This window comes from Bos taurus, chromosome 11 (assembly GCF_002263795.3).
Source record: "Bos taurus isolate L1 Dominette 01449 registration number 42190680 breed Hereford chromosome 11, ARS-UCD2.0, whole genome shotgun sequence".
NCBI classification, from domain to species: domain Eukaryota; kingdom Metazoa; phylum Chordata; class Mammalia; order Artiodactyla; family Bovidae; genus Bos; species Bos taurus.
In genome coordinates, this window is record NC_037338.1 from 93,910,267 (window position 1) to 93,982,355 (window position 72,089).

Consider the following 72,089-nt stretch of genomic DNA (forward strand, 5'->3'; position numbering starts at 1 on the left):
GCATGTCCTCTAATATTTTCTGGTGTATCAGGACACCAGGCTCCATTTTATCTGATTCTAGCAATATTAGTAACTATTATCATAGTTTATTAAACACCTGTTCTGTGCTACTGCTTTGAATATGTCATCTCATTGATGAGCTACAGTAGGTATACAAAGTATGCACACAATTTACAGATGAGGAAACTGAAACAAAAAGAAAACAGGATGTGGAGTTTTCAAAGGATTACACAGCTAGAAAAGAAGTCCATCCAGACTATAGGACATCAAAGCCAACATTCCTAAGGACTGAAGATGCTGACAATGTTGATGATGATAACTCTTGTTTGTCAAATACCTTTGAGCTTATAAAGTAATTTCATCCACATTAGCTTATTCAATGGATCTTCAAAAGGAAAAGAGGATATTCCCATCATATGAAGAATATCTAAGTGACAGTTATGATCTTTCTATATAATTAGTATCCCTTCTCTACTCCTCAACAAAACACACATCCAAGAGACAGAGAGAAAGAGAGATAGAGAAAGAGAGAGGACTATTCTTAAGAATTTTCTAGTGGCTCAGAGGTTAAAGTGCCTGCCTACAATGCCGGAGACCTGGGTTTAATTCCTGGGTCGGGAAGATCCCCTGGAGAAGGAAATGGCAACCCACTCCAGTATTCTTGCCTGGAGAATCCCATGGACAGAGAAGCCTGGTAGGCCACAGTCCATGGGGTCACAAAGAGTTGGACACAACTGAGCGACTTCACTTTGACTTTCATGATATCTTACTCAAATTTCACAAGCCTGTGAAACTGATAGCTTTCCTATTTGAAAAAACAGCCATGGACTAAGACTTGGGAATTTTCTTCCCAGCTAATCTCCAGTTCAACCCTCAACCAGAAAGTCTACAGGACAACCTAGAATACAACTAAAATGCAGAATCTCCCAAGAAGTCTCCCAGTCACTGTGCCTAGTTCTCACATCTGGACATGTTTACATGCCCACCAGCAAGAGACACCTATAACATCTATGTGACCTTTGAAAAAAACACAGAAAACAGACAAAGGCTTTGAATGATATAAGTTTTTGAAGCAATATTTTCCTTGCATTTTTCTCCTTTAAATAAGCATTATGAATGAAACCAGCATCTCTGACTTCCTGCTCCTCGGCTTCTCTCAGCACCCAGAGCATCAGACTCTCCTGTTCGGGCTCTTCCTAGCCGTGTACCTGGTCACTGTGCTGGGGAACCTGCTCATTATCCTGGCCATCAGCTCTGATCCCCACCTCCACATCCCCATGTACTTCTTCCTGGCCAACCTGTCCTTCACCGACACCTGCTTCTCCTGCACCATCGTCCCCAAGGTGCTGCTCAACATCCACACACAGCACTACACCATCTCCCACACTGGGTGCCTTGTGCAGATGTTCTTCTTCATGGAATTGACTCTGCTGGATGACTTCCTTCTGGCTGTGATGGCCTATGACCGCTACGTGGCCATCTGCCTTCCTCTCCACTACACCACCATCATGGGGCCCCAGCGCTGCCTGCTGCTGCTCGCTGCATCCTGGCTCAGCTCCCACCTCCTGGCCTTCTCCGTCTGTCTCCTCGTGTCTCAGTTCTCCTTCTGCGCCTCCCATGCCATCCCACACTTCTTCTGTGACCTTCTCCCACTCCTCAAACTTGCCTGCTCAGACACTCACATCTTTCAGCTCATGATGTTTGCAGAAGCAGCCCTCTCAGGGGTGGTCCCTTTCACCTGTGTCCTGGTCTCTTATGCCCACATCATCCACACCATCCTCAGGATCCCCTCTGCTGGGGGGAAGCACAAAGTCTTCTCTACCTGTGGCTCTCACCTGACAGTGGTCACTCTCTTCTATGGGACACTCTTTCTGGTGTATTTCCAGCCCACATCATTCTACTCAGCAGACACTGGGATGGCAGCATCTGTGGTGTACACGATGGTCACCCCTATGCTGAACCCCTTTATCTACAGCCTGAGGAACAGAGACATAAAAGGAGCTTTGTGCAGATTCTTCAGCCGGGGAAAATGTTCTACTCTGTAAAATGTCCTGAACCAGATTAGGAGCTCAGGTTCTGTGACATGCCTTCTTTGTGGATGTCTTTGTTGTCATTTTGAAAAACTCAGATTCAATTAGGCTGACAATCACCATCACAAGTAGATTTTAAAGATGGAGAATGCCTGACTTGCAGGACTGGAATATGATCAACTGGCCAAGGACAGAGATAAAGCCTGGAAGAGGAGTGACCAGAAATCCCTGCAAGGTGACTTGATTACTGGATACATGTGACCAAGCAGATTCAAGCCAGAAAGTGGGAATCATCAAAAGATGATATCAGATAAAATACAGGTTCTTGGAGGAAGCCCAAGTACCAATTCAGTCTATAGCTAACCTGTGCTTTCAGCTACAAGAAATGCTGACAATATCTGGAAGGGCCAAGTGCCTGAGCTTCAGAGACCACTACCAAGCCCATATTTGGAAACAAAGGGATTCAACCATTCAGGGAGAAAACTGAACCGGAAGACATACTCTTTGCTGGGAATAAGAGAGGAAGACTAACTCTAGGAGAGGAAACCTGGAACATGTAAATGGTGGCTGGTCCAAAATCATATACTTGAGATTGGAACTAAGTCTGTGACAGTGAGTGACTATGAGTTATTGGACAGATTCATTATTTACCTCTGAAACTCTGACTTATTTTGCATTTCTGTACTTCAGAAAAAAATATTATAGCAAATTTGTAAGATACACAAATAGAAAAAAGAAGAAACATTCACTATCCTTTTGTCTTTTACTTTGATGAGAAAATATTGGACATACAATTATATAATTTTTGCTTAACTTTACAACACAAGTTGTTTCCACATTATTGTTGCTGTGGTTCAGTCCCTAAGTCATGTCCTACTCTTTGTGACTGCATGGACTGCAGCACACCAGGCTTCTCTGTCCATCACTTATCTCTCTGAGTTTGCTGAAACTCATGTTCATTGAGTCAGTGATGCCATCCAGCCATCTCATCCTCTGTGGTCCCCTTCTCCTCCTGCCTTCAATCTTTCCCAGCATCAGGGTCTTTTCCAATGAGTCAGTTTCTTCGCATCAGGTAGCCAAAGTATTGGAGTTTCAGCTTCAACATCAATTCTTCCAATGAATATTCAGGGCTGATTTCCTTTAGGATGGACTAGTTGGATCTCCTTGCAGTCCAAGGGACTTTCAAGAGTCTTCTCCAACCCCACAGTTCAAAAGCATCAGTTCTTCAGTGCTCAGCTTTCTTTATAGTCCAACTCTCACATCCATACATGACTACTGGAAAAACCATAGCTTTGACTAGACGGACCTTTGTTGGCAAAGTAATATTTTTGCTTTTAATATGCTGTCTAGGTTGGTCATAGCTTTTCTTCCAAGGAGCAAGCATCTTTTAATTTCATGGCTGCAGTCACCATCTGCAGTGATTTTGGAGACCAAGAAAACAAAGTCTCTCATTGTTTCCATTGTTTCCCCATCTATTCACCATGAAGTGATGGGACCAGATGCCATGATCTTTGTTTTCTGAATGTTGAGTTTTAAGCCAACTTTTTCACTCTCCTCTTTCACTTTCATCAAGAGGCTCTTTCGAGGAACCCAGAATTGAAAGAGACACGCGTACCCCAATGTTCATCGCAGCACTGTTTATAATAGCCAGGACATGGAAGCAACCTAGATGTCCATCAGCAGATGAATGGATAAGAAAGTTGTGGTACATATACACAATGGAGTGTTACTCAGCCATTAAAAAGAATACATTTGAATCAGTTCTAATGAGGTGGATGAAACTGGAGCCTATTATACAGAGTGAAGTAAGCCAGAAAGAAAAACACCAATACAGTATACTAACGCATATATATGGAATTTAGAAAGATGGTAATGACAACCCTGTATGCGAGACAGCAAAAGACACAGATGTATAGAACAGTCTTTTGGACTCTGTGGGAGAGGGAGGAGGGGATGATTTGGGAGAATGGCATTAAAACATGTATAATATCATATAAGAAATGAATCGCCAGTCCAGGTTCAATGCAGGATACAGGAAGCTTGGGGCTGGTGCACTGGGATGACCCAGAGTGATGGTATGGGGAGTGAGGTGGGAGGGGGGGTTCAGGATGGGGAACACATGTACACCCATGGTGGATGCATGTTGATGTATGACAAAACCAATACAATATTGTAAAGTTAAAAAAAAAAAAAAGAGGCTCTTTAGTTCTTCTTCACTTTCTGCCATAAAGGTGGTGTCATCTGCATATCTGAGGTTATTGATATTTCTCTCTGCAATCTTGATTCCAGCTTTTGCTTCATCCAGCCCAGCATTTCACATGATATACTCTGCATATAGGTTAAATAAGCAAGGTGACAATATACATCATTTGTCTCTATCCTCTCCATATTTTATTGTTCATATTTTCTCATAAATGTAACTAATATGATAGCCAAAGTGGTATATCATTGATTTTGTTTCAATTTATTTGACTATTGATGAGGGAACTATTTTTTCTTGAGTCCCTTAACCAATTTTTAAAATTCTCTTATCATTTATTTGTGTAATCTGTCTATTACTTTCTTAGAATTTTTTATTGGCTTTTCTGGACCTGTCTGTATTAAAGATATTACATCTTTGACTTCTTTGTCTTGGTAATGTTCCTAGTTAATTCTTTATCTCTTGACTATGAGACTTATTTACTACAAGCAAGTTTTTTTAATCTTGTCAAGACATCTTAATTGTAATTCCTTTTACTAGAGTTTTAATTTAAAATATTTTCCTTTACAGAACACATGCAAATGTTCAACTTTTTCATTTTCTTGTAGAATAAAGTATTTTTAATATCAGACATGTAGTAGTTTAGAATGAAATCATATTGTTAAAGTGGTTCTCTCTTACACAGAAAGCATAACCTCTGATGTTAAAATAAAGAAGATATTATGAACAGTGTTATAGAACACATTCTAAGTTTAGATTAAATAGACAAATTTCTATAAAATATATAACTCATCGAAACAAATCTAGTAAGAAATAGAAACCCAAATATAGGTTAGACCTATAGCATTATTTTAGACCTATAGGCATTAGGGAGGAGAAGGCAATGGCACCCCACTCCAGTACTCTTGCTTGGAAAATCCCATGGACAGAGGAGCCTGGTAGGCTGAAGTCCATGGGTTCGCTGAGGGTAGGACACGACTGAGCGACTTCACTTTAACTTTTCACTTTCATGCATTGGAGAAGGAAATGGCAACCCACTCCAGTGTTCTTGCCTGGAGAATCCCAGGGATGGGGGAGCCTGGCGGGCTGCTATCTATGGGGTCTCACAGAGTCAGACATGACTGAAGCGACTTAGCAGCAGGCATTAGGGAAATTGAATCAATAGCCAAAAACTTCCTGAAAGAAAAATTCAGGCCCAGATACTTGTAATAGTTTTATAAACAATTCAAGGAAAAAATAATGCCTGATTTGCTAAATTCTTTCAGATAACAGAAAATAAGGGAATAATTCCCTTTTGGAGATACCCTGATACCTAAAGTTAATGAGAACACTGCAAAAAAGTACAATAACAAGCTAATCTCATTCATGAAGTAAATATACCAATTCAAAGCAAATTACTAGTAAGCAAATAATTAAACAGTGCAGAGAAACTGTGAGATTATCATTATCAAGGAGTTTTCCCAGGAATACATAGTTGATTTAACATTCAAAAATCAATCAAAGTCACTCTTTTATAAAACAAAGAACAAAAATCATATGAGGCAAGAATATCATCTCAATAGATGCAAGGAAAATAATTTTGTATGACTCAACATATGTTGATTAAAATGTGTTGTTAAAATAGACATAGAAACAAAATTTCCTAATCTGAAAAATGAGTTATTTTTCAAATGACAACATATGTAATATGTTACATTTCTATAAACTATATAACTATAAAGTATGTAATATATAATAATAATTATACATTTAATTCCTTCTCATAAATGAGCAACAAGACAAAAGAGCAGCTCTCACCACAACTATCTCATGTTGCACATGATGCCCCATCCAGTGCAATAGGATAAAAAGTAAATAAAAGGTATAAATTCTCTAAGGAAAGAAACAAAAGTGCATTTTACTCACATGTGACAGTTTCATATTATTACAATTCATATGTGTCTATATAAGAACCATTCAAATTATTAGTTAGGTGTTTTGAAGCGAAAACAAACTAAAAATAGAACCTCCACTCTCACTTCACAACATATACAAAAATCAATTATACAGTACCTAAAGCACTAATTGTGAAAAGCAAAATTATAAAGGTTTTAGAAGAAAATGCTGAAGTATACCTTCCTGAGCAAAGGGCAGAATGGACTTCATACACCAGATACAAGTGAAGCGTTAAGATGAAAGGAAAGTATTTATGAATTCATTAAAATTTAAAATATTTACTTAGCATACAAGATTGTAAACAGAGGGAAAGGACACACCATAAAAACAGAGGACATATTTGTACACATATAATGCACAAGGGACTGGTATCTAGAATATTTAAATAGTTCTATAAATAAATTAGAATAAAACAGACAAATAGGTGGGAAAATGAACAAAAGTGTCCGCAAGCACTTTCAAAATTAGAAATAAAAATGCTAATAAGTATTTTAAAGGTACCCAACCTCATTATTTTTTATATTTATGCCTGTGCTGGTTCTTTGTTGCTTCATGGGCTTTTCTTTAGTTGTGGCGAGCGGGGCTATTCTCTAGTTGCGGTACACAGGCTTCTCACTGCGGGGGCTTCTCTTCTTGTGGAGCACAGGCTCTAAGGTGCTCAGGCTTCAGTAGGTGCAGCAATGGGCTCAACAGTTGTGGTTCCCGGGCTCTAGAGCACAGGCTCAGTGGTTGTGGCACACAGGCTTAGTTGCTCCACAACATGTGGGATCTTCCTTGACCAGGAATCGAACCTATGTCTCTGGCATTGGCAAGAGGATTCTTTACCCCTGAGCCACCAGGGAAGCCCCATAACCTTATTATTAATCACTGAAATATAAAATCAAACCATCGGGAGATGTCCCACAGTACATAAACACCAAATGACTAAAGTGGAAAAGGCTAACACCAACAAGTGTTACCAAGAATGAGGTGCCACCACAATCTCACCTATTGCCTGATGGAAGTGCAACTCTGTAAAATCTCTTTGGAAGTCAGCTTGCTAGTGTATATTAAAATTGAAGATGTATATATCCTAAAATCATGAAATTCCACTCCTAGGTATGTATGAAAGAGAAAGAAATGCATGCATGCAGCAAGAAACATATACAGAAATGGTCATCGCAGTATTTTTCCAAATAACAGGAAACAAATTTCCTTTCAAGAATAGCTTGCAATTCATTTCTTATATGATATTATACATGTTTCAGTGAATCGCCAGTCCAGGTTCAATGCAGGATATAGGATGCTCGGGGCTGATGCACTGGGATGGCCCAGAGGGATGGTATGGGGAGGGAGGTGGGAGAGGGGTTCAGGATGCAGAACACATGTACACCCTTGGCGGATTCATGTTGATGTATGACAAAACCAATACAATATTGTAAAGTAATTAGCCTCTAATTAAAATAAATAAATTTAGTTAAAAAAAAAAAAGAATAGCTTGCATGATGAATGTGTGGTACCATCATCAGATCAGATCAGATCAAATCAGTCGCTCAGTCGTGTCCGACTCTTTGCAACCCCATGAACCGCAGCACGCCAGGCCTCCCTGTCCATCACCAACTCCCGGAGTTCACTCAGACTCACATCCATCGAGTCAGTGATGCCATCCAGCCATCTCATCCTCTGTCGTCCCCTTCTCCTCTTGCCCCTAAACCCTCCCAGCATCAGAGTCTTTTCCAATGAGTTAACTCTTTGCATGAGGTGGCCAAAGTACTGGAGTTTCAGTTTTAGCATCATTCCTTCCAAAGAAATCCCAGGGCTGATCTCCTTCAGAATGGACTGGTTGGATCTCCTTGCAGTCCAAGGGACTCTCAAGAGTCTTCTCCAACACCACAGTTCAAAAGCATCAATTCTTCGGCACTCAGCCTTCTTCACAGTCCAACTCTCACATCCATATATGACCACAGGAAAAACCATAGCCTTGACTGGACGGACCTTAGTTGGCAAAGTAATGCCTCTGCTTTTGAATATGCTATCTAGGTTGGTCATAACTTTAATCCAAAGAGTAAGTGACTTTTAATTTCATGGCTGCAGTCACCATCTGCAGTGATTTTGGAACCCAAAAAATAAAGTCTGACACTGTTTCAACTGTTTCCCCATCTATTTCCCATGAAGTGATGGGACCAGATGCCATGATCTTCATTTTCTGAATGTTGAGCTTTAAGCCAACTTTTTCACTGTCCACTTTCACCTTCATCAAGAGGCTTTTTAGTTCCTCTTCACTTTCTGCCATAAGGGTGGTGTCATCTGCATATCTGAGGTCATTGATATTTCTCCCAGCAATCTTGATTCCAGTTTGTGTTTCTTCCAGCCCAGCATTTCTCATGATGTACTCTGCATATAAGTTAAATAAGCAGGGTGACAATATACAGCCTTGACGTACTCCTTTTCCTATTTGGAACCAGTCTGTTGTTCCATGTCCAGTTCTAACTGTTGCTTCCTGACCTGCATACAAATTTCTCAAGAGGCAGATCAGGTGGTCTGGTATTCCCATCTCTTTCAGAATTTTCCACAGTTTATTGTGATTCACACAGTCAAAGGCTTTGGCATAGCCAATAAAGCAGAAACAGATGTTTTTCTGGAACTCTCTTGCTCTTTCCATGATCCAGCGGACGTTGGCAATTTGATCTCTGGTTCCTCTGGCTTTTCTAAAACCAGCCTGAACATCACGAAGTTCACTGTTCACATATTGCTGAAGCCTGGCTTGGAGAATTTTAAGCATTACTTTACTAGCGTGTGAGATGAGAGCAATTGTGCGGTAGTTTGAGCATTCTTTGGCATTGCCTTTCTTTGGTATTGGAATGAAAACTGACCTTTTCCAGTCCTGTGGCCACTGCTGAGTTTTCCAAATTTGCTGGCATATTGAGTGCAGCACTTTCACAGCATCATCTTTCAAACGATGAGGATTTGAAATAGCTCAACTGGAATTCCATCACCTCCATTAGCTTTGTTCATAGTGATGCTTTCTAAGGCCCACCTGACTTCACATTCCAGGATGTCTGGCTCTAGGTCAGTGATCACACCATCGTGATTATCTGGGTCATGAAGATCTTTTTTGTACAGTTCTTCTGTGTATTCTTGCCATCTCTTCTTAATATCTTCTGCTTCTGTTAGGTCCATACCATTTCTGTCCTTTATCGAGCCCATCTTTGCATGAAATGTTCCTTTGGTATCTCTGATTTTCTTGAAGAGATCTTTAGTCTTTCCCATCTGTTGTTTTCCTCTATTTCTTTGCATTGATCGCTGAGGAAGGCTTTCTTATCTCTTCTTGCTATTCTTTGGAACTCTGCATTCAGATGCTTATATCTTTCCTTTTCTCCTTTGCTTTTCGCTTCTCTTCTTTTCACAGCTATTTGTTAGGCCTCCCCAGACAGCCATTTTGCTTTTTTGCATTTCTTTTCCATGGGGATGGTCTTGATCCCTGTCTCCTGTACAGTGTCACGAACCTCATTCCATAGTTCATCAGGCACTCTATCTATCAGATCTAGGCCCTTAAATCTATTTCTCACTTCCACTGTATAATCATAAGGGATTTGATTTAGGTCATACCTGAATGGTCTAGTGGTTTTCCCTACTTTCTTCAATTTGAGTCTGAATTTGGCAATAAGGAGTTCATGGTCTCAGCCACAGTCAGCTCCTGGTCTTCTTTTTGCTGACTGTATAGAGCTTCTCCATCTTTGGCTGCAAAGAATAGAATCAACCTGATTTCAGTGTTGACCATCTGGTGATGTCCATGTATAGAGTCTTCTCTTGTGTTGTTGGAAGAGGGTGTTTATTATGACCAGTGCGTTTTCTTGGCAAAACTCTATTAGTCTTTGCCCTGCTTCATTGTGTATTCCAAGGCCAAATTTGCCTGTTACTCCAGGTGTTTCTTGGCTTCCTACTTTTGCATTCCAGTCCCCTATAATGAAAAGGACATCTCTTTTGGGTGTTAGTTCTAAAAGGTCTTGTAGGTCTTCATACATAATATGTAATGATTATACATTTAATTCCTTCCTGTTCAAATGTGGAACAAGACAAAATACCAGCTCTTACCACAACTATCCCACATTGTACTTGAGGTCACACCCAGTGCAGTAGGATAAGAAAATGAAGAAAAGATATAAATTTTCTAAGGGAAGAAACAAAACTGCATTTTATTCACAGCTGACAGTTTCACACTAGTGCAATTCAAAGGAGTCTATACAGCAACCATTCAAATTGTTAACCAAGTGTTGATGCAAAAACAAGTGAAAAATAGACCCCTCAGCTCTCACATCACAACATACACAAAAATCAACTCCAGATCATCTAAAGAACAGTGAAAAGCAAAATTAAATAATTTTTAGAAAATGTATAAAAATTATAAAGTTTTTTTAGGCTGAAACACACCTTCCTGAACTAAGGGAGGAATGAAGTTCGTAAACCAGACACACATAAACCATTAAGAAGAAAGGAAAACACTGATGAATTCAATCAATTAAAATTTGAAATATTTACTTGGCAAACAAGACTATAATGAGGACTTCCCTGGTGGTACAGTGGTTAAAACTACCTGTTAATGTAGGGGACACGGGTTCAATTTCTGGTCTGGGAAGATTCCACATGTCTTAGAGCAACTAAGCCTGTGCCTCACAACTACAAAGTTCGAGTGCTGCAACTACTGAAGCCTGCTCACCTAGAGCCTGTGCTCGGCAACAGGAGAAGCCACTGCAATGAGAAGCCTGCACACTGCAATGAAGAGCAGCACCCACTCCACCCCGCTCGCCGCAACTAGAGAAAGCCCATGCACAGCAAGAAGACTGTGAGCAGCCAAAACCAAATAAACAAATAATGTTTAAAAAAATTAGAGTGATTTAAGTTCAAAAATAAAATAAAATTTAAAAAAAATTAGAGTGAAAAGATGAACTGTAAAGACAGAAAAATATCTGTAATACATATACAATGCACAAAGAACTACTATGTAGAATATTTAAATAGTTCTGCAAATGAATTAGAATAAAACAGACAACTGCAAGGAAAAATGAACAAAAATTAGACAAGCTATTTGAAAATTAGGAAATAAAAAATCCTAGTATTTTAAAGGTGATCAATCTTATTATTAATCACTGAAGTATAAAATATAAAAAACCATCAGGAGATATCCCCCAACACACACATAATAAAAAAAGGCTGACATCCTTCCTATGTAGCACTAGTAGTAAAGAACCCACCTGCCAATGCAGGAGACACAGGACACTCGGGTTCAACCCCTGGATGTGGAAGACCCCCAAGGAGAGCATGGCTACCCATGCCAGTATTCTTGCCAGGAGAATCCCATGGACAGAGGAGCCTGGTGGGCTGCAGTCCATGAAGCAACTTAGCATGCACGCACGACATCCACCTAGTGCTATCAAGATTGACCTGCCGTCACACCCTCACCTATTGCTGGTCAATGTACAACATGATACATCTTTGGAAATCAATTTGATATTGCATACTAGTAGATGTAGATATCCTAAAACCAAGAAATTCCACTCGTAGGTGTATATGAGAGAGCAAGAAATTCATGTGTATACCAAGAAACATATACAGGAATGATCACCTCAATATTATTCAAAATAATAAAAAAACAATTATTCTTTATGAATAGCTTGCATGATGAGTGTGTGGTATAATCATACAATGCAGCAACTCACAGCAAAGGAAATGAACAAAGAATCATTACCTAGAGCTGTCTAGGTGATCTCACAAACTGAACAACTGAACAAAAGAGCCAGAAAAGAGAATACATAATGCATGAGGACATTTATATAAAGTTCAAAAACAGGCAAAACTAGAATAAAACGTTGGAAAGTTGGTAGGGATCATCTTACTTCAAGAAGGAGGGAAGAGAAATGGTGAACAGGATACACAAAAGGAGTTTCAACATGCAGGCAACATCCTACTTCTTAATTTGGGAAGTGATATGTGGGTAATTGGTTTCTAATAATTTAGGGGGCAGTATGCTAGTCAAGTCAAGGCTATGGTTTTTCCTGTGGTCATGTATGGATGTGAGAGTTGGACTGTGAAGAAGGCTGAGTGCCGAAGAATTGATGCTTTTGAACTGTGGTGATGGAGAAGACTCTTGAGAGTTCCTTGGACTACAAGGAGATCCAACCAGTCCATTCTGAAGGAGATCAGCCCTGGGATTTCTTTGGAAGGAATGATGCTAAAGCTGAAACTCCAGTACTTTGGCCATCTCATGCGAAGAGTTGACTCATTGGAAAAGACTCTGATGCTGGGAGGCATTGGGGGCAGGAGGAGAAGGAGATGACAGAGGATGAGATGGCTGGGTGGCATCACTAACTCGATGGACGTGAGTCTGAGTGAACTCCGGGAGATGGTGATGGACAGGGAGGCCTGGTGTGCTGTGATTCATGGGGTCGCAAAGAGTCAGACACGACTGAGCAACTGAACTGAACTGATGCTAAAAGAAGGACTGATTGGAAGGACTGATGCTGAAGCTGACTGTCCAATACTTTGGTCACCTGATACAAACAGCCAACTCATTGGAAAAGATCCTGACACTGGGAAAAGTGAAGTCACTCAGTCATGTCTGACTCTTTGTGACCCCATGGACTATAGCCTACCAGGCTTCTCCATCCATGGGATTTTCCAAGCAAGAATACTGGAGTGGGTTGCCATTTCCTTCTTCAGGGAATCTTCCTGACCCAGGGATCAAACCTGGGTCTCCTGCATTGCAGGCAGACGCTTTACCATCTGAGCCACCAGGGAAGATGCTGGGAAAGACGGAAGGCAAAAAGGAGAAGAGGGTGGCAAAGCATGTGTGTGTGCTTAGTCGCTCTGCTGCTGCTGCTGCTGCTGCTGCTAAGTCGCTTCAGTCGTGTCCGACTCTGTGCGACCCCACAGGCGGCAGCCCACCAGGCTTCCCCATCCCTGGGATTCTCCAGGCAAGAACACTGGAGTGGGTTGCCATTTCCTTCTCCAATGCAGGAGAGTGAAAAGTGAAAGTGAAGTCTCTCAGTCGTGTCCGACTCTTAGCGACCCCATGGACTGCAGCCTTCCAGGCTCCTCCATCCATGGGATTTTCCAGGCAAGAGTACTGGAGTGGGGTGCCATTGCCTTCTCCAGCTTAGTTGCTCAGTTGTGTCCAATTCTTTGTGACCCCATGGCAGACGAGATGGTTGGATAACATTACCAACTAAATGGACACAGACTTGGGCGAACTCAGGGAGATAGATGGACAGGGAGGCCTGGCGTGCTGCAAGTCCATGGGGTCACAAAGAGTCAGACATGACTTAGCGACTGAACAACAACAACAAAATGCTAACAGAAATAAGTCAGACAGAGAGAGACAATACTGTATGTTATCACTTATAGGTAGAATCTAAAAAATACAACGAACTAGTGGATAAAACCAAAAAGAAGCAGAACCACAGATAGAACAAACTAGCAGGTACCACTGGGGAAGTGAGAGAGGAGCATATAGAGGAGGGGGAATGAGAGGTCCAAGTTATAGCCTGCTTTGTATGACACTGAGAATATAGCCAATACTTTGCAAAAACTGTACATGGAATGTAAACTTGAAAATTATATTAAAATTTTTAATTAAAAATACATTTTAAAAACTCTAACTTGAAGAAATAAAGGATTGACCCATATTTTATTTAAGCTGAGTGATGGGAGAACAAGCATTGACTTGATTAAAATTCCTAACAGAATATACATGCTTCATATATTCTTTAATGTGGAAGATACATTTAAACAAAAAGTAAACATATCTATAAGTTAATTTATTTATGTTTAGAAATAATTATTAGGCACACTGTGCCCAATAGAGAATCTAGATATTAATCATATCTCTGTTCTCTGAGATCTTTAAATAAGAATGTGTCCTCTTCTACATGACTTCTAAACACAAATATTGTGACCTCTGGGCTATTCTATCTTTATTTTTTACTTATTTTCTGGGACATACTGTATTTCATCCATGTGGACAGGGCTCTAACTAAAAAACGCTGACTCCAAAACAGAGATGGACCATTTCAGGGTTAAGTGGGGAGGAGGGATCCACACAGCATCTCACCCCAGGGAGAAACTAGAGGTGCTGCCATGGAGCCCATCCATCTGAATGGAGTTAATAACGAGGCTGATGGAACACAGGGGCCACCATCCAGAGGGGACTGCTGGCTGGCTGGACAGTTGCCCCATCGTGTCTCTAACTAGGAGGTCTGGGAACAAGTCCCAGGAGACACTGCCTGTGAAAAGGCAACAGCTCCTCCTGGCTCCTGTGCCAGAGAATCACTAATGACCTGAATTTTCAATCAGTGCACAGGGAAGGGCTCTGTGCCTCCAGCCTTGTCATTTGGGGAGACAACAGGGAAGTGAAGACAACCTCCTTCATGGAAGCATCACAGACAGAGGCTGGTCAGCACTGCAGCTGAGAACTATGGCTTAGAGATGGGAAGAGAGGGTCTACCTAAAGGGCATGTACATGCACACATACACACACACACATGACCCTGAGAGCCTCTCCCTTTTCATTTTTGCCTTTTTTTCTTTATTACATCCCTATCTGCCAATCATTTTCTGCATCTTTGATGACCATGAGGGGCACCCAGTTCTGGGGTTCATCACATCCCTGAAGGTGCAGACTAAAGGCAGTGTGGAGAATGGGTCTCAGAACATCCTTCCCCCACCCCCATCAGTGAAAGGCACACAGCACCTGTGCAAGAACAGAGCATAATTCACCCTGGTCCAGTGGAACAGCCTGGTTCCCAGAGTCACTCTCAGCCACTGCTCAAGTCAGTACCAATAACTCACTCTCTATGTCCAACTCGGTCTCAGGCTTCTTTTATTAAAGGTGAGCAAACTAAATAGGATAGAACTGTTTATTCTCATTATGAAATTAATAATTAGAATAATTAATAATTAGATCATAATCTTATGATTATTTGACCCAGTTTTTACTTGGTTTCCAGATGCCAAAAGAAAAGGAAACCAGTTTCCACTTGTTTTCCAGATGCATTGACAGTTCTGAGAAGAGTCAGGAAGATGCTGCTATGCTAATGATATTGGTGATAATGACAATGACTTCTTACATTGACATCTCACAACCTACAAGCCCAAGATGCAGGCAGCAACCAGAACTCAACAATGACCATGCACCCTCATTTGATTAAAAACAGCAAAAACAGTAACAGATCATATTTATTGAGCATTTATCATGTGTCAGCCTTGATCTAAATATATATAACTATCTCCTATCATTATTCTGTTTAAGCCAGTGAAGAAACTGAAGCTGAAAAAGTTCGTGACTTTCTCAAGTCTCATCAAGAGTAAAGACAGGGAAAATTCTGTCAGACTCCAGAGGTATGTTTTTATTCATGACCCTAAATAAGCACCACGTTTTATTTAGGGTCACAGAGCACCTGCTGCCACTTGACCGTGGCATGCTTCCTCCATGCCAGCACAACTCATACGAATTTCACATCTTGATTGCATATCTTGAATCCTGAAGAAACTGCAATTAATCCCATCATTTGGCTTCTTCAACAATCCTATCCGTAGGGTTGTTATCAATAACATATATAAAAACAGCAAAGCTCAATGGTAATAAAAATTTCCCAAAAATTAAAGGCATGTGAGGAACAGAGAGGTAGAGCATGTTCCCTTGTGCTTCTTAATCACATCCTGTGTCTCAAGTTCACATTTCATCACCTGCTACTAATGATGACAGTAACATCACCGCCCTTAGGAGCAGCCTGCTCTGCACATGTTATCTCAGTAATCAATGCAATGAACTTATGAGGTACTGACACATGGTGCAAAACAGGAAATGGAGATCCAGTGTTACGTAATTAACTGGAGTTGATTACATAAAGCCACACTGAGTAAAAGAAATAGTGAAAGCCTATCTTTATTTAAATAAGATTCTGCTAAAATTTCTCAGCTTTTGAAGGAAATTAGAAGCCAAATCACCACCTCTGACTTTCTAGAAGATAGCTAAAATGCAGAGTTCACCCCTAACAAGTCTCCCAATCACTGTCTTAGTTCTCACCTCTGTACATGTTTACATGCCCACCAGCAAGAGACACCTATACACCTCTGTGACCTTTGAAAAAAAAAAAAAGCAGAAAACAGACAAAAGGTTTTGAATGATCTAAGATTTTGGAGTCTACAAATATTTAAGCAATAGTTTCCTTGCATTTTTCTACATTAAATGGGAGTTGCAAACCAAACCAGCATCTCTGACTTCCTGCTCCTCGGCTTCTCTCAGCACCCAGAGCAGCAGCCTCTCCTGTTCGGGCTCTTCCTGGCCGTGTACCTGGTCACCGTGCTGGGGAACCTGCTCATCATCCTGGCCATCAGCTCTGACCCCCACCTCCACACCCCCATGTACTTCTTCCTGGCCAACCTGTCCTTCACCGACACCTGCTTCTCCTGCACCATCGTCCCCAAGGTGCTGCTCAACATCCACACACAGCACTACACCATCTCCCACACTGGGTGCCTCGTGCAGATGTTCTTCTTCATGAAATTGACTCTGCTGGATGACTTCCTGCTGGCTGTGATGGCCTATGACCACTACGTGGCCATCTGCCTTCCTCTCCACTACACCACCATCATGGGGCCCCAGCGCTGCCTGCTGCTGCTCGCTGCATCCTAGCTCAGCTCCCACCTCCTGGCCTTCTCCCTCTGTCTCCTCATGTCTCAGTTCTCCTTCTGCGCCTCCCATGCCATCCCACACTTCTGTGATGTACCCCCACTCCTCAAACTTGCCTGCTCAGACACTCACATCTTTCAGGTCACCATGTTAACTGAAGCTGTTCTTTCGGGTCTGATTCCTCTCACCTGTGTCTTAGTGTCATATGCCCACATCGTTTACACTGTCCTCAGGATCCCATCTCCTGGGGGGAAACACAAAGTCTTCTCTACCTGTGGCTCTCATCTAACAGTGGTCACTCTCTTCTATGGGACACTCTTTCTGGTGTATTTCCAGCCCTCAGCCTCCTACTCAGCAGACACTGGGATGGCAGCATCTGTGGTGTACACGATGGTCACCCCCATGCTGAACCCCTTTATCTACAGCCTGAGGAACCGACACATGAAGGCAGCTTTGTGGAGATTCTTCAGCTGGGGAAAATATTCTACTCAGTAAAAAGCCCTGTCCCAGATTAGAAGCTCAGGCTCTGTGATGTGTTTTATTCCTGGAGTCTTCATTTGCAAAAGTTTGACAAAATCAGATTCAAGGCAGGATGGTGCTCAGCATCACAAGCATATTTTAAAGATGGAGAATGCCTGACTTGGTGGGACTGGAATACCATCAACTAACCAAGGACAGAGCTAAAGCCTGCAAGAGAAGTAACCAGCAATCCCTGCAAGGTGACTTGATTCCTGGATATAGGTGACCAAGCAGATTCAAACCACAGATTCAAATTATCAAAAGATGACATCAGACAGAATACAGGTTCTCAGAGGAAGCTAACCTGTCCGTTCAACTACAAGAAATGTTGACAATATCTAGAAGGGTCAAGTGTCTGAGTTTCAGGGATCGTTTCCAAACCCATCTTTGGAAACAACTCATAGGGATTCAGCTACACAGGCAGAAAGCTGAACCAAAAGACATACTATTTGCTGGGAATAAGCAAGCAAAACTAATTCTAGAAGAAACCTGGCACTGGTAGGTGGGGGCTGGTCCAAAATCATACACCTGGGATTAGAACTAGGCCTGTGACCATGAGTGATTATGAATTATTGGAGTACATTCATGACTTTTTTACTTTTTAAGCTGTGGCTTAATTCATTTTTCTGTAAAAAAAAAAAAAAAAAACACTCAGAGCAAATTTGTAAAACATACAAATAGGAAAAAGAAGAAAAAGAAATACTCACTATTCATACATTTAAAGACAACCACCGATAATATTTCACATCATTTCCCTCCTGTCTCCTAAAATAGCTTTTTGTTTTTTACTGTGTTGAGAAAGTACTGGACATACAATTATGTAGCTTTTTTGCCTAACTTCATAACATAAGTTGTCTCCACATTAATGCCTCCTGAACATTTGGCTCTCTGAGATGACAGAAGAAAGCATAATGTTTCCCCATTTGGATGATTAGGAGATTTCTATGTGTTCACTATTACAAATAACAGTGCAATGAAAGTCTCTGAAAAGACATGATTCTTATGTTCATAGTCTGTAATTTTACTATTTTCAAAAGTAGAACATCAAAGGTTAACATTTTGGGGGCTCTTTTATCCATGCTGCCAAAATGTCAAATAAGAATGTTCTTTTGTCTCTGTCCACTCCATATGTTGATGTTCAAATTTTCCCCTAAATGTAACAAATATGGTAGTGAAATGGTATCTTCTTGCCCTGGTTTTAATTTCTTTGTTTATTAATAAGGGGACTATTTTCCAGCATCCATTAACCAATTTTTAAAATTCTCTTATTAATTGTTTATTCATGTCATCTACCTATTACCTTCTGGGATTTTTTTATTGACTTGTATGGGCCTTTTTATATGAAAGATATTACATCCCTGTCTTCGTCACCTTGTTCCTAGTTCATTCTTTATCTCTTAACTATGTGATTTTTTTTTTTTTTTTGGCCATTCTGCATAGCATGTGGGATCTTAGTCTTGTGACTAGGGATAAATCCTGTGCCACCTGCATTGGAAGCACGTAGTCTTAAACACTGGACCACCAGGGAAGTCCGTTAACTTGGTGATTCCTTTAAATGTAAGGAAGTTTTTATTTTATTATGAAATCAAGAAATATTCTTTGTAATTCCCATTACTACAGTTAAATTTGAAATCCTACCTTCTGCAGAATTCATGCAAATATTCAACTTTTTTCACTTTCTGGTGTAATACAGTATTTTTTGTATAAACATACATTAGTTTAGGATGAAATCATATTGTTAACGTGGGAATAACACACAATGAGTTTGAGTTTGAGTAAACTGTGGAAGTTGGTGATGGACAAGGAGGCCTGGAGTGCTGCGGTCCATGGGGTCATAGAGAGTCAGACACAACTTAGCGACTGAACTGAACTGAACACACAATTATACTGCTGATGTTAAAGAAAAATATCATAAACAACTCATCAAAAAAATCTAGTAAGAAATATACAATCTCAATAGACCTATAACAATTGAGGAAATTGAATCAGTAGCCAAAAACTTCTTCAAAGAAAATTTCAAGCCCAGGTGGGTGCAAAAATTTTATAAACACTTCAAGAATTCTACTTTGCAAAACTCTTTCAGAGAATAAAAATAAAGGAACATTCACCTATTCCCTTTTAGACATTAGCACAACTTTGATACCTAAAGCTAATGAGAATATTGCAAAAAACAGAAGTACAATAAGCTGAAGAAAATATGTTATCATTACCAAGTTGAGTTTTCCCAGAATGCAGAGTTGGTTTAACATTCCAAAGTCAACCAAAGTAAGTCACTATTTTACAAAACAAAGGACAAAAATCATATGATTCAAGAAAGCAATACTTTTGAGATGCAAGAAAAATTTGGATATAATCCAACATACACTTATTAAAAAGGCAGGTTAGCAAATGGACATAGAAGCAAATGTTCTTAATATGAAGAGAGTTCTTTTTCAAACATATAGCATACAGTGTGTCATAATCATACATTAAATCCTTCCTGTCCACATGAGGAGCAGGACAAAATACCAACTCTCACTACAACTATCCCATATTGTATTTGAAACATCCAGTGCAATGGAATAAGAAAAACAAAGAAAAGATATATTTTCTAATGAAAGAAACAAAATTGAATTTTATTTACACCTGATAGGTTTGATAATATTGAAATTCAAAGGAGTCTAACATTCAAATTATTAATTAGGTGTCTTGAAGCAAAAACAAGTAAAACATAGACACTTGAGTACTCAGTTCACAAAATACACAAAAGTCTATTTCAGAGTGACTAAAGCAGTAACTGTTAAAAGCAAAATTCTAAGCATTTTATTTATTTATTTTATCACTTGGTATTATCTTTAATTACAAAGACTTTTCCAATCACATCACATAGAGATCATTTTATCCCCTGTTCTGTTTGGCTGCCAATCTCTTATCTCTCTCCTCAGCAATGGTAAGGCGAATACCCTTTCCACGGGGAAGAGAGATCCACGGTTTGTTGCCTTTGCCAATAACGAAAATGTTTGAGAGCTGTGTGGCAAAGCTGTTGCCGTTCACATCTTTCACATGAACCACATCAGAAGAACCTGAATGTCTCTCCTGGTTTGTAATCACACCAATTCTTCCGAGGTTAGCACCTCCAGTCACCATGCACAGGTTACCAGTGTCAAATTTGATGAAATCAGTAATCCTGCCAGTCTCCAAGTCAATCTGAATGGTATCATTCACCTTGATGAGGGGATCAGGGTAACGGATGGTATAAGCATCATGGGTTACCAGATGAGGGATTCCTTTTGTCCCCACAAATATCTTTTTTTACTTTGCACAATTTATACTTGGCCTCCTCAGGTGTAATACGATGAACAGCAAAGCGACCCTTGGTGTCATAGATCAAACGAAAATTCTCTCCAGTCTTATCAATGCTGATGACATCCATAAAACCAGCAGGGTAGGTTATATCTGAGCTGACTTTGCCATCGATGTTAATGAAACGCTGCATGCAAATCTTCTTTACTTCATCTCCAGTTAGGGCATACTTAAGTCTATTCCTTAGGAAAATGATTAGGGGGAGATATTCCCTTAGCTTGTGGGGGCTGGTAGATGGACGAGGGGCAAACACACCAGTCAGTTTCTCCAGCATCCAATGTTTTGGAGCTGCTACACATTTCAGGTGCTTCTTGGGACCCCGAGCCATGGCTGCGCTAGGCACGAAAAGAGCAATTCTAAGGATTTTAGAAGAAAATGCTGAAATATACTTTCCTGAACAAAGGGAACAATGGAAAGCACAAACCAGATACTAGTAAAGCATTAAGAAAAAAGGAAAAAACTGATGAATTCAATACATTAAAATTTAAAATATTTACTTGGCAAACAGACTGTAACAAGAGTGAAAAGACAAACCACAAAGACAGAGAAAATATTTGTAATACATATAATGCACAAAGGAATGGTATCTAGAATATTTAAATAGTTCTAGACTGTGTGGATCACAATAAACTGTGGAAAATTCAGAAAGAGATGGAAATACCAGACCACCTGACCTGCCTCTTGAAAAACCTATATGCAGGTCAGGAAGGAACAGTTAGAACTGGACATGGAACAACAGACTGGTTCCAAATAGGAAGAGGAGTACGTCAAGGCTGTATATTGTCACTCTGCTTATTTAATTTATATGCAGAGTACATCATGAGAAATGCTGGGCTGGAAGAAGAATAAGCTGGAATCAAGACTGCCGGGAGAAATATCAATAACCTCAGATATGCAGATGACACCACCTTTATGGCAGAAAGTGAAGACGAACTAAAAAGCCTCTTGATGAAAGTGAAAGAGGAGAGTGAAAAAGTTGGCTTAAAGCTCAACATTCAGAAAACGAAGATCATGGCATCCGGTCCCATCACTTCATGGGAAATAGATGGAGAAACAGTGGGAACAGTGTCAGACTTTATTTTGAGGGGGATCCAAAATCACTGCAGATGGTGATTGCAGCCATGAAGTTAAAACACGCTTACTCCTTGGAAGGAAAGTTATGACCAACCTAGACAGCATATTAAAGAGCAGAGACATTACTTGGCCAACAAAGGTCCGTCCAGTAAAGGCTATGGTTTTTCCAGTGGTCATGTATGGATGTGAGAGTTGGACTGTGAAGAAAGCTAGCTCCGAAGAATTGATGCTTTTGAACTGTGGTGTTGGAGAAGACTCTTGAAAGTCCCTTGGACTGCAAGGAGATCCAACCAGTCCATCCTAAAGGAGATCAGTCTTGGGTGTTCATTGGAAGGACAGATGCTGAAGCTGAAACTCCAGTACTTTGGCCATTTCATGTGAAGAGTTGCCTCATTGGAAAAGACTCTGATGCTGGGAGGGATTGGGGGCAGGAGGAGAAGGGGACAACAGAGGATGAGACGGCTGGATGGCATCACTGATTCGATGGACCTTGAGTCTGAGTGAACTCTGGGAGTTGGTGATGGACAGGGAGGCCTGGCGTGCTGCAATTCATGGGGTAGCAAAGAGTCAGACACGACTGAGCAACTGAACTGACTGAACTGAATAAATAAATTAGAATTTTAAAAGATAACTAAAAAGAAAAATGAACAAAAATTTAGATAAACAGTTTCAAAATTAAGCAATACAAACACTAATAAATATTTCAGGTACCCAACTCATTATTAATTACCAAAATATAAAGTCAAGCCACTGGGAGATACCCCCTAACACACACACACACACACACACCAAGTGACTACAATGAAAGAAACCAACACCACCAAGTGTTAACAAGAATGAGCTGCCACCACAACCTCACTTATTGCTGATGGAAGTGTAAATTGGTACAATCTATTCAGAAGAGAATTTTATATTTCATAGTAAAATTGAAATGGAGATTTCCTAAAACCATGAAATTCCTCTCCTGGGTATGTATGAAAGAGAAAGAAATGCATGTGTATACGAAGAAACATATACAGGAATGATGAAAACAGTACTGTTCCAAATAACCAAAGAAAACTATTCTTTCAAAAATATTTTGCATGACTAATGTACTTAACCTATATGCAGAATACATCATGAGAAACACTGGACTGGAAGAAGCACAAGCTGGAATCAAGATTGCTGGGAGACATATCAATAACCTCAGATATGCAGATGACACCACCATTATGGCAGAAAGTGAAGACGAACTAAAAAGCCTCTTGATGAAAGTGAAAGTGGAGAGTGAAAAAGTTGGCTTAAAGCTCAACATTCAGAAAATGAAGATCATGACATCTGGTCCCATCACTTCATGGGAAATAGATGGAGAAACAGTGGAAACAGTGTCAGACTTTATCTTTTAGGGCTCCAAAATCACTGCAGATGGTGACTGCAGCCATGAAATTAAAAGATGGTTACACCGTGGAAGAAGTTATGACCAACCTAGATAGCATATTGAAAAGCAGAGACATTACTTTGCCAACAAAGGTCCGTCTAGTCAAGACTATAGTTTTTCCTGTGGTCATGTATGGATGTGAGAGTTGGACTGTGAAGAAAGCTGAGCACAGAAGAATTGATGCTTTTGAACTGTGGTGTTGGAGAAGACTCTTTGAGAATCCTTGGACTGCAAGGAGATCCAAGCAATCCATTCTGAAGGAGATCAGTCCTGGGATTTCTTTGGAAGGAATGATGCTAAAGCTGAAACTCCAGTACTTTGGCCACCTCATGAGAAGAGTTGATTCATTGGAAAAGACTGATGCTGGGAGGGATTGGGGGCCGGAGGAGAAGGGGACAACAGAGGATGTGATGGCTGGATGGCATCACCGACTTGATGGACGTTAGTTTGAGTGAACTCCAGGAGATGGTGATGGACAGGGAGGCCTGGCCTGCTGGGATTCATGGGGTCACAAAGAGTCGGACCCGACTGAGCGACTGAACTGAACTGAACTGAATGTGTGGTATCATACAATGTAGCAACTCCCTGCAATGGAAGTGAACAAACACCCACCACTTAGAGCTGCCTAGATGATCTCACAGAGAAACAACTGAACAAAAGAGCCAGAAAAGAGAATACATAGTGCATGAGGTGGAGGAGCCTGGTGGGCTGCAGTCCATGGGGTCGCTGAGGGTCGGACAGACTGAGTGACTTCCCTTTCACTTTTCACTTTCATGCATTGGAGAAGGAAATGGCAACCCACTCCAGTGTTCTTGCCTGGAGAATCCCAGGGACGGGGGAGCCTGGTGGGCTGCCATCTATGGGGTTGTACAGAGTCGGACATGACTGAAGTGACTTAGCAGTAGCAGTGCATGAGGGCATTTATATAAAGTTCAAAAAGAGGCAAGACTAAAATCAAGTGTTAGAAAGATAACAGGAATCATTTTCCTTCAAGAAGGAGGGAAGAGTGATGACGAACCTAGTAACACAAAAGGAATTTCAGACAAGCTGGCAATGTCCTACTTCTGAATCTGGGAAGTGATACATAGGGGATTGGTTCCCAGTAATTTCTTGGGCAGTATGCTAAGAGAATGTCAGACAGAGAAAGACAAAGACTGTATGATATCACTTATAAGCAGAATCTTAAAAAGTGCAACAATCCAGTGTGTGAAACAAAAAGGAAGCCGAATCACAGACACAGAGAACAAGCTAGTGGTTAGCTGTGGAAAGGGGAGAGAGAGGCAGTGTGGAGGATGGGGAATGAGAGGTACAAACTCTTGGGTATAAGATAGGCTCCAGGATGACTGGTACAGGACTGAAAATATTACAAATATTTGTAGCAATAGTAAATGGAAAGTAACCTTTAAAATTGTATTAAAATTTTTAAATTCAAAATAAGCATAAATTAAAAAAAAAAAACTATCCTGGAACAATAAGTAAATAAAGTATTGCTGCTGCTGCTAAGTCGCTACAGTCATGTGCGCTCTGTGCAACCTCATAGACGGCAGCCCACCAGGCTCTCCCGTCCCTGGGATTCTCCAGGCAAGAACACTGGAGTGGGTTGCCATTTCCTCCTCCAATGCAAGAAAGTGAAAAGTGAAAGTGAAGTCCCTCAGTCGTGTCCGACTCCTAGCAACCCCATGGACTGCAGCCCACCAGGCTCCTCTGCCCATGGGATTTTCCAGGCAAGAGTACTGCAGTGGGTTGCCATTGCCTTCTCCGAAATAAAGTATTGACCTGTATACTATTTAAGCAAAGTGATGGGGGAATAGGCATTAGTTTTATTAACATTCTTAAGAGAATATACATGTTTTATATATTCTTTTTATGGAAGATACATTAAAATAAAAACAAACATATCCATAAATTGATTTATTTTTAGAAAGAAAGTATTAGGCACCATGTGTCCAATAGAGAATCTAAATATTATTCATATCTCTGCTCTCTGAGATCATTAAATAAGAATGTGTCCTTGTCTACATGACTTCTAAAAGCAAAGATTATGACCTCTGATCTATTCTATCTTTATTTTTACTTATTTACTGGGACATACTGTATTATATCCATAGGGCCAGGGCTCTAATAAAAAAGTAGGGACTCCAGGACTGAGATGGACCAGTTCAGGGTAAAGGCTGGGAGGAGGGATCCACGCTGTACTTCACCCGAAGGAGAAACCGAGGGTGCTGCCCATGGAGCCTGGTCCATCTGAATGGAGTCATCACTGACGTTGCAGCGACACAGAAGGCCACCGTCCAGAGGGGACAGCTGGCAGGTTGGACAGTTGTCCCAACGTGTCTCTAACTAGGAGGTCTGGGAACAGATCCCAGGAGACACTGCCTGTGAAAAAGCAGTGGCTCCTCCTGGCTCCAGTGGCTGGGAATCTCTAATGACCTGAGTCTTCAGTCTGTGCTCTTCCTACTCACAGGGAAGGGCTCTGTGCCTCCAGCCCTTGTGACAACAGAGTAGCAAACACAACCTCCTTCGAGGAAGCATCACAGATGGAGGCTGGTCAGCACCTCCAGGTGAGAACAGATGCTTAGGGATGGGGAGAGAGTCTACCTAAGGGGGCACGCTGACACTTACACACACCTATACACACACTGACACATATACACAAGCAGCCTGTAGAACCTCTTCCTTTCATTTTGCCACTTTCTTCTACATCCCTATCTGCCAATCATTTTCTGAATCTTCTGATCACTATGAGGGGCACCCAGTTCTGGGGTTCATCACATCCCTGAAGGTGCAGACTGAAGGCATTGTGGAGAATGGGTGTCAGAGCACCCTTCCACAACCCCATCAGCAACCAGGACACAGCATCTGTGCAAGAACAGAGCATAATTGACCCTTGTCCAGTGGAAGAGCCTGGTTCCCAGTGTCTCTCCACCACCTCGCCATGTCAGTACCCATAATTTACTCTCTACGTCCATTTGGTTACCAACCTCGGTCACACCCTTCCTTTTTTACTAAACTTTGTGCTAAATCATTTAGGACAAAATTATTTATTCCTATAATACTATTATAATCAGGGAGCTTTATGATTAAGTTATTTGACCCAGTTTCTACTTGGTTTCCAGCTGGCAAAACAAAAGTTTTGCCACTGACAGTTGTAAGTAGAGTCAGCTGTGCTGATATTGGTGATAATGATGATGACTTTTTATATTGACACCTCACAACCTACAAGCCCGAGATACAGGCAGAGACTGGATTCACAAAAACAACGGCCTTTTCATTTTTAAAAAAGTAGTAATAATAGGTCATATTTATTAAACACTTACATTTATGCCATTCTTGATCTAAAATAGTCTATTTTTTTGTTTGTGCTGTGCTTAGTCACTTAGTCATGTCCAACTCTTTGTGAGCCTATGGACTGTACCCCGCCAGGCTCCTCTGTCCATGGGATTCTCCAGGCAAGAATACTGGAACGGGTTGCCATGCCCTCCTCCAGGGAATCTTCCTAGCCCAGGGATCAAACCCAGGCCTCCCACATTGCAGGCGGATTCTTTACCACCTAAGCCACCAGGGAAGCCAGGGTGTCTATAATTATTATCAAACAGTCTATAACTATTATCAAACTTAATCCTCATAACAACTCTGTATAGGAAACTCTATCATTATTCCATTTAAGCCAATGAAGAAACTGAAGCTGAAAAAGTTAGCGACTTTCTCAAGATCTCATCAAGAGTAAAAAGCGGAAAAATTCTGTCAGACTCCAGAGTATATAATGCTTTTATTCATGACCCTAAACAAACATGATATTGGCCCCTGCTGCCACTGACTGACCTGGCATTCTTCCTCCAAACCATCATAGCTCCTTCGAGCTTGGCAGCATATCATGAATCCTGAAGAAACCACAGCCAATTCCAGCATTTGGCCTCTTCAAAAATCCTATCAGGTAGGTTATTATCTGCATCTTGTAGAAGAAAAGCAAAGTTCAATGGCAGTGAAAATATCCCAAAGATTAAAGGCACGTGAGGAGCTCAGCAGTAAAGCACATCCCCCAGTACTTTTTCACCACATCCTGGGGCCCAGGTTCACAATGCATCACCTGCTACTAACAATGACAGTAACATCATTGCCCTTAGAAGCAGCCTGCCCACCACATATGTTATCTCAGTTATAACCTCAGTGAGTCTATGAAGTAGTTGCACATGGTACAAAGCAGGACACAGAGATTCAGGGGATAGTAATTAATCAAAGGCAGACTGAGCATAAGGAACAGAGAAAAAATTCTTATCCCATGTCCAGATTCCAAAGCTCAGAGGTTAAAACATAAGATATTGATGGGCAGGTTGATGATGAGAATGAAAATGCTGTGCCCTTAATGAAAAGGTGCTTTTCAGTTCACAGGGTTCTCATAGCTACATGAATGCACGGAAATGGTTCAAAGCAAAGAGAGCCAGAACACTCCCATCAGAGATTCCCTAAATCTCAGTGAGCTCCTCTCTGAAGTAACTAACCCTCCTTCCATCGTCCTCAACATGTCCTCAACACTCACACACTTACACACAGAGCTCCTTGTTTTGCCCCCTAAATCCTAGTATATGCATGACCCCAAAATGATCTCCACAGTAAGACAGTGAAATTTAAATGGTTGTTCTAAATTAGGAGTTTGGAATTAACATATACATACTACCATATATACCTGGAGGAGGGCATGGCAACCCACTCCAGTATTCTTGCCTGGAGAATCCCCATGGACAGAGGACTCTGGTGGGCTACAGTCCATGGGGTCACAAAGAGTTGGACATGACTGAGCAACTAAGCACACACACACACACACACACACTACTGTATATAAAATAAGTAATCAATGAACCTACTGTATAGCACAGGGAACACTGCTCAATGTTGTGTGGCAGCCTGGATTGTTGGGAAGTTTGGTGGATAATGGATACAGGTATATATATATATATGGCTGAGTCCCTTTGCTGTCCACCTGAAACTATCACAACACTCTTAATCGGCTATACTCCAAAGTAAAAAAGAAAGTTTAAAAAAAACAAGGACCTACGTATAGCACAGAAAACTCTACTCAATATTATGTAATCAACTATATGGGAAAAGAATCTGAAAAAGAATGGAGATATATATATATATATATCCACACACATATATGCATAACTCATCACTTTGCTGTATAGCTGAAACTAGCACAACAATGTAAATCAGCTATACTTCAATATAAAATAAAAATTAAATCACAAACAAAAACGATTGTTCTGCAGTTTTTTAAAAAGAAAATTAAATTTGAAGAGATTTTTCCAGCTGAATTCCAGTTCAGTCTCATTTCCCACCTATGGGGAAAGCATGCCCCATTACAGGATTCTAGAACCCAAACTGCATCTCTACCCTGATGCCATCTCATCAGAGTTCACAGTCCTATTTGTACATATTTGCAAACCATCATTTACGCCTACTAATGGAACTCAGTGACCTCTTCAAGGAATAGAGAAAAGCAAACCACAGTCCATGGAGTCTGTAACATTGAGAGCCTATCTTTATTTAAATAAGATCTGCTCTAATTTCTCTGCTTTTGAAGGAAATTGGAAACCAAACCAACATGTCTGACTTCCTGCTCCTCGGCTTCTCTCAGCACCCAGAGCAGCAGCCTCTCCTGTTCGGGCTCTTCCTGGCCATGTACCTGGTCACCATGCTGGGGAACCTGCTCATCATCCTGGCCATCAGCTCTGATCCCCATCTCCACACCCCCATGTACTTCTTCCTGGCCAACCTGTCCTTCACCGACACCTGCTTCTCCTGCACCATCGTCCCCAAGGTGCTGCTCAACATCCACACACAGCACTACACCATCTCCCACACTGGGTGCCTTGTGCAGATGTTCTTCTTCATGGAATTGGCCCTGCTGGATGACTTCCTGCTGGCTGTGATGGCCTATGACCGCTACATAGCCATCTGCCTTCCTCTCCACTACACCACCATCATGGGGCCCCAGCGCTGCCTGCTGCTGCTCGCTGCATCCTGGCTCAGCTCCCACCTCCTGGCCTTCTCCCTCTGTCTCCTCATGTCTCAGTTCTCCTTCTGCGCCTCCCATGCCATCCCACACTTCTTCTGTGACCTCCCACTCCTCAAACTTGCCTGCTCAGACACTCACATCTTTCAGCTCATGATGTTTGCAGAAGCAGCCCTCTCGGGAGTGGTCCCTCTCACCTGTGTCCTGGTCTCTTATGCCCACATCATCCACACCATCCTCAGGATCCCCTCTGCTGGGGGGAAGCACAAAGTCTTCTCTACCTGTGGCTCTCACCTGACAGTGGTCACTCTCTTTTATGGAACTGTCTTTCTGGTATATTTCCAGCCCTCATCCTCGTACTCAGCAGACACTGGAGTGGTGGCATCTGTGGTATACACGATGGTCACCCCCATGCTAAACCCTTTTATTTACAGCCTGAGGAACAGAGACATGAAGGGAGCTTTGTGGAGACTCCTTGGCTGAAGATGGAGTAGTGTAGTCTTAGTCACTTCAGTCATGTCTGACTCTGCGATCCCACAGACTGTAGCCTACCAGGCTCCTCTGTACATGGGATTCTCCAGGCAAGAATACTGGAGTGGATTGCCATTCCCTTCTCCAGAGGATCTTTCCAACCCAAGTATGGAACCCGGGTCTCCTGCATTTCAGGAAGATTCTTTACTGTTTGAGCTACAGGGAAGACATTCCACCCTGTAAAAAATCCTTCCCCAGAGTAGAGCTCCAGGCTTTTCAATGTGCCTCCTTCTCTAGATTTGCCCATTATAAATTTGAAAGACTCACATTCAAACATAATATGCTGAGTTTTCAGAGCAGATGCATGAAAATAAAGACTCAGATTTGCAGAACAGCAATAAGGGCAATTGGAGAGAGAAAGGGGGACCAGCATTACCCACAGGGTGACTTGATGTGTGGGTATATGTATCCAGGCAGAGTCAATCGAGAGTTGGGAACATCAAAAACACCAGTGAACACTTTGCTTCTAGGAGGAAAGCCAATAGGAGCAGTGTAGGTTACAAATTCTTCCCCAACAAAAAATTCTGGCAAGACTAGACAGGTCAGGACATCACTCAACTCACTGGGATGCAGGGACCAATTCTGACCCTACCTTGGAAGAAACTCATTCATGGGGACTGGACTCGACATGGCGAATGTCATATCAAGTAGGAAGAATCTGTATGTTGCCTGAGTGTGTATGCTTATGTTCAGTGGTTCAATCGTGTCCAACTCTTTGCGACCCTTTGGACTGTAGCCTGCAAGGATCCTATGTCCATGGAATTTACTCAGCAAGAATACGAGAGTGGATTGCCATTTGGGTTCAAACCCATGTCTTCTGCATTGCAGGCAGATTAGTTTACTGCTGAGCCACCGAGGAACTCTATGTGATTGCAAGGGCAAAAATATTCTAGAAAAGGGAGCTAGGCACAAAAAGAGTTAGAATTTGTCCAGTTTCATACATCTGGACTCAGATCTTTGTCTCTGGTAGGTGATTTGGTTTTTTGTTGTTGTTCAGTTCAGTTCAGTCCCTCAGTCATGTCCAACTCTTTGTGACCCTATTGACTGCAGCACACCAGGCCTCCCTGTCCATCACCAACTCCTGGAGTTTATTCAGACTCATGTCCATTGAGTCGGTGATGCCATCCAACCATCTCATCCTCTGTCATCCCCTTCTCCTCCCATCATCAATCTTTCCCAGCATTAGGGTCTTTTCAAATGAGTCAGCTCTTCGCATCAGATGGCCAAAGTATTGGAGTTTCAGCTTCAGCATCAGTCCTTCCAGTGAATATTCAGGACTGATTTCCTTTAGGGTGGACTGGTTGGCTCTCCTTGCTGTCCATGGGACTCTCAAGAGTCTTCTCCAACATCACAGTTCAAAAGCATCAATTCTTTGGCACTCAGCTTTCTTTATGGTCCAACTCTCATATCCATACATGACTACTGAAAAAACCATAGCTTTGACTAGAAGAAGGACCTTTGTTGGCAAAAGTAATGTCTCTGCTTTTTAATAAGCTGTCTAGGTTGATCATAACCTGTCTGCCAAGGAGCAAGCGTCTTTTAATTTCATGGCTGCAGTCACCATCTGCAGTGATTTTGGAGCCCAAAAAATTGAAGTCTCTCACTATTTCCACTGTTTCCCCATCTATCTGCCATGAAGTGATGGGACCAGATGCCATGATCTTAGTTTTCTGAATGTTGAGCTTTAAGCCAACTTTTTCACTCTCCTCTTTCACTTTCATCAAGAGGCTCTTTAGTTCTTCTTCACTTTCTGCCATAAGGGTGATGTCATCTGCATATCTAAGGTTACTGATATTTCTCCCAGCAATCTTGATTCCAGCTTCTGTTTCATCCAGTCCAGCATTTCTCATTATATACTATGTACTTAAGTTAAATAAGCAGGGTGACAATATATAGCCTTGACATACTCCTTTCCCAATTTGGAACCAGTCTGTTTTTCCATGTCCAGTTATAACTGTTGCTTCTTGACCTGCATACAGATCTCTCAGGAGGAAGGTCAGGTGGTCTGGTATTCCCATCTCTTGAAGAATTTTCCCAGTTTGTTGTGATCCACACATTCAAAGGCTTTGTCATAGTCAATAAAGCAGAAGTATATGTTTTTCTGGAACTCTCTTGCTTTTTTGATGATACAATGGATGTTGGCAATTTGATCTCTGGTTCCTCTGCCTTTTCTAAATTCAGCTTGAACATCTGGAAGTTCACAGTTCACATATTGCTGAAGCCTGTCTTGGAGAATTTTGAGCATTACTTTGCTAGCATGTGAGATGAGTGCAATTCTGTGGTAGTTTGAGCATTATTTGGCATTGCATTTCTTTGGGATTGGAAAGAAGACTGAGCTTTTCCAGTCCTGTGGCCACTGCTGAGTTTTCCAAATTTGCTGGCATAAACTGAGTACAGCACTTTCACAGCATAATCTTTTAGGATATGAAAGAGCTCCACTGGAATTCGGTCACCTCCACTAGCTTTGTTCGTACTGATGCTTCCTAAGGCCCACCTGACTTCACATTCCAGGATGTCTGGCTCTAGGTGAGTGATCACACCATTGTGATTGTCTGGGTCGTGAAGATCTTTTTTATATAGTTCTTCTGTGTATTTTTGTCACCTCTTCTTAATATTGTCTGCTTCTGTTAGGTCCATACCATTTCTGTCCCTTATTGTACCCATCTTTGCATGAAATTTTCCCTTGGTATCTCTAATTTTCTTGAAGAGATCTCTAGTCTTTCTCATTCTGTTGTTTTCCTCTATTTCTTTGCATTGATCACTGAGGAAGGCTTTCTTATCTCTCCTTGTTATTCTTTGGAACTCTTCATTCAGATGCTTATATCTTTCCTTTTCTCCTTTGCCTTTCACTTCTTCTTTTTTCCATAGCTGTTTGTAGGGCCTCCTCAGACAACCATTTTGCCTTTTTGCATTTCTTTTCTTGGAGGTGGTCTTGATCACTGCCTCCTGTACAATGTCACGAACTTCCATCCATAGTTCTTCAGGCACTCTATCAGATCTAATCCCTTGAATCTATTTCTCACTTCCACTGTATAGTCATAAAGGATTTTATTTAGGTCATACCTGAATGGTCTAGTGGTTTTCCCTACTTTCTTCAGTTTAAGTCTGAATTTAGCAATAAGGAGTTCATGATCTGAGCCACAGTCAGCTCCTGGTCTTGTTTTTGCTGACTGTATAGAGTTCCTCCATCTTCAGCTGCAAGGAATATAATCAATCTGATTTGGTATTGACCATCTGGTGATGTCCATGTGTAGAATCTCCTCTTGTGTTGTTGGAAGAGGGCGTTTGCTTTGACCAGTGCGTTCTCTTGGCAAAACTCTGTTAGCCTTTGGCCTGCTTCATTCTGTACTCCAAGGCCAAATTTGCCTGTTACTCCAGGTGTTTCTTGACTTCCTACTTTTGCATTTCAGTCCCCTATAATGAAAAGAACATCTTTTTTGGGTGTTACTTCTAAGAGGGTATTTTAGGTTTTCATAGAACCGTTCAACTTCAGCTTCTTCAGCATTATTGGTTGGGGCATAGACTTGGATTACTGTGATATTGAATGGTTTGCCTTGGAAACGAACAGAGATCATTCTGTCGTTCTTGAGATTGCATCCAACTACTGCATTTCAGACTCTTTGTTGACTATGATATGGCTACTCCACTTCTTCTAAGGGATTCCTGCCCACAGTAGTAGATATAATGGTCATCTGAGTTAAATTATTGTTGTTAGCTGTGAGGCTATTTTCATTTTTTAAACTGTTTAGTTTTTCTCCAATTGAAAAATTATTTGTGTCATTATGCTGCTGCTAAGTCACTTCAGTCATGTCCGACTCTGTGTGATCCCACAGATGGCAGCCACCAGGCTCCCACGTCCTGGGATTCTCCAGGCAAGAACACTGGAGTGGGTTGCCATTTCCTTCTCCAATGCATGAAAGTGAAAAGTGAAAGGGAAGTCACTCAGTCGTGCCCGACTCTTAGCGACCCCATGGACTGCAGCCTACCAGGCTCTTCCATCCATGGGATTTTCCAGGCAAAGTACTGGAGTGGGGTGCCATTGCCTTCTCCGTGTGTCATTATAGTAAATGTCTAAAATATAAGGAAAATTTTTCAAATCCTTTCCTGAAAGAATATGTTATGCAAATTCTTACAATCCTTTTCTCTATACATTTATTCTACATTGTTAAGAGATGATTTTTCATGTAATTTTAAAACATGAATGCTTTCCACACTGTTGTTAAATTTATATAAGCATTCTCATAATTAATATTATAGCAGAAGCACCTGCCATGTTGTCGTTGTTCAGTTGCTCAGTCATGTCTGACTCTTTGTGGCCCCATGGACTGCGGCACACCAGACCTCCCTGTCCCTCACCAACTCCCGAAGTTTGCCCAAGTTCATGTCCATTGTATTGGTGATGCCAGCCAGACATCTCATCCTCTGATGCCCTCTTGTCCTTCTGCCCTCAATCTTTCCCAGCATCAGGGACTTTTCCAATGAGCCAGCTGTTCACATCAGGTGACCAAAATACTGGTCTTCAGTATTCAGCTTCAGCATCTGTCCTTCCAATGAGTATTCAGGGCTGATTTCCCTTAAGATTGATTTGCTTGATCTCCTCGCAGTCCAAGGGACTCTCAGGGGACTTCTCCAGCACCACAGTTGGAAGGCATCAATTCTTCGGCTCTCTGCCTTCATTACTGTCCAGCTCTCACAACCGTATGTGACCACTCGGAAGACCATAGCCTTGACGCCGAGTAGTGTCTGATTTTCAACACACTGTCTGTAATCTTCCATTTAGGGGTAATTAGTCCCTGGTGGCTTGGACAGTAAAGCGTCTGCCCACAATGCAGGAGACCCGGGTTCGATCCCTGGGTTGGGAAGATCCCCTGGAGAAGGAAATGGCAACCCACTCCAGTACTCTTGCCTAGGAAATTCCATGGATGGAGGAACCTGGTGGGCTATACAGTCCATGGGGTCGCAAAGAGTCGGACACGACTGAGCGACTTCACTCACTCAGTTCTGTTAATTATTTTTAACTTTACAAATAATAATGCAATGAAGATCAGTGTGAATAAACCATATATGTATAGATTTTCCTATGCCCTTCCAATAAATTTTAAGAAGTGGAATTGGTGTGTGGAAATTTTTTCAGGCTCATGAACTATGTTGCAAAAATAGTTTACAAGGACTTCGCTGGAGATCCAGTGGTTCAGACTCCACATTTCCACTGCAGGGATCATGGGTTACAACAAAGATCCCACATGCCACATGGCATGGCCAACTAAATAGATGGATGTTTTAATGAAGAAACTATCTATAATAAAAATAAAAATTTGCCAAACTGTTAATTATTTACATCCCAACTGATGGTTCTGTGAGAATGTTCCTTTCTCTGCATTCTTTGTTCCAATTTTTTACTCAATTGTCACAAATTGAAAAATGGTACTTCTTTTCTTTGAATGTTTTGGATTACTGATTGTTTACTTAAATCCATAAATGCATTTTATTTATTCTCCTGTCAATTATTTCTTCATGTCATTTGACTATTTTAAAAACTTGCATAAGTCTTTTTTATATTAAATATTTAAAATTTACACTTTCCTACTCGTATTGCAGCCTTTTTCCAATCACCATTTTATCCTTTGATTTTCTTTTTGATTTTTTGACATAAATAAGTTTTCAATTTACATACATGAAACTAATAAAAATCATCTTCTTTGTGACTCTTCAGGCTGTGTTATCATTGGAAAATTCTTCCCTATGTAGTTCATGTGAATAATAAATTGTTTTTTATATTTCAGTACAATGCTATTTTTAATAACAGTTTATTGAGATATAATTCATATTCTATAAAATTCCTTTTTATAGTTTGTAATTTAGTGGCTTTTAATAGGCAGTGTGGGTTTTTTTAGTGAAACAGTATATGACTTTAGAATGATACTAAGTGTTGAAGTGGCTCTCTCCCTCACATCTCTCACTCTTTACAAAAGTTTCCTCTCCATTTCCTGTCCCATAATTATTAAAAAAAAAGATGCTGACTATGTCTGAGCCCTCGCTCACTCACATATATCATACACATTTCCCCTCAGGGCCTTTCTTTCTAGCATTATTTTCCCCTTTGTGGCTTCTTCCTTTACTCCATGCCCTGGAACACAGGGTAAGTTTCATGTCATGTGCAAAATGTACCTTCTCACACTAGCCCACTCTAATCATCTGGATATGATCTGTTTTTCTTATAAGCATCACTATCCATTTATCTAATCTTGCTACTTCTGCCCTTCTAAGGTCAAGAATGACACAAAGATGGCCACTCCTCCCGTTTCCATTCAGTATTGTACTAGAGGTTCCACTCAGCACAATTAAGTAAGAAAAAGAACTAGAAAGCAATTGGACTGTAAAGAGGACTTCCCTGGTGGCTCAGTGGTAAAGAATCTGCTTGCCAATGCAGAAGATACAAGTTGGATCCCTGGGTCAGGAAGGCATGGCAATCCACTCCAGTATTCTTACAAATCCCATGGGCAGAGGAGCCAAGCAGGTTATAGTCCATGGAGTCACAAAAGAGTTGGACACAACTTAGTGACTAAAACAACAGCAGCAGCAGATTGTAAAGAAGTAAAACCATTTGTACTTGCAAATGACAGATGCTGTAGATTTTTGAACTCCTAAAACATCAACCAAAAAAACTATTAGAATTAACAAACAATTTGAATCCAATGTAATCTCTATCAAAAGCTGGACAGGGAAGCCTGGCATGCTGCAGTCCACAGGGTCACAAAGAGTCAGACATGACTGAGCAACTGAACACCAACACCTTTTTTGCAGAAAATGACAACCTGATCCAAAAGCTCACATAGAAATGCAAGGGAACCAGAATAATCAATACATTCTTGAAAAAGAAGAGCAAGGTCAAAAGACTCACACTTCATGATTCCTAAACTTACTACAAAGTTTCAGTAAATAAGGCAATTAAGTAATTAAGGCTATACTTCATAGGAAAAGATGTTCAACATCGCTAATCATCAGGGAAGGCAAATCAAAACCACAATGAGATACCACCTCTCACTTGTCAGAATGGCTATTATCAAAAAGAATACAGATAACAAGTGTTGGCTAGGATGTGGAGGAAAGGCAGCCCTTCTACACCTTTGGTGGGAATATAAATTGCTACAGCCATTATAGAGAACAGTATGAAGGTTCCTCAAAAAACTGAAAATAGAACTACCCAGTGATCCAATAATTCCACTCCTGGGTACAAAACACTAATTCAAAAAGATCCGTGTACCTCAGTATTCATAGCAATGTTATTTACAGTTGCCAACATACGGAAGTGACTGACCTCAATGTCTGTCAACAGATTAATGGATAAAGAAGATGTGGTATACACATACAATGGAATAATATTCAGTTATTTTTAAAAAATGAAACTTTACCATTTGCAGCAACATGGATGGACATTGAAGGCATTATGCTAAGTGAAATGTCAGACAAAGAAAGACAAGCGTCATATATCACTTGGATGTGGAATCTAAAAAACACAAGAAACTATTAAATATAAAAAATGCAGACTCAGATATAGAAAACAATGTAGTAGTTTTCAGTGGGAGAAGAAAGGGAGAATCAAGAGGCACACACTATCAGGTACAAAATAAGCTACAAGGGTATGTTGTACAACACAAGGAATATAATCAATATTTTATAATAACTGAAAATGAAGTAAAACCTTTAAAATTGTGAATCACTATATTGTACATCTGTAACATAATATCATATAGCAACTATACTTCAATTTTTAAACGTACAATGCCATACAGCATAAGGCCAGACACATATATAGACCAAAGGAATACAGCCCAGAGTCCACAAGTAAACCTTCACATTTATGGGCAATTGATTTTTAATAAGGCTGCAATTCAGGACAATTCAGTGGGGAAAAAATATTGTTTTCAACAAGCAGTGCGGGGTCAACTGGACAACCAAATGCAAAAGAATGAACCTGAACCTTTACCTCACATACATATAAAAATTAACTCAAAGTCAAAGCTAAAACTACAAAAGGTTTAGAAGACAGTGTGAGAATGAATCTTTGTGATCTTAGATTAGTCAATGGTTTCTTAGGTATGACACCAAAAGCATAAGCAGTCATATAAAAAAAGGGATAAATGGGACTTCATCAAAATCACCAAGTTTTACATTTCAAAAGATACCATCAGGAGAGTGAATAGACAACCCACTGAAAGGTAGAGCATCTATACAAATCACATATCTGATAAGATATTTGTATAAGAATATATAAAGAACTCTTACACCTCAACAATAAGACTAATAACCCAACTATAAAACTGCTAGAGGAGAACAAGGGCAAAACACTCTCTGACATAAATCACAGCAGGATCCTCTATGATCCACCTCCCAGAATATTGGAAATAAAAGCAAAAATAAACAAATGGGACCTAATTAAAATTAAAAGCTTCTGCATAACAAAGGAAACTATAAGCAAGGTGAAAAGACAGCCTTCAGAATGGGAGAAAATAATAGCAAATGAAGCAACTGACAAACAACTAATCTCAAAAATATACAAGCAACTCCTGCAGCTCAGTTCCAGAAAAATAAACAACACAATCAAAAAATGGGCCAAAGAACTAAATAGACATTTCTCCAAAGAAGACATACAGATGGCTAACAAACACATGAAAAGATGCTCAACATCACTCATTATCAGAGAAATGCAAATCAAAATCACAATGAGGTACCATTTCACGCCAGTCAGAATGGCTGCTATCCAAAAGTCTACAAGCAATAAATGCTGGAGAGGGTGTGGAGAAAAGGGAACCCTCTTACACTGTTGGTGGGAATGCAAACTAGTACAGCCACTATGGAGAACAGTGTGGAGATTCCTTAAAAAACTGGAAACAGAACTGCCTTATGACCCAGCAATCCCACTGCTGGGCATACACACTGAGGAAACCAGAATTGAAAGAGACACGTATACCCCAATGTTCATCGTAGCACTGTTTATAATAGCCAGGACATGGAAGCAACCTAGATGTCCATCAGCAGACGAATGGATAAGAAAGCTGTGGTACATATACACAATGGAGTGTTACTCAGCCATTAAAAAGAATACATTTGAATAAGTTCTAATCAGGTGGATGAAACTGGAGCCTATTATACAGAGTGAAGTAAGCCAGAAAGAAAAACACCAATAAAGTATACTAACGCATATATATGGAATTTAGAAAGATGGTAACAATAACCCTGTGTACGAGACAGCAAAAGAGACACCGATGTATAGATCAGTCTTATGGACTCTGTGGGAGAGGGAGAGGGTGGGGAGATTTGGGAGAATAGCATTGAAACATGTATAATATCATGTATGAAACCAGTTGCCAGTCCAGGTTCGATGCACGGTACTGGATGCTTGGGGCTGGTGCACTGGGACGACCCAGAGGGAGGGTCGGGGAGGGAGGAGGGAGGAGGGTTCAGGATGGGGAACACGGGTATACCTGTGGCGGATTCATTTCGATATTTGGCAAAACTAATACAATATTGTAAAGTTTAAAAATAAAATCAAATTAAAAAAATAATAATAATAAAAAAAGAAAAAAAAAAGAAAAACACCAATACAGTATACTAATGCATATATATGGAATTTAGAAAGATGGTAACGATAACCCTGTATGCAAGGCAGCAAAAGAGACACAGGTGTATAGAACAGTCTTTTGGACTCTGTGGGAGAGGGAGTGGGGGGATGATTTGGGAGAATGGCATTGAAATATGTATAATATCATATAAGAAATGAATCACCAGTCCAGGTTTGATGCAGGATACAGGATGTTTGGGGCTGGTGCACTAGGATGACCCAGAGGGATGGTACAGGGAGGGAGGTGGGAGGGGCATTCAGGATGGGGAGCACGTGTACACCTGTGGAGGATGCATGTTGATGTATGGCAAAACTAATACAATATTGTAAAGTAATTAGCCTCCAATTAAAATAAATAAATTTAAATTTTAAAAAAATAAATAAATAAAATGCACAAAGGATTTAAATAAATGCTTCCCCAAAGAAAAAGATACAAACAACCAATAAGCACATGAAAGTTCTTTAACATCATTAATCATCAGAGAAGTGCAAATCAAAAACACACTGAGGGGTTTCCCTGGTGGTCCAGTGGTTAAGACCCTTCACGCCCACTATATGCTGGAGCCGCAGGTTGAATCCCTCATGCCACATGCCACAACTTAGACCTGGCTCAGCTAAATTAAATACACACACACACACATACAATGAGATACCACTTCACTTCCACTAGAATGGTTTAAAAAATGGACAATATCAAAATGTTGCCGAGGCATGAGAGAAGGGTGAACCCTTCTACATTGGTGAAAGTGAAAGTTGCTCAGTCATGTCCGACTCTTTGTGACCACATGGACTGTAGCCTGCCAGGCTCCTCTGTCCATGGAATTCTCTAAGCAAGAATACTGGAGTGGGTAGCCATTCCCTTCTCCAGGGGATCTTCCTCACCCAGGGATCGAACTCAGGTCTCCTGCATTTAGTGGGATTTTAAAATAATGTAGCCACTTTGGAAAACATCAGCAGTTTCTCAAAAACTTAAACATAGTGTTTCCATGCTGCTACTGCTAAGTCACTTCAGTCGTGTCCGACTCTGTGTGACCCCATAGACGGCAGCCCACCAGGCTCCCCCGTCCCTGGGATTTTTCAGGCAAGAACACTGGAGTGGGTTGCCATTTCCTTCTCCAATGCAGGAAAGTGAAAAGTGAAAGTGAAGTCGCTCAGTCATGTCCGACTCTTAGCGACCCCATGGACTGCAGCCTACCAGGGTTCTCTGTCCATGGGATTTTCCAGGCAAGAGTACTGGAGTGGGGTGCCACTGCCTTCTCCAACAATTCCATTCCTTGGCATATAACTAAGAAAATGTATGTTCAGACAAAAGCCTGTACATGAATGTTCATAATAGCATTATTCATAATAACAAAAGAATAGAAACAACCCCAAAACACACAACTGTTTCAAATTTTTTGTTAAGTATAGTGTTGGTTCAAGGCCTATGACAAACAAATGCCAAAACATAATTAGTGGAAAAAATATATTAGGGAAGATGCTTGTGAAAGATAAAGGGGAATAGGAAAGTCCCACAAGCCTCCCCCGCACTTACAGAAAGCATAGTTCAGCTGCCGCAGAGAAGGACAGGAATTCCCTGAATAAGCAGGGGAACTTGCTTACAAGGCTTGTCTTAGTAGCCACAAATAGATACCCACCCACGCTGGCCAGGATCTTGGAAGTTTAAACAGTGGGTTCAGACACGCACACCGTTCAGATGCTCTGAACAACACATTGTTCACTCACTGTTGTTTACTTGCTAAGTTGTGTCCAACTCTTCATGACCCTGTGGACTGCAGCACGCCAGGCTTCCCTGTCCTTCACTATCTTCTGGAGTTTGCTCAAATTCATGTCCATTGAATCAGTGATACCATTTAACCATCTTATCCTCTGTTGCCCACTTCTTCTCCTGCCCTCAATCTTTCCCAGCATCAGGGTCTTTTCCAGGGATTCAGCACTTGACATCAGGTGGCCCAAGTATTGGAGCTTCAGCTTCAGTATCAGTTCTTCCAGTGAATATTCAGGGTTGATTTCCTTTAAGGATTGACTTATTTAATCTCCTTGCAGACAAAAGGACCCACAAGAGTCCTCCAGCACCACAATTCAAAAGCATCAATTCTTCGGTGCTCAGTCTTCTCTCATTGCTCTCTTGAAAATGGCCCCCACTTGAGCAGAGTGCATATTTCAAGGACAGAGGAGGAGATGAAGTGCTTCCGATCAGTCAGGTCCGATTCACAGGTCAATCAGAAGTCATGCCCTCTCTGAGCTCCCAGTGTACCTGAGCAGTGTACCTGAACAGGCCCTCCAGGGACAAACTCCCGCCCAGCCACATCCTCCTCCACAAGCCTGCTTCTTGTTGTAGAAAATCTTTAGACTCCTAGGCCTTCCTCAAGATCCAAAAATAAATTGAATCAGAGAAGTGAGAAAATGCAGAAATAAAACAATCAAGCCAGACAAAATGATAATAATTCAACCATTCACCAAAGTCAAGGATCTTTAGTTCCTCCTCAAGGGCTATAGATAATATTCTGAGCCATATCCTTTAAGTTGTTTTGCAGACACGGAAACCCCCACCAGGTGTAAAAAGTTAACTGTATGCCACCCACAAGCACACAGAGACTCCAGACAGGTTGGACCCAGAAGGTTGATGATGTTGACTCCTCATTACCTCATCACCAACCAATCAGAAGAATACCCACAAGCTGATCACAAACACAGCAACCCTCTCCCTCACCCTGTCTTTAATATTTATTTTTATTTTTTATTTATTTGGCTGTGGTGGGTCTCAGTTGTGGCATGTGGATTCTTTAGTTGTGGCATGTGGGATTTAGTTTCCTGACCAGCAAACGAACCCAGGCCCCCTGCATTGAGAGCACAGAGTCTTAGCCACTGGACCACCAGGGAAGTCCCCTCACCCTGTCTTTAAAAGTCTTTCCCTGAAAGCCATCACAGAGTTCAGATTTTATGAGCATTGGGTACCTTAAACACTTTGCAAGGGTCCAGCAAGGGGCTTCACTGCATGGAGGTGGTTCCTATCTGGCTGTTTTGGGGGCAGATGTCAGGATAATGATTCCCAAAATAAGGAACAAATTTTTCCACCAAAACCCCCGTGATCTGAACTACTGATTTATTAAGTCCCCTAAGCTTGACATCAGCTCACTAGGGCCACTCACTTGTGTCCTCCTGTGATTTAATGAAATGATACACTAGTAGACTCATCAGGTACACACACACAACACTCTGGATAATGTCACAGGTGTTTCCTTGCAAGGCAGTCATAATGTCCAGGCCATCGTATTTTAGATGATTGCTTTTCTCATTAGATTCAGTGACCAGAAAAGACAGATTTTGCCAGCTACCATTTAACACTTGTTGGGAGAATTTAGGGAGAAGGCAATGGCACCCCACTCCAGTACTGTTGCCTGGAAAATCCCATGGATGGAGGAGCCTGGTAGGCTGCAGTCCATGGGGTCGCTAAGAATTGGACACGACTGAGCGACTTCACTTTCACTTTCCACTTTGACGCATTGGAGAAGGAAATGGCAACCCACTTCAGTGTTCTTGCCTGGAGAATCCCATGGACTGAGAAGCCTGGTGGGCTGCAGTCCATGGGGTCGCACAGAGTTGGACACGACTGAAGAGACTTAGCAGCAGCAGCAGCAGGGAGAATTTAGTAAAGGCTTCTATGTGTGTTATAATGACCTCCAGGCCAATGGAGGGGGAAAAGATGGTGGCCAAATAATTGTACCAATGGAAAACAGAATGTGTCCCTGTGGCCTTGAGAAGAGGGAGGTTGGCAACTTTTTTTAACTCTCTGCCCAGGTAAAACCCAGGGTGCAGCAGCCCGATGACCCAGGTAGAAGCCACAGCTGAAGACTTGTGCCACACAACCACTGGGTCCCACTGGGGGTCACCCAATAAACACCTGAGTGGTGCAGTCAGTGCCAAGCAAGTCACTGTCCTTTAATGTGACAGAATGACTACATGGTTCTGATGATATCCCTGATGCAATTGTGTTAGTTCTAACTCCTTGCAAGCTCCAGGGAAAAGGGGACTATGGCTCTTTGGTTCATCATTAAGACCTTAAACTTAAGCCCAGAACACAGTAAAATGCGATAGATATTAATTATGTGAACTAATGAACACTTTGCTAACATGAATGACAGATTAGCTGTAAGACACGCCATAGAACTGAGGTGATTCCAGACTGCTCTCACCCCATAGCCATCAACTCTCCATAGACTGAGCTACTCAGCTCTACCTTCAGACTCAGCCCCCTTCTCACCCATTAGGGAATGGTTCTCAACCCTATATGAACACTGAAAGCAGTTTTCAATCCTGAGGGTTTTAAAAATCACCAGTGCCTGGGTCAACTCCCAAGAGTTCTGATCTAATTCCAGAGAGCTGACATCATGTCCAGTCCTGGCCCCGGGTTGCTTCCAGCCTGGCACAGCATCAGCCACAATTGATAGCTTACGGTGAACGATGTCGGATTCCTGATCTCCGAAGAAGATTTAGCTTTGGGACCAGGGACCAGGCTTGATCACTCAAGAGCTCTTGTGTAGCAGAGTTTTATTAAAGTATAAAAGGGACAGAGAAAGCTTCTGACATAGACATAAGAAGGGGGACAAAGTGTGCCCCCCTCGCTAGTCTTAGCAAGGCTTTATATACTTTTATCAGACCCACTCCCACAACATACATCTTACAATAACAGGATTTGAACAAACAATAGAAAGATCTTACCAGACCAACGCCCACAGTACACAAATTTTAAGATAACAAGATTAGTCAGGAGGTTCTTGTTCAGTTCAGTTCAGTTCAGTTCAGTCGCTCAGTCGTGTCTGAGTCTTTGCAACCCCATGAATCGCAGCACGCCAGGCCTCCCTGTCCATCATCAACTCCCGGAGTTCACTCAGACTCACGTCCATCGAGTCAGTGATGCCATCCAGCCATCTCATCCTCTGTCATCCCTTTCTCCTCCTGCCCCCAATCCCTCCCAGCATCAGTCTTTTCCAATGAGTCAACTCTTCACATGAGGTGGCCAAAGTACTGGAGTTTCAGCTTTAGCATCATTCCTTCCAAAGAAATCCCAGGGCTGATCTCCTTTAGAATGGACTGGTTGGATCTCTTTGCAGTCCAAGGGACTCTCAAGAGTCTTCTCCAACACCACAGTTCAAAAGCATCCATTCTTCGGCACTCAGCCCTCTTCACAGTCCAACTCTCACATCCATACATGACCACTGGAAAAACCATAGCCTTGACTAGATGGACCTTTGTTGGCAAAGTAATGTCTCTGCTTTTGAACATGCTATCTAGGTTGGTCATAGCTTTTCTTCCAAGGAGTAAACATCTTTTAATTTCATGGCTGCAGTCACCATCTGCAGTGATTTTGGAGCCCAAAAAAATAAAGTCTGACACTGTTTCCACTGTTTCCCCATCTATTTCCCATGAAGTGATAGGACCGGATACCATGATCTTCGTTTTCTGAATGTTGAGTTTTAAGCCAACTTTTTCACTCTCCACTTTCACTTTCATCAAGAGGCTTTTTAGTTCCTCTTCACTTTCTGCCATAAGGGTGGTGTCATCTGCATATCTGAGGTTATTGATATTTCTCCCAGCAATCTTGATTGCAGCTTGTGCTTCTTCCAGCCCAGCGTTTCTCATGATGTACTCTGCATAGAAGTTAAATAAGCAGGGTGACAATATACAGCCTTGACATACTCCTTTTCCTGTTTGGAACCAATCTGTTGTTCCATGTCCAGTTCTAACTGTTGCTTCCTGATCTGCATACAAATTTCTCAAGAGGCAGGTCAAGTGGTCTGGTATTCCCATCTCTTTCAGAATTTTCCACAGTTTATTGTGATCCACACAGTCAAAGGCTTTGGCATAGTCAGTAAAGCAGAAATAGATGTTTTTCTGGAACTCTCTTGCTTTTTCCATGATCCAGTGGATGTTGGCAATTTGGTCTCTGGTTCCTCTGCCTTTTCTAAAACAAGCTTGAACATCTGAAGTTCACGGTTCACGTATTGCTGAAGCCAGCTTGGAGAATTTTGAGCATTACTTTACTAGCGTGCGAGATGAGTGCAATTTTGCAATAGTTTGAGCATTCTTTGGCATTGCCTTTCTTTGGGATTGGAATGAAAACTGACCTTTTCCAGTGCTGTGGCCACTGCTGAGTTTTCCAAATTTGCTGGCATATTGAGTGTAGCACTTTCACAGCATCATCTTTCAAATGATGAGGATTTGAAATAGCTCAACTGGAATTCCATCACCTCCACTAGCTTTGTTCGTAGTGATGCTTTCCAAGGCCCACTTGACTTCACATTCCAGGATGTCTGGCTCTAGGTCAGTGATCACACCATCGTGATTATCTGGGTCGTGAAGATCTTTTTTGTACAGTTCTTCTGTGTATTCTTGCCACCTCTTCTTGATATCTTCTGCTTCTGTTAGGTCCATACCATTTCTGTCCTTTATTGAGCCCATCTTTGCATGAAATGTTCCCTTGGTATCTCTAATTTTCTTGAAGAGATCTCTAGTCTTTCCCATTCTGTTGTTTTCCTCTATTTCTTTGCATTGATCGCTGAGGAAGGCTTTCTTATCTCTTCTTGCTATTCTTTTGAACTCTGCATTCAGATGCTTATATCTTTCCTTTTCTCCTTTGCTTTTCGCTTCTCTTCTTTTCACAGCTATTTGTAAGGCCTCCCCAGACAGCCATTTTGCTTTTTGGCATTTCCTTTCTGTGTGGATGGTCTTGATCCCTGTCTCCTGTACAAGTAAGATGGTAGGTGTTGCAAGAGGGCATCAGAGGGCAGACACACTGAAACCATACTCACAGAAAACTAGGCCATCTAATGGTATATGTAATAATAGTAAGGGCTTTCTAGGTGGCGCTAGTGGTAAAGAATCCGCCCGCCAATGCAGGAGATGCAGGTTCAGTCCCTGGGTCAGGAAGATTCCCTGGAGGAGGAAATGGCAACCCACTCCAGTACTCTTCTAATCACACTAGGACCACAGCCTTGTCTAACTCAATGAAACTAAGCCATGCCCATGGGGCCACCCAAGAAGGGCAAGTCATGGTGGAGAGGTCTGACAGAATGTGGTCCACTGCAGAAGGGAATGGCAAACCACTTCAGTATTCTTGCCTTGAGAACCCCATGAACAGTATCAAAAGGCAAAATGATAGGATACTGAAAGAGGAACTCCCCAGGTCAGTAGGTGCCCCATATGCTGCTGGAGATCAGTGGAGAAATAACTCCAGAAAGAATGAAGGGATGGAGCCAAAGCAAAAACAATACTCAGGTGTGGATGTGACTGGTGATAGAAGCAAGGTCCGATGCTGTAAAGAGTAATATTGCATAGGAACCTGGAATGTCAGGTCCATGAACCAACGCAAATTGGAAGTTGTCAAACAAGAGATGGCAAGAGTGAATGTCGACATTCTAGGAATCAGCAAACTAAAATGGACTGGAATGGGTGAATTTAACTCAGATGACCATTATATCTACTACTGTGGGCAGGAATCCCTCAGAAGAAATGGAGTAGCCATCATGGTCAACAAGAGTACAAAATGCAGTACTTGGATGCAGTCTCAAAAACGACAGAATGATCTTTGTCTGTTTCCAAGGCAAACCATTCAATATCACGGTAATCCAAGTCTATGCCCCATCTAGTAACGCTGAAGAAGCTGAAGTTGAACGGTTCTATGAAGACCTAGAAGACCTTTTAGAACTAACACCCAAAAAAGATGTCCTTTTCATTATAGGGGACTGGAATGCAAAAGTAGGAAGTCAAGAAACACCTGGAGTAACAGGCAAATTTGGCCTTGGAATATGGAATGAAGCAGGGCAAAGACTAATAGAGTTTTGCCAAGAAAACGCACTGGTCATAATAAACACCCTCTTCCAACAACACAAGAGAAGACTCTACACATGGACATCACCAGATGGTCAACACCGAAATCAGACTGATTATATTCTTTGCAGCCAAAGATGGAAAAGCTCTATACAGTCAACAAAAACAAGACTGGGAGCTGACTGTGGCTCAGATCATGAACTCCTTATTGCCAAATTCAGACTTAAATTGAAGAAAGTAGGGAAAACCACTAGACCATTCAGGTATGACCTAAATCAAATCCCTTATGATTATACAGTGGAAGTGAGAAATAGATTTAAGGGACTAGATCTGATAGATAGAGTGCCTGATGAACTATGTACTGAGGTTCTTGTTAAGGAGAAACAAACCCTTGAGCAAGATACATTGTTATATTGACTAAGACAAAGCAATATAGAAAAAAATGTTTGTCTTTTTCTCCTCCTTGAGAGACTCGGACCCCTTTCTCCTTCTCAAGGGCCCTGGACCCCTTTCTCCTCCTCAAGGACACTGGACTTCTTATCAACCTTCCTAGGAATTGACTCTCTCACAATCATCTATTTCCCTGTCTGTTTTGGATTAGTGTTCTTGCATGCACATATTGGAGAAGGCGATGGCATCCCACTCCAGTACTCTTGCCTGGAAAACCCCATGGACAGAGGAGCCTGGTAGGCTGTAGTCCATGGGGTAGCAAAGAGTCAGACACGACTGAGCGATTTCAGTTTCACTTTTCATTTTCATGCATTGGAGAAGGAAATGGCAACCCACTCCAGTGTTCTTACCTGGAGAATCCCAGGGACGGGGGAGCCTGGTGGGCTGCCATCTATGGGGTCACACAGAGTCAGACACAACTGAAGTGACTTAGCAGCATGTGCATCTCAGCTGCATGGAGGGAAAGAATGGTTCCATCACAGAGGCAGGAAGGCTTCCTGCAAAAGGTGATGGGGTATGTGAGCTGATTCTGTAACTAAAAGGGTGAGTTTTTCAGGTAGACAAGAAAGAGGGTGGACAATCCAGGCAAGAGGAAAATGTGACATGTCAGGAGCCCCACAAGAAGAATTTGTGTTGGTGTAGAAGACCAAAAAGCATCATAAAAATACCGAGTCTCAAAGAAAAGAGGGGGAAAACTCCCCTAAACAAGCAGCGTGAGTGTCTTCCCCACACAGAGCCTGGGGACCCACTCAGTCAAACTTTTCCAAATTCCCTAGGCTCTAAAGAGTGAGTCATCCCTGGTATTCCCCTGCCACCAGCTCTCATGGAGTCCCCAAAGGATGTGGAGAGGGAGTCCCCATGGAGACCAGGACAGCAGAGGGGAAAAGAGGAGTCAGCAGAGGGGGAACGAGGCAATTCCCCCAGGGTCCAAAAAGAGTATAAGTCCCCCTGTTCCTATGTCTGGGGTGGGGGATGTCCCTGCTACCTCCCCTGCCATCATCACCCAAAGGCTGGACTGAAGTCACTCCATCAGAACTACTCATCCATCTCCACCTTCCAGGTATGTCTTACCAAGCCAATAACCACTCACCAACACAATGACAGCAGCTGGTGTCTGGAACAAAGCATATAAACTGTCTGTGTGCTGAGGAGGAATGATCTAAGAACTGGGCCTTGTTAGAAAATGGGGAAACCACAGCTTGAAAAGTGCCAGGACTCTAGCCTTGCCAAATGTAAATGTGTTCATGCGTACAGTGGGGCCTGGAAAGAGAAAATGAGTCAAAAACAAAGTGTTCAGCAGAGAGAAAGGGGCAAGCAGGAGGAGGCAAAAAGAACCCTCCAGAAAGCTAGAATCTTAAGATGTCAGAGCCTGGAATGCTGTCCAGTAGGACACAGGCTCTTGCTACTCAGAGCGTAGTGCCCAGATCAGCAGCATCAGCGTCACCTGGGTGTTTGTTAGAATGCAGATTCTTAGGCCCCTCCCCAGCCCTTCTGAGGCATAACCCGCATTTAACAAGATCCCTACATGATTCATATGTGCATTCAAGACAGAGAGGCTCTGATGCTCAGGGTTCCAAATAGACCTGCATATCAGAATCAGCTGAACATTTTTTACAGTACAGGTTTCTGAGCTCTGCTCTAGATAAATTAGAATTTCTGGGCACTGTGTATAGCCATATATTTTTTTTCACAAAGCTCCATTGGTAATTCTAATGACAGAGGTCCACAGAGCAAACTGGGAACCCCTGATCTGGTTCAGTCTGCTTAATCTTAAGCTGAGAAAACTGAGGCAAGACAGTGACAACTAGCTTGGTAATCTATTATGAGACTCAATTAATATTTCTGCCTAGAGACCAAAAAAAAAAAGGGGGGGGTGGAATTAGATCCAAACTCTAACTCAATACCTTAATAGCTGAATATCCTGTCTCCTCCCATCTTTGGAGCTCCATTTTCTTACCTTTAAGGAAAAAAAAATGAATGTCCCTGAATGTCAGGATTACTCCTCACGGGCAGTACACAACAGAGAGAAATTAATGGAGGATCCACTCTATGTTTTGTGTATACACACACACACTCACACTCCATAGTAATTGCTTAACTGAGGTTTGGGGATCCTTGCATCCCAGAATTTCAAAGCAATTTAAAAGCCCTGAAGTCTCATTGTCCCCATTTTACAGATGAAGAAATGGAGAGGCGCTCGAAGCAGCTGTGCTCCTCACTTTGTAAAGGTGAGTAGTGTCTGCTTTCCACCTGGACAGACAGTAACACGGAAAGGGTTTGCCACCAACTGGGTTCTGGATGCAGAACTTCAGCCAGCGAACCGACTTCATTCATGGGGAACATGTAGTTGGGTGGGGCTGGAACCCCACAGTTCTCTATCCCTGGAGGCTGTCTGACCTCTCCCAGTGACCCCACTAAGAAGGAGGGGAAGATCCCTAAAATTCTGTATCCCTAAGGATAAAGGGAAGAATTAGGCATGGTCCCAGTGAGGGAAAAGATCATTTAAGTAATTATCAAATGATAGAGTAGGGTTATAATATAGAGAGCTCAGTGAACAGAGTTCCAGAATGAGAGATTCGGTGGTTGGATGTCAGATAAAGCTTCCTGGGGAAAAATTGATGATCCCCGAACAGAGTCTTAACAGATAAGAAGGATCAGTTCTGGTTGTGTAGATGAGCCAAAGGAGATAAAAAACCTTCTGAGATGTCCCAGGATCCTTTAGCTGGGACCCAATCTCTTGTTGAAGGAACCAGCATTTGATATGCATATAAATAAAAACATATATTATTGTTTTGTTTTTCTTTAATCTGTATAGTTTTCCACAAATTATGATTTTAATCTCAATATGGTTTTAAGATTTCTCTACATTGATATATATAAGTTAAATCTATTCCTTTTTAAACTCCATGAGCCTATTAACATTTAGGTTTGGCTAATGTTAGTCCAGTGCAAATAGCCCAGGAGAACATGCACCCTTGGGCATGTCTCCTTGTGTGCATATGGGGGAGTTTTTAAAACACTAAGAAGTGGAATTACCTAGCTGTCATGGACTGAATGCTTGTGTCCCTTCAAAATTTATAAGTTGAAGTCCTAATCCTGAATGGAATGGTATTTGGAAGTGGGGGTCTTTGAAAGGCAACTAGGTTTAGATCAAGTCCTAAGGGTAGGGTTCTCATGATGGAATTAATGCCTTTATAAGAAAAGACTAGATAACCTGCTATCTCTCTCACTTCACTATATGAGGATAAAATAAGAACACAGTTCAGTTCAGTCGCTTAGTCATGTTTAACTCTGTGACCCCATGGACTGCAGCAGGCCAGGCCTTCCTGTCCATCACCAACTTCCGGAGTTTACTCAAACTCATGCACATTGAGTCAGTGATGCCATCCAACCATCTCTTCCTCTGTCGTCCCCTTCTCCTCCCACCTTCAATCTTTCCCAGCATCATGATCTTTTCCAATGAGTCAGCTCTGCACATCAGGTGGCCAAAGTATTGGAGTTTCAGTTTCAACATCAGTCCTTCCAATGAATATTCAGGACTAATTTTCTTTAGGATGGACTGGTTGGATCTCCTTGCAGTCCAAGGGACTCTCAAGAGTCTTCTCCAACACCACATGTCAAAAGAATACAGCCATCAGCGATTCTAAAAGTGGGCCTTCACCAGAATCCAACCATGCTGGCACCCTGATCTTGGACTTCTCAGCCTCCAAAATTATAAGAAATAAGTATCTGTTGCTTAAGCTACCCAGTCTATGGTACTTTGTTACAGCAGCCCAAGCAGACTAAGATACTGAAGTGTGCATATTTGTGGGTCCTCCAATTTTCTCAGTTTACATTTACACCAGCACATTTATTGCCTCTTAGAACCCTCCAAGAGAGGTATTACATGTACTTTATGAAAAAACAGTCTGAGAGAGGTGAAGTGACTTGCCCAAAGTTGCACACCAGAAAGTGTGGAAGCCAGACTTAAAACCAAGTCTGTATGCTGATAAAATTCATATTCTTTTCACTGTTTTAGACATTCAGCCGGTATTTATTGAACACTTATTACGTACCACACCCTGGAGGTACAAAAATTAATCACAGAGTCATACTGAGCACATAGTAGGACTTAATAAATGTTTGTTGAATGAATATTGAATCAAGGTGCTCAAAGCCCACAGGAGAGACAGACACACAAAAAGAACATACAGTAGCTTTTTGGCTTTCAGATTAATTTGTGTTTTAACATTTTTGAACTTTTTTCATGTAACATTATTATATCATGTGCTTTTTCCATATCATTAAAAATTCTATAAAAATAAAACAAAAATTCATGCAATAGAATAGTGATGCACTGTGATGGATGTAAGCCCCGGTGCAGCCAGCACACAGTAGGGAGAAGTACAGTTTCCTCTGAGTCATGTGAGTCGGGAGGGAAGGCTTTATATACGAGATAGTTTTGGTCAAACACAACAACTGGAAATGGGTTCTTAGCAAAGGGAACACATGAAAAGGGACAGGAGTGTAAACAATATATTTTCTGGAAACTACACTACTTCTGGTTGCCTTGAAGTTACTTCCTTCCAATATCAGGGCTAGGTATCAATAAACTGATCCTTCAGTAAATATCTGCCATATGCCAGGCTTTGTGTGAGATGTTTTACATGCTTTATTCCATTGAATCCTTGCAGCATTTTTTCCTCATTACACATAGAGAAAACTGAGGCTCGGGGTGGTGAAGAATCCAGCCCTGGAATATATTCAAGTTTTCTATTCTTTCCACTCCCTGTCGTCTCCCTCAGATGCCAGCCACTGCTGCACTCTCCTGTCCCAGGTTTTACTCCAATGGAAGGACGTCCTCTCAGCAAACCTAGCTAGCTACCCTTTGGATCAGGAAACTGTGCCCATTTCACTGCCTCTTTTTCTCCTTGGGAAACTGGAGAGGAAAATGCATATAGAGTCACGGAGTTTTCAATCCTTGTCCAGACACAACTATGATCCTATTCATCATCCATGCATTTAATAAATTCAGGCATACTTCATAGATATTGTGGGCTCGGTCACAGACAAGCACAATAATATAGCCAAAATATAGCAATGAAGCAAATCACCCCAAAGTTTTGGTTTCCCAGGGCATATAAAAGTTATGTTTACACTATACTGTAGTCTATTAAGTGTGCAATAGCATTATGTCTAACAAAGCAATGTACATACCTTAATTTTAAAACATTTTATTGCTAAAAAATTATACCCGTCACCTAAGCCTTCAGTGAATCATAGTAGTAACATCCAAGATCTCTAATCATAGATCATCATAACACCTATAATAATCATGAAAAATCTGAAATATTGTGAGAATTACCAAAATGTGACACAGGGACACAAAGTGAGCAAATGCTGTTGAAAAATTGTGCCACAAATCTTCAATTTGTTTAAAAACAAAAAACTACCATCTGCAAAGCATGATAACGTGCAATAAAATGAAGTGTGCCTTTATTTATTGAGCAATTATTATGTGCCCAGCAATGTTCTCAGTACTGTGGATTCAAAATTGAGTAAGCCAGGCAAGTGTCCCATTCGCATGGAGGTTAAGTAGTAGCGTGTGTGTGGTAAGTTGCTTCAAGTCATGTCCATCTCTTTGCGATCCTATGGACTATAGCCAGCCAGGCTCCTCTGTCCATGGCATTCTCCAGGCAAGAATACTGGAGTGGGTTGCCGTGCCCTCCTCCAGGGATCATCCCTACCCAGAGATTGAACCCTCATCACTTAAGTCTCCTGTACTGGCAGACAGGTTCTTTACAGCTGAGCTACCTGGGAAGTGGCAGGGACTTAGCACTAAAGAGATAATTTTAAAATTACCTCTTTATATAAATTTTAAAATTTTATATATTTTTAATTGAAGGATTCTTTTTTAAAATTTTATTTTATTTTTAAACTTTACAATATTGTATTAATTTTGCCAAATGAAGGATTCTTTTAAACACAGGTTTTGAGAAGTGCTGTGGTTTGTCCACACACATCACACTTTTATTACACAGTTAGGACTCACCCAAATCTGTTCCCAGTACAAAGTGCGTTCTGGCTGGTCATGGTCCTGACCTTTTCCTCACCTCCCTCCTGCTTTGTCTCTCCTCAGACTCTGTCCTGCAAAATGACACCTGAGAACTTCACCTGGACCTGGGGTTCCCCTGCTGAGTTCATCCTCCTGGGCATCACAGACCGCTGGGACCTGCGCCTGACCCTCTTCCTCATCTTCCTGCCCGTCTACCTGGTGAGCTTGCTGGGAAACGCAGGCATGGTGCTGCTGATCCACATAGACGCCCAGCTCCACACACCCATGTACTTCTTCCTGGCCAACCTCTCCCTGCTAGATGCCTGCTATTCCTCAGCCATCGGCCCCAAGATGCTTGTGGACCAGCTGTTGCCTCGCACCAGCATCCCTTACGCAGCCTGTGTTCTCCAAATGTTCCTGTTCACAGGGCTGGCCGATGCCGAGTGTTGCCTGCTGGCAGCCATGGCCTATGACCGCTACGTGGCCATCGGAAACCCTCTTCTCTACACCACGGCCACGTCCCGGCGTCTGTGCCTGGTCTTGCTGGGAGCCTCCGGCCTGGGCGGGGCAGTGAGCGCCGTGGTCCACACGACCTTCACCTTCCGCCTGAGCTTCTGCGGCTCCCGGGAGGTGAACAGCTTCTTCTGCGATATTCCCCCCCTGCTGGCCATCTCCTGCAACGACACCAGTCTCAATGAACTCCTCCTCTTCGCCGTCTGTGGCTTCATCCAGACAGCCACCGTGTCGGCCATCGCCGTGTCCTACGGGTTCATCGCCGGCGCTGTGATCCGCATGCGCTCGGCCGAGAGCCGGTGGCGAGCAGCCTCGACCTGTGGCTCCCACCTCACGGGTGTGGCCATGCTGTACGGGACACTCATCTTCATGTACCTGCGTCCCAGCTCCAGCTACGCCCTGGACACTGATAAGATGGCCTCCGTGTTCTACACCCTTGTCATCCCAGCTCTCAACCCGCTCATCTACAGCCTCCGCAACAAAGAGGTCAAGGAGGCGCTCAGAAGGACTTGGAGCCGATGCTGCGGTCCACGGCGGAGGCACCAGTGAAAGGGCTGTAGGCTGGCGTTAGGACTGACTCTGGAGGGATGAGGTGGGCTCTTCCCGGCCCCTGGCATGGGCTGGGTGTCCCTTGTCCTTGTTTGAGGTGGAAGAAAGGGGAGAAACTGAGGTTTACAGACAGCAGACAGGAACCTGAGGTACTCTAGACCCAGCCAGAACCAAGATCAAGTGAATTTGCTGTTGAGTTTGCCTTAGGCTCCTCCATGTTCAAAGCATGTTACCAGGTGCAGTAACTATTTGCCACTTGAATTTCCAAGAGGCTGATACCCAGAAACACCAGATAAGGTTTGTGCTGGCCGCAAGTGTTCTAGAGCCTTGCTTTTCTAACGTCCTTTGTGACCAGTGAGTCACACTTCTCACTTTGAGCCCAAGAGAGCAACTTCAGAACCCACTTATGCCAAAGACTGGGATAGGATCTGGGTAGGCAAATATCTTTCCCTATGAAGCCGCATATTCCATCTCTCAGGATAACTGAGAATACACATGATCTCATTCCTAAAATCCCACAGTTGTGTGAAAATTCGACCAAGATTAGGTTACTTCAGGGCTGTGACAGAGATTAGGAAAGGGTCTGAATTATGGTTATGGTTAGAATAGGGTTAGGATTCCTGTTATGGCTAAGACTAAAGTTAGAGTTAGGGTAAAGCCAGAGTTAGGTTCAGAATTTAAAAGCAACTGGACAAACTTAGGACTGAATTAAAATTATGTAAATTGTTCAATTTGGATTGATTGTAATGAATAGTAGATTTGGGGGAAATATAGGAGTCAGGGTTCAAATAAATTTGAGCTCTTCTTAGAAATATTAGAACTAACATACACACACTGCTGTATATAAAACAGAGCACCAACAAGGAGCTCAGGAACTGCACTTACTATTTTGTAAGAGGGACTTCCCTGCTTCCACTGCATGGGGCACAGATTCGATCCCTGATTTGGGGAACTAAAGATCCCACATGCTGTGTGGTGTAGCAAAGAAATAAATTAAAATAGAGAAGTTTAAAAATATTTTTCTTATAACCTATAAAGGGAAAGAATCTGAAAAAGTATTCTTGTCTGGAGAATTCCATGGACAGAGAAGCCTGGCAGGCTATAGTCCATGGGGTAGCAAAGAGTCAGACATGACTGAGCAACTAACAATTAATTAATGACTGAATCACTTTGCTGCACACCTGAAACTACCATAACATTGTAAATAAACTATACTTCAGTTTTTAAAAAAGAAATATTAAAACTATTTTATTGCTAGTGTTAAAGGGAAAGACTACTTAAGATTAGAATTCAGGTTTTATTCCCACTGGTAGATTAAATTTGGGTTAGAGCTTAGTTCCTGTTAGAGCTCTGTTAGATTTAAGTTAAGCTGGCATGTGAATAATGTTTGTGACAAGTTTAAGTCACAATCTAGTTATTATTACAGTTAGCCTAGGTTCAGAACTAGATGAGAATTAGGCATAAGAAGAAGAGTATTTTGAGTATCAAACTGACATGTTTGGGGTGACTTCAATTTGAGATATATTTAGGGTTACGGAAATGGATAATGTTCCTTAAAACATAAGAGTAGGAGCTAATTATTGGTGGATTTAAGTTTCACTGAGAGTTATGAGCTTGCTTAGATATGCACATGGTCAGGTATGGTAGACTGCTTTGTGTTAAGACTATAACATCTAGAGACAGAGTTGGGGTTAGGAGAGGGAATGCCATTACCTCTTGGGCAAAGGCAACCACAGTGCTCCAAGCCTTAGGTCTTTCTGGGCCCTTCAGATCCAGCATTCTTGAGATTTTTATCTACCCAGAGTTTATAGTTTTGACAGATTTTCTTTATCTAATTAAGTTACACATGAGCAAGGCCCAAGGCACTGCATTCTGCTGGGAAGCCCCTCTATGCAGGAGCAGGACAGGAGTGGACCCCAGAAGTTATAGTAGGTGCTTCCAAGGAGAGATGGAGCCTGGCCAGAGTATATGTCAGCTACTGTCTGTTCCCCTTTCCAGTCCTCCCTGATTATGGTTGAGATGAGGCCAGGGGTGGCTCAAGCAAAGCCTCATTGTTTCCCCCATATAGGTGCCCCATGGAGTGTGTTCCTTGGGCTTCAGCCAGGGCTGGTCTCACCACTCCCGACTTCCTTTCAAGGAGAAATCAGCTGCTGGAACTTAGACTGCAGGAAGGCTGGAGGTTCATCCCAGCTCCCTGGGGAGGTGATACCCCCTGATACCAGAACCAGGTCTCTCCTTAGTAACTATAGTCTTCTTGGAGGTCCCAGACTAATGGAGAGAGAGAGATGTGAACTATACTGTCTCCTCAAACCATAGAGAATTTTATAGGTTTCCTGACAGGGTCACCAACTTGTCCTGATTTTCCCAGAACTGTCCTAGTTTTTTAAACTTTAAATCCCATGTCCAAATAACCTCTTCTGTCCTGGACAAACCAGGATGGCTGATCACCCTACTTCCTGATGACCCCATCTGTTGACAGCAGTGGGCACAATAGCCTAAACTTAGCACAATTTGACAAAGGCTTAAATGAATTAAGAACTGAGACTTCCCTGGTGGCTCAGATGGCAAAAGCGTCTGCCTACAATGCGGAAAACCTGGGTTCGATCCCTGGGTCGGGAAGTTCCCTGGAGAAGTAAAAAAGGCAACCCATTCCAGTACTCTTGCCTAGAAAATGCCATGGACGGAGGAGCCTGGTGCCCATGGGGTTGCAAAGAGTCGGACACGACTAAGCGACTTCACTTTCACTTTCACTAACTGAATTAAAGCCCCTTCTCCCACCACAAGGTTTTATAATCCTTTCCCAGTTCTTGCCTCCTATCACCATGACAACTCACATGCCATGACAATGGTTGGGGACATTGTCAGAAGAGTTGGCACCTGTGGGAATGAGAATAGAAGGTTTGCCCCCAGCTCAGTGGTTTATACTCAGAGACATCCTCTGTGGTCTTTTCTTCTTTGGGGGGCTCTCATGACATATAGTTCCCACCACAATTAAAGGAAAGTTTCCAGAGGCATATAGCCCTTCCATCATCTTGACCATACAGGGTGTCCATGGGTCCTTCCACATTTTTAGCATCCTTGGAACAGCCAGATACGATAATCACATCAATCCTATACATCCACTGGAGGAAACATGAAGTTTCAGACTGCTATGCTGGGCTAACTTGATAGATAAGAAAATAATGGGTTTCCCTGATGATCCAGTTTAAGAATCCACCTTGCAATGCATGGGACACCAGTTTGATCCCTGATCCGGGAAGATCTCACATGCCACAAAGCAACTAAGCCCGTGTGCCACATCTACCAAGCCTGAGCTCTGGAGCCTGAGAGTCGCAGCTGTTGAGCCCATGTGCAGCAACTACTGAATCCTGTGTGCCCTAGAGTCTGTGCTCCCCTAGTAGAGAAGCCACTGCAATGAGACGTCCATGTACCACAACTAGAGAAAGCCTGCACACAGCAGTGAAGACCCAGCACAACCAAATTAATTAATCAAATAGATAATTTAAAAAAAAAAAGAAAAGAAACAAGAGGGAAGGGAAGGCATTGGAAGACAATAACAGAGCCCAACCTGGGGGATAACGGTTGAAATACAGTCAGATCCTCGTTCCTAAAGTGAGATGCCCAGGAAAGTTCCCCATTTCTGATCAAATATTGATATTTCCTTTTAAACTTTCTTCAACACCATCTACTAAGACAAGCAATTAGGATAAAAGCAGGTTTGGGGTGGGGAAGACTGATTAGGGCACCTACTGCACAAAACCAGCTGGGCCCTGCAGCATGGGTGGGAATTGAGGGAAAGGGACATTCGATGGGGGGAAACAGGCGCGCACAGGGCAAAGAGGTAACACAAGCTCTGCATGCACAGGAGACTCTAGGAGACCGGTTTAACTGACTAGAGATGGGTTGTTGGAAAAGAGGTGGAGAGAAGTCTGAAGACTGAAGATCTGGGGATGGGAAGGATGCCCCACAGGCTGGGTATCAGGCAGGGGAATTTGGACTTTATTAATAGGTAGTAGGGAACCATGGAAGATGCTGTGTTCAAAAGGTACAACCCTTCATGGTTGTTCCAGTGCTGAGTCATGCAAAGCCATTCCCATCTGGAAGGCTATAAACACACACAGAAACACATGCCCCCTCCAACAGAGAGCCAGTTCCCTACCAGAAACCATTATGCACCAAGAAACACTCTCAGGTGTCACTGCCCTCCGCAGACACACGTACAGTGGACATGCGGACACACACTCAAGCTCATGGACATGTTTCATTTGACAGAGACCTGGTCACTCTGTCCACACACAGGCATACAATCCTATACACACACACACACACACGTCACAGTCACTCAGGTGTACAACTGCCGCAGTCCCCAGAGGCACAATGCTCCCACACTCCTACACTTCCTACAAGAAGCCCCGGCAACAGCTGAGGGGACAAGACGTTTAGCTCCAGAAGCTGCTGCTGCAAACCCCAGGCTTGGGGCTCTGGACCCCACAAGACAAAGACTGGGGAGCAGCAGCTTCACCATGCACAGGACTCCTGGGGTCCCCCAAGTTAGAGGTGGCACCAACAACTCCTTCCCCAGTCAAATTGGGCCCCAGAGAGGAAGGAAAACAAGCCCCAGAGCTGAGCTGCCTCTCGGCCCAGGGAGGGGGCCCAGGGGAAGGGTGTTTTCTCTGGGAGAAGCTAAGGTACTCCCAAGGCCCCAAACCTCCTAAATGTGGCCAATAACTCCCTCCCCAGACCCTTCCGTGTCGGGCTACACCTGGTCCCCGCTGCTGCTCCTCCTGTGATGTGGCGAAGCCAGATGGTACAACTGGGCAAGGGCCAGGCTGGAGAGCACGCACCTCTGTCCTCTTGAGCTTGGCTGGGGGCATGAGCTGTTCGTGTGACTGTGAGAACAGGTGCTGTTGGTGTGAGACTGAGACTGTGCGTTACCATCGCTGCCTTACCGTGTCATCGTTGGGGGAGGGGAAGCGATGTGTAGGTGAACATGCCCCTCTAGGGTGGCACATCTCTGCTGTGCCCAGCAGGAGACTTGAGTGGGAAGCTGCGAGGCCCTGGGCCTCTAGGGCTGGAAGCAGAAGATGTGACTGTGTGATGGGGGTGACCAGGAGGCGTGGACAGACAGTGGTGGAGAACTGACACAGACCACTTGGTCAGTGAAAGCATGAATGGGCATCGTGGGTCCCGGAGCTGTGTGTGGTACCAGCAGCCTCCATGAACAGGAGGCTGTGAATGAGCGTCACCCTCTGGCCTCAGCACTATTTTGTGATTGCACCGGACCCTCGGTTTATGTTTAGGATGATCTGCATCTATGGATCTGGTGGTTACACTCATCTCTTAGTTAGATGTCTGTGTCCACATTTCTGTACATGATCGGTCATGCCTATGTGTTTGCAGAGCATAACTAGAGGCCAAACATGCCTGCATGCCTGCACCAGTGTGTTTGTAATTATAGATGAATGTTTCTGCCAACAGCTCAGTGTATTTGAATGCTTACTGAGACCCATTTAAACTCAGGTTAGAGGGCTTCCCAGGTGGTGCTAGTGGTAAAGAACCCATCTGCCAATGCAGGAGTCGTAAGAGGCATGGATTCTATCTCTGGGTCAGGAAGATCCCCTGGAGGAGGGCATGACAACCCACTCCAGTATTCTTGCCTGGAGAATCCCATGGACAGAGGAGCCTGGCAGACTACAGTCCCTGGGGTGTCAAAGAGTTGGAAACAACTGAAGCGACTTAGCACACACGCATGCATAGCTCAGCCTTCCTTCAGAGAATACCTGAGAAGAATAGACTGGGTAGCTTAAACTTGGGTCAGTTCCCAAGTTTAAGTAGTTCCAGTTTCCGAAAAAGCCATTTCATAAGCAGGCTTCCCCTCTCCATCCTTTCCACTCACCTTGATCCTCTTACCTTCATGGAAGGTGGGACATAATTGAGGGGGAAAAAAACCAATGTTCTCCAGGAATCCAAAACCAAAGGATTCTTCTTATTCAGTGGAGGAGAAAAAGGAAGACAATAGGGTAGGTAGGGTCTTTATTTTCTTTTAATGGATAAGGATGCAGAGCTGGTCTCAACATAGCCTTCAGGAAACCTGTCCTAAAACCCCTCTCCTTTTAAGACCCTTCTTGGAGAATCATCCAAGATTTCTGCAGTGAGATTCAGACAGGAAAAAAATGGAAGCATTGAAATGTCTCTGTCCTTAAGAGTCAAGTCTCTGCATCTGATAGGTGTATCCACCTATCTGCACGAGTTTCCCATAAAGGGCTGTGCATTTTCTTGATGCTGTATGTGTTTGATTTCATGGGAAGAGTTTTCCAGGAATACTGGGAATCATTTAGATTCTTTGGTTCTTTTTTTTGCAAGTCTCATATTTTCTTTCTTCTTTTCTCACTCTTGATTAAAAGTGCAGAGACTCGGGTTCAATCCCTGGGTCGGGAAGATCCCGTGGAGAAGGGAATGGCAACCCACTCCAATATTCTTGCCTGGAGAATCCCATGGACAGAGAAGCGTGGCAGACTACAGTCCACAGGGTCGCAAAGAGTCGGACAGGACTGAGCACGCACATGCATGAAGTTAAGCTAGCATCCTAGGTTCAAAATCTTTTTTCTTCAGAATTTAATGATATTGCTCAGCTGTGTCCCATCACCTACTATTGAGGACACAGTGGATGGCAGTCTGGGTATCTCAACATCATCAGTGGAGAAGGAAATGGCTACCCACTCCAGTATTCTTGCCTAGAGAATCCTGTGGACAGAGGAGCCTGGTGGGCTGCTGTCCATAGGGTCGCACAGAGTCAGACACGACTGAAGCGACTTAGCGTGCATGCATGCATTGGAGAAGGAAATGGCAACCCACTCCAGTATTCTTGCCTGGAGAATCCCAGGGATGGAGGAGCCTGGTGGGCTGCCATCTATGTGGTCGCACAGAGTCAGACACGACTGAAACAACTCAGCAGCAGCAGCAGCAGCAACATCATCAGATCCTTACATCCCTGCCCTTGGGAGGGACAGGTTCTTCTGTTGATCCTTAGTGCTCTAAAACATCATGTTTGCATTCAGGTGCTATCGATTTATATTCATTTCAATACATATATGCCCTTCATGTTTGGAATTTTATTTCTTAGATGAGTTCCTCACTTCCATCTTGGTTTTCTTGTCCACTCTGACTTTCCCCCAAATAAATACCCATTGGTCAAATCTCTCCCTGATTTTGATCCTCTCTCTCATCTTTCCTTTTGTGTTTCTTCCTTCTTTGGTCCACATCCTGGGCAATATTTTTGTTCTGTTTTTGCTGCAAATCACAATGTATTCAAGTTGGAAGCAGTTTTCAAGTTCACCTGATTCAGCTCCCTTACTCTACAGATGGAGAACCTAAGACCTGGAGAGGAGGGAAATTGCTCACAGTCACATCTGTGTGTAGCCATAGGGCTATCATGACTTCCCTCGTGGCCAGAAAGCCTTGAGCAACTCAGTGGCCCTTCACCCTTTACCTTTGACACTGAGGAGATGACTCAGCAATGGAATGAAACCCCTGGGGTTCCAGGTGAAGAAGCAGCCTAGCCATGGATGCTGCCAATGAGTCTTCAGAAGGAAGCCCTTTCATCCTACTGGGACTAACAACAAATCCCAGCCAGCAGCGACCTCTTTTCATGCTCTTCTTGGTCCTCTATGTGGCGGGCATCCTGGGTAATGGACTCATCGTGGCCGCCATCCAAGCCAGTCCAGCCCTTTACACTCCCATGTACTTCCTGCTGGCCCACCTGTCCTTTGCTGACCTCTGCTTTACCTCCGTTACGGTACCTAAGATGCTGGCCAACCTGCTGGCCCACAACCGCTCCATCTCCCTGGCTGGCTGTCTGACCCAGATGTACTTCTTCTTTGCCCTGGGTGTAACTGACAGCTGCCTCCTGGCTGCCATGGCCTATGACCGCTACGTAGCCATCCGGCACCCCCTCCACTATGCCACAAGGATGTCCCGGGCCATGTGCACAGCCCTGGTGGGGACAGCATGGCTCGTGTCCCACGTCCACTCCCTCCTGCATATCCTGCTTATGGCCCGCCTGTCCTTCTGTGCCTCCCACCAAGTGCCCCACTTCTTCTGTGACCACCAGCCTCTCTTAAGGCTCTCCTGCTCTGACACCTGGCACATCCAGCTGCTCATCTTCACCGAGGGCGCCGCAGTGGTGGTCACTCCCTTTCTGCTCATCCTCGCCTCCTACGGGGCCATTGCAGCTGCGGTGCTCCGGCTGCCATCAGCCACGGGGAGGCTCCGGGCTGTGTCCACCTGTGGCTCCCACCTGGCCGTGGTGGGCCTCTTCTACGGGACAGTCATTGCAGTCTACTTCCAGCCCACGTCCCGGTATGAGGCCGAGCGGGGCCGTGTGGCCACCGTCATGTACACCGTGGTCACGCCCATGCTGAACCCGGTCATCTATAGCCTCCGGAACCGTGATGTGCAGGGGGCACTCAGAGCCCTTTTCACTCAGCGAAGGATCTCAGGGGCTGACTCCTGAGGCCTGGACCCCACCAAGGGTGGATTGCATCGCCCACGGCGACACTCGTGACTGCCATTATCAGCTCTGTGCTTTTTCCAAAACCATAATAATGGGGATCCCTTTCTGAGTGCTACTGTAGTGCAGGTCCTCACCTGACCTGACATTATGCCACAACAACCAGTGAAGCAGATTTTTATGACCCAGTTTCACAGATGAAGAAACTGGGGCTCAGAGTAGAAGATTTGACTTTACCAAGTTTACACCATTTTTAGGTGTCAAAACCTAGGCCCTTTCAGCAATACCAAGCCCTCTTCTAAGAGTCACTTCCAGGCATTTAGAGGGTGCATTCTACCATTTTTTTGTTGTATTTGGGCTTAAAGCTATATGGAAGGCTGTGCTACCCAGATCTTGCTTGGGGGGTGGGTGGGGGTGGGGATTGGGACTGTGTTTTCCATCACATCACCATGTTTTCTCAAAAAACTGACTTCTTATCTGTCTGGGACAGAGGCTAAAATTCACAGACTCATGTGTCAAGGACTGACCTAACCCAGTGAACCCAGTTTGGCACGGAGGAAGTACTCTGGGCATCTGAGATGAATAAATGAGTGTATTTTTTATGTTTATGAGCACTTAGAAGCTGTCCATTTTTCTTACCCTTTGTTCTTGTACTTGTTTGCTATGATCCTGCCTGTTCAGCTCCCCCTGGCATTCTGTAGTAGGAGAAGGCAGTAGGCATGCAGTGTAAATAGATAAATTAACTTAAGCAAGACAGACAAGGGACAGGGTAGGCATTGGTGCAGATGGAAGAGGTATTTTTTTTTTAGTTTTTTTCATATGTCAGCACTACACATATTTTTTTTAATTCTAGGGGTTTTGTATTTTCTTCCCTCGCTTTGGCTGTGCTGGGTCTTCGTTGCTGCATGCCGGCTTTCTCTAGTTGTGGTAAGCAGGGGCTCTGCTTCACTGCAGAGCTCTGGCTTCTCACTGCAGTGGCTTCTCTTGCTGCGGAGCACAGGCTCTAGAGCGTGGGCTTAGTAGTTGTGTCACACAGGCTTAGTTGATCATTGACATGTGGGATCTTTCTGGACCAGGGATCGAACCTGTGTCCCCTGCATTGGCAGGAGGATTCTTAACCACAGGACCACCAGGGAAGTCCGAGCATGGGTATTCTTATAGCTACTTTACAGATGAGGAAATGGAGGCTCAAAGACGGTGAGTTAGTCCATAGCAGAGTCAGAGCAAGCACTTCTGCTGCTCAAGCCCTTCAGGTGCATTTTAACTGGGTCCCATAGAACCCAGATCCCGAGTTCGGTGGCCTCAGTGAAAGAACTTGCAGGCTACAGCAGTCCTAGGGCTGGATTATCCACGGGCCCTTCCAGTTCCCACTAATGAGTCGGCCACCACCTGATCCTAGAACTGCTATCCTATGCCATTTTATATCTAAAAGAAAACTTAAAGGTCTTTGGACCACTGGCTTTAGAAAACCAAACCGTAAACCACAACTCTTTTTTATTTTCAATGAAATCTTACCCAGAAACATACTATCTAAAATGAAGGGGAGAAAGCAGGAGTAAGGGTCAGAGGGACCCTCTAGGGAACCCATCTTCTCAGCCTCCCCAGTGCATCTTCCTCACGGCCCTGAGGGGCCCCTGATCCATTCCAAACCCTTACTTTGATAAACTGGGAAACTGAGGCCCAGAGTGTTTAAGGGACCTGCCCGGGTCACACAGAGTCAGTGGTAACCTTCAGGCTTCCTGGCTTGGCCCTCCAGCACCCTGTCACTTGGCCCTGCAGTGACATGAGACCACCTTCATGTCCACCTGATCCACCGTCCTCCCAACCCCGAGGCCCAGGTTGATGCCATATCCTTGCTCCTCTATCAATAGCCCCACAACCTGCTTCCCCCTCACTCGTCTCTGAAGTTTCAGAAAAATACTGGTGGTGATGCTCATCACCCAGTCCACACCTCAGCCTATGACATAAGGTATGAAATCTGCTGGCCATCAGGGACCTCACCTGAGTTCTGCCAGCGTCTCGAGAACCTGGCACAGAGATATACACGTGCTCTGCTGTCATCTCGTCTGGCCTCTCGTCTCTTTTCTTCAGCATAAGGGGAGAGGGGCCCTATGGGGCTCAAGGGATCATCGATGCTTTTTCTGGGCCACCAGCCTTGACCTGGTCATCCTGTTCAGCCCCCCAAAGAGGCCCCATCCCTGGACGAGTGGTCCCCACCACCCACATTGTAGCACAGCCCAGCTTCTGACCTTGGTCTCTGACCAAGGCATTCCATCTCTGCCCCAGCATGATCAGTTCCTTCTCCAGGATGACCATAACCAGTGTCAAAAGTGCTTTCAGGTCTCATGAACGCCCAGGGAGAAACCCCCACTATGCATGTGGGAAAACTGAGGCTCAGAGAAGAGAGGAGGCTTCTCCTGGTTGGCTCCACCAGCCAATTTTAGTCCCAGTTCTCCTAACTCAGTCTCAGGCTCTTTCAACCACACCACAAACCATCACTCAATTCAAGTTAATAAATAGTTATTGACCATCTTCTATGTGTCAGGTGCTGGGCTGGATGATGCCTGATCTACTTCCAGACCCCCAGTAAGACAGGCAAGAGAGGGGGATGGGGGGCACATAAGTAGCCTCAGTCAATAGGCCTGTCGGTCCCTGGGCCCCATTCCCATCCCACCCCCCACCTAGATCAGGTTTCTTGTTTTACTTCAGGAAGCCCTAAAAGATGATATTGACCAGGAGATAAGAGTATGAAACCTTCCCCCATCCCCAACCAAGAAAAGCCACTGAGTTCAAAAATCCACCAAAGAATTCTCCCTGCATCCTTTTCACATGAACTACAAAGAACAGTTTTTAACACCATAAGCAAACAAGCCTATGCAAATTGACTCACTTCCAAGCAGTTCCCTTGAAAGAGATGGTACCCAGGGAGGCTGCTTCAGCTTCATGGGTTTGCAGTCACCCCTCAGAAGGACTTTGAACTGCTTCTCCTTACCCACTGTATTCCCTGACTTTGTCCTGAAATGACTTCTGACCATTTCAGAATCAATCTAGCCCACCCTCCTAGCATGGGTTTTCCCTGATGGCTCAGATGGTAAAGAATTTGCATGCAATGCAGGAGACCCAGATTTGATTCCTGGGTCAGAAAGATTGCCTGGAGAAGGGAATGTCTACCCACTCCAGTATTCTTGCCGGGAGAATTCCATGGATAGAGATACAGTCCTTGACCACTGAGTGACTTTTGCCCTCCTAGCATCGATATTACTAACCCTTCATTTATGCCAATACTAGGTAGTGCTAGGAACCACGTCACCCAGAAAAAATAAACAATTGCATTTCAAGAAAAGAACTGAGTCTGCCTCTCCAGCCTCTCTTCCAGTGCAGGCTTTCTGCATCATAATGTAAGGCCACCTTCATTTCAAAGGTAAAACAACTGGAGAGATCTTAGTTGTGAAAGAGTCTCTGATCATAAATGGCAAACTGATTACTTCTTCTAAGGGACCAAAACAATTTCTATAATCCAAGTCTTCTTTCATGCAAGGGCAGCCACAGGGAAAATGCAACTATTAGACTTGAAAAATAAAAACATGAAGACTCTTTCTAAATGTGAAAATGACTGCTTTAGAATATGAGGAACGGATCAGTATTTTAAGAAGCTGTTTATCAGCAAGCAGTTTCTCTCACTCTAAACCAGGGATGTTTCCCTCGCTCATCCTTTTCATGTCTCTTATGTGTCTGCCCCGTTCTCTCTTTTCAGTTGCTTGTGTTTCTACTCTCTTCTTTCCTTTGCTCTCTATGCTCTCTGCATTCTCTGTTATGATTATGTACTGGGCAGGAGGACAACAGACAGCACTTGCCTTCACGTATTTTTTTTTTTTCCTATGATGGGTTTTTTTTTATTTCTTTTTTTTAATTTTCTTTATTTTTTTTATTGTATTGGTTTTGCCATACATCAACATACATCCTCCACGGGTGTACACGTGTTCCCCATCCTGAACCCCCCTCCCATCTCCCTCCCCATACCATCCCTCTGGGTCATCCCAGTGCACCAGCCCCAAGCTTCCTGTATCCTGCATCAAACCTGGACTGGCGATTCATTTCTCATATGATATTATACATGTTTTAATGCCATTCTCCCAAATTATACCCCCCTCCCTCTCCCACAGAGTCCAAAAGACTGTTCTATATATCTGTGTCTCTTTTGCTGTCTCGCATACAGGGTTGTTGTTACCATCTTTCTAAATTCCATATATATGCGTTAGTATACTGTATTGGTGTTTTTCTTTCTGGCTTACTTCACTCTGTATAATAGGCTCCAGTTTCATCCACCTCTTTAGAACTGATTCAAATGTATTATTTTTAATAGCTGAGTAATACTCCATTGTGTATACATACCACAGCTTTCTTATCCATTCATCTGCTGATGGACATCTAGGTTGCTTCCATGTCCTGGCTATTATAGCCTTCACGAATTTAATAACAGGAACACAAATTATGATCAAAGCCAGGAGAGATGTATGGAAGCATCAAAGAGGGAGCAATGAATGGAGATAAGGGCGATGTGAGGGGTCTGATGGATCACAGTGGTGATTAATGGCCCCAGTTCACCCATCCCTGAATCCTTGGCCACGTAACTTTGCCCTTCATCTGGGATTTGGGGTTCAGCCATCCAACTTGCTTTGGCCAACAAGATATTGGGAGGCATGACATAGACCTGAAAAGAAGCTCAGATATTGGGTTTTTTCTCTTGTGTTTTTCTCTTTGCCATAGAAGGACATGCCCAGCTAGCCCACTGGCCCCCAGCAGAGAATAAAAAACACACTGAGCAGAGCTTTCCCAGTCCTCAAGGCGATCCAGGAAGACCAGTGCAGAGCAGAGCCTCCAGCTGACCTGCAGACACAAGAACAGAAACCCAGGCTGTCTCACTGACACAAGAGTAAAAATATTTTTTAATTAATTTTTATTGCAGTATAGTTGCTTTACAATATTGTATTAGTTTCTTCTGTACAGCAAAGTGAATCAGCTATATGTGTATATATATCTCCTCTCTTTTTTGGATTCCTTTCTCATTTAGGTCATCACGGAGCACTGAGTAGAGTTCCCTGTGCTATATAGTAGGGTCTCATTAGTTATCTATTTTATACATAGTATCAATGGTGTATATACATCAATCCCAATCTCCCAATTCATTCCACCACTTCCCCTTTCCCCCTTGGTATCTGTACATTTGTTCTTTATGTCTATATCTCTGTTTCTCTTTTTTAAATATTATTATTTAAATTTTATTTATTTTTTGGCTGTGCTGGATCTTTATTGCTGCGTGGGCTTTTCTCTAGTTGCAGCAAGCAGGAGCTACTCTCTACTTTCAGTGTGCGGGCTTCTTACTGCAGTGGCTTCCCTTGTTGCTGTTCACGGGCTCCAGAGTACTCAGGCTTTAGTAGTTGCAGTTCCCAGGCTCTAGAGCTCGAGCTCAGTGGTTGGGTACACAGCTTAGTTGCTCCATGGTATGTTGAATCTTCCCAGATCAGGAATTGAACCTGTGTCTCCAGAAAGGGCAGGCAGATTATTTGCCACTGAGTCACCAGGGAAGCCCTGCTTCTCTTTCTCTGCTTTGCAAATAAGATCACCTATACCATTTTTCTCAGAGAAGGCGATGGCACCCCACTCCAGTACTCTTGCCTGGAAAATCCCATGGACGGAGGAGCCTGGTGGGCTGCAGTCCATGGGGTCGCTAAGAGTCAGACACGACTGAGCGACTTCACTTTCACTTTTCACTTTCATGCATTGGAGGAGGAAATGGCAACCCACTCCAGTGTTCTTGCCTGGAGAATCCCAGGGATGGGGGAGCCTGGTGGGCTGCCATCTCTGGGGTCGCACAGAGTCAGACACGACTGAAGCGACTTAGCTGCAGCAGTATACCATTTTTCTCGATCATACATGTATTTGTTAATATATGATATTTGTTTTCTCTTTCTGACTTACTTCACTCTGTATGATGGTCTCTAGGTCATCCACGTCTCCACAAATGACCCAATTTCATTCCTTTTTATGGCTGAGTAATATTCCATTGTGTATATGTACCATATCTTCTTTATCCATTACTCTGTGGATGGACATTTAGGTTGCTTCCAGGAATGAAAACATTAAGCCACCGAGTTTTGGGGGTGACGTGCTACACTGTAACAGCAAGTTGGTGAGGCTCCCATAACTGTTTTCTGATACTTGTCTTTGTCTCCAGCGGAGCACATCCTGGCCCCTTCAGTGTCCTGAGGACTGAGCTTTCAGTGAATGCTTGCTTTCTCTCTTTGCTTTGGGGGATTTACATTCTTGTTCTGAGCACATTTCTGCCCCCTACCATCTCTGCCAATCTAACCAGGATTCTTTGAGGGAATGAGTTATGTCACCAGGGGAGGAGCTCCTGGAAGTAAAAGCCATGGCCCCCACTTCTAGATCTCACAACCAGATCCATTTTCTCTTTGTAGAGAGTCAGGGTCATTTCTTGGTTGCCTTTTTCAGGGACTCCGTAATCAAGCTCAGATTCAGTGTACACTGAAACATTTTCGGCTCTCCCTTATGGGAAGGGAAATTGAAATTGGCAAAGGCTGGAAGGATGAAATGAGCAAAATTCATCAAGTCAGCCGATTTGGCAAGTAGCTGGACCCGACACACATACAGACAGCAGCCCTGCCTCTCTCCAGGGACCACAGGACAACTGACAGCTGGTGAAAGCATGGCCATCACCACACATATCATGAAATCAAGTAACCACAGACCTCAGAAACCACAATGACAAGGTGGGAGGTTGAGTAAACACAGGCCAGATTTGGTGCTTGTGGGTTTGCACTCATCCTCATTTTATGAGGATCACTTGATCCTCATAAAAACTTTGTGCAGCACACATTATGATGCCTATTTAACAGATGAGGAAACTGCAGCTCAGGGGAGTAACTCACCCAAGGCTCCAAAATAGAAAGTGGTGGAATCAGTATTTGAGCACAGATCTGTCTCTAGGCTGAAATGAGGACTAGTAAAACCCCTCACCTGCTTCTTATCCAAATCTACTGACTATGCATCAGAATCACATGGCCTGCTTATTAAAATGCATATACAACTCAATGCAGGGCCTGCATTGTGAATAACCACCCTATATGATTTTGAGGCAGATGGTCTTTGGGGCATATCAACAGGATGACTGACCTAAATCATATAAAACTTGAGATTGCCAGGACTTCCCTAGAGGTCCAGTGGTTAAGAATCTGCCTTCCAATGCAGCAGACAAGGGTTCGATCCTTGGTCAGGGGTCTAAGATCCCACCTTCCGTAGAGCAGCTAAGCGCCACAACTTCAGAGCCCACGCTCTGGAGCCCACACGTTCCAACATCTTAGAGAGATGTCCTCACGCCACAACAAAGAGCCAGTGCAGCCAAAAATAAATTTAAATTAAAAGTCTGAGCTGGTTGGGAAGTGTTCAGAGGTAACTCGAAGGCTGAAGGCAATATACAACTCTGGAAATAATGGACAGTTATGAGGAACACTGGAGGGAAGAGGTTCCTATGATTCTGTTGGAGGACACAGATGGAACAAAAAGTGCCCAGGAAACTGAGAAGGCATCTTGAGACTGAAAAATGAGGCAGGCAGTTCCAAATAATCAACAAATGAGTTTATTGTAGGGTAACTTACTCACTGGGTGTGATTGGCAGAAAAGGATCCAGAAGCATTCCAAGCTGAACCCTGCACCATGCAGGGGGCATTGGGACAATTTTATAGTTAACCTAGAGCATGGGAGCCCTGGAGGAGGGCGTGGCAACCTGCTCCAGTGTTCTTACCTAGAGAATCCCCATGGACAGAGGAGCCTAGTGGGCTACAGTCCATGGGGTTGCAAAGAGTCAGACATGACTGAGTGACTAAGCACATAGGGCAAGGGAGCAGGTACTGGGAAACAGGACATGCATTTCTAGGATTTATGAATGAGCAAAGAGTCGGACACAACTGAGCGACTTCACTTTCACTTTTCACTTTCATGCATTGGAGAAGGAAATGGCAACCCACTCCAGTGTTCTTGCCTGGAGAATGCCAGGGACAGGGGAGCCTGGTGGGCTGCCGTCTATGGGGTCGCACAGAGTCAGACATGACTGAAGCGACTTAGTGGCAGCAGCAGCAGCAACCAGCTTCATAGGTCCTGGGAACTTGACAAGTAAGGTTTTCATTATTGTTTAGGGGCTAACAGAGCACAGAGGCTACCTGGTCCTAATGATTATGAAACAATATCTATTACATACAAAGCCCTTGACAACAGAGAAGTGATTCATTGAACAATTGAGTCCTGGGTAGGGTCAGTGGAAGGGCAGGAGAGACTGTAAGGGCCCAAGCCTACCAGGCTTCTCCATCCATGGGATTCTCCAGGCAAGAATACTGGAGTGGGTTACCATTTCCTTCTCCAGGGGATCTTCCCGACCCAGGGATCGAACCTGGGTCTCCCACATTGGAGGCAGACGCTTTAACCTCTGAGCCACCAGGGAAGCCCTTGGCTATGCTAACAGCCATATACTTGCCAACTCTCCTTTGAAATAAGTCTGAGGAATCCTATTTCTCTCTTCTTTACTGAATTTGTAGAAATCATGGGAATCAGTGTCTTAGTTTTGGTTACTATAACAAAATACCATAGAGTGGGTGACTTAAATAGTAGACATTTATTTCTCACTGTTTTGAAGGCTGGAAGTCCAAGGTCGAGGTTCCATCAGGTTTGGTTTCTGGTGAGAGCTCTCTTCCTATAAGGACACCAGTCCTCTCAGATTAGGGCCCCACCCTTTGACCTCATTCAACCTTGACTACTTTCTGTAGTCTCCAGCTACAGTCACA

General features: G+C 43.1%; 4 protein-coding genes and 2 pseudogenes across 5 annotated transcripts; 5 read left to right on the plus strand and 1 right to left on the minus strand.

The window, feature by feature from the left end:
- The first annotated feature begins 1,112 nt into the window (after positions 1–1,112).
- On the plus strand, positions 1,113–2,045 carry OR1AH3 (olfactory receptor family 1 subfamily AH member 3). The gene has a single exon (NM_001390463.1). It carries the CDS (start codon positions 1,113–1,115, stop codon positions 2,043–2,045), a length of 933 nt encoding a protein of 310 aa, NP_001377392.1.
- On the plus strand, positions 16,388–17,326 carry OR1AH4P (olfactory receptor family 1 subfamily AH member 4, pseudogene; annotated as a pseudogene).
- On the minus strand, positions 20,211–21,044 carry LOC783142 (small ribosomal subunit protein eS4, X isoform-like; annotated as a pseudogene).
- Positions 21,045–28,785: 7,741 nt separating this feature from the next.
- OR1AH6 (olfactory receptor family 1 subfamily AH member 6) lies at positions 28,786–29,679 on the plus strand. The gene has a single exon (NM_001390071.1). The coding sequence runs from the start codon at positions 28,786–28,788 to the stop codon at positions 29,677–29,679; it is 894 nt and encodes a 297-aa protein (NP_001377000.1).
- A 23,921-nt stretch (positions 29,680–53,600) lies between these two features.
- OR5C1 (olfactory receptor family 5 subfamily C member 1) lies at positions 53,601–54,725 on the plus strand. Its single transcript, XM_002691597.6, has one exon. It carries the CDS (start codon positions 53,700–53,702, stop codon positions 54,723–54,725), a length of 1,026 nt encoding a protein of 341 aa, XP_002691643.5. The 5' UTR covers positions 53,601–53,699.
- A 7,561-nt stretch (positions 54,726–62,286) lies between these two features.
- OR1K1 (olfactory receptor family 1 subfamily K member 1) lies at positions 62,287–68,248 on the plus strand. Of its 2 annotated transcripts, XM_059891273.1 has the most exons (2): positions 62,287–63,195; positions 67,954–68,248. In XM_059891273.1, exons 1-2 carry the CDS (start codon positions 62,287–62,289, stop codon positions 67,999–68,001), a joined length of 957 nt encoding a protein of 318 aa, XP_059747256.1. In that variant the 3' UTR covers positions 68,002–68,248. The 2 variants fall into 2 exon arrangements, with proteins under 2 accessions (XP_059747256.1, NP_001376967.1); NM_001390038.1 differs by lacking the exon at positions 67,954–68,248 and having other exon boundaries at positions 62,287–63,237.
- The last annotated feature ends 3,841 nt before the right edge of the window (positions 68,249–72,089 follow it).

Bases quoted from the DNA above. Each gene is read 5' to 3' on its own strand.
- OR1AH6 (NM_001390071.1), top strand. From the start codon at position 28,786: ATGTCTGACTTCCTGCTCCTCGGCTTCTCTCAGCACCCAGAGCAGCAG.
- OR1AH3 (NM_001390463.1), top strand. From the start codon at position 1,113: ATGAATGAAACCAGCATCTCTGACTTCCTGCTCCTCGGCTTCTCTCAG.
- OR1K1 (XM_059891273.1), top strand. From the start codon at position 62,287: ATGGATGCTGCCAATGAGTCTTCAGAAGGAAGCCCTTTCATCCTACTG. The intron at 63,196-67,953 runs GCCCTTTTCACT...AGACCTGAAAAG, and splicing joins ATGTGCAGGGGGCACTCAGA to AAGCTCAGATATTGGGTTTT.
- OR5C1 (XM_002691597.6), top strand. From the start codon at position 53,700: ATGGTCCTGACCTTTTCCTCACCTCCCTCCTGCTTTGTCTCTCCTCAG.